Source organism: Equus quagga, chromosome 1 (assembly GCF_021613505.1).
Source record: "Equus quagga isolate Etosha38 chromosome 1, UCLA_HA_Equagga_1.0, whole genome shotgun sequence".
NCBI classification, from domain to species: Eukaryota; Metazoa; Chordata; class Mammalia; order Perissodactyla; family Equidae; genus Equus; species Equus quagga.
Window position 1 is genome coordinate 27,971,951 of NC_060267.1, and position 72,089 is coordinate 28,044,039.

The 72,089-nt window shown below is 36.9% G+C and overlaps 1 protein-coding gene across 1 annotated transcript; it reads left to right on the plus strand.

The window, feature by feature from the left end:
• Positions 1 to 2,212: 2,212 nt before the first annotated feature.
• On the plus strand, positions 2,213 to 43,598 carry LOC124226536 (vitamin D3 hydroxylase-associated protein-like). Its single transcript, XM_046639908.1, has 15 exons — positions 2,213 to 2,471; positions 7,217 to 7,330; positions 8,061 to 8,204; positions 10,957 to 11,090; positions 11,872 to 12,078; positions 13,733 to 13,773; positions 14,529 to 14,653; positions 16,062 to 16,187; positions 20,256 to 20,353; positions 21,512 to 21,611; positions 35,246 to 35,289; positions 35,654 to 35,693; positions 36,839 to 36,947; positions 40,368 to 40,513; positions 43,139 to 43,598. The coding sequence occupies exons 1-15, from the start codon at positions 2,241 to 2,243 to the stop codon at positions 43,265 to 43,267; spliced, it is 1,788 nt and encodes a 595-aa protein (XP_046495864.1). The 5' UTR covers positions 2,213 to 2,240; the 3' UTR covers positions 43,268 to 43,598.
• The last annotated feature ends 28,491 nt before the right edge of the window (positions 43,599 to 72,089 follow it).

A 72,089-nucleotide genomic window follows, 5' to 3' on the forward strand; every position in this document is an offset into this window, starting at 1 on the left:
GGAAAGCACCGCTTTTCCTGATCACCTTTCCTCAGCCTTCTCTAGACTCTCAAGAACCATGAGGTGGGTTTGACCTAAGGTTAGGAACTGACGATGGGGTTCAAGTCCATCATTTTATAATCATTGAAATTGAAGCGTATGATACAAATTTGTATTTCTAAAGCAATTAGCTGATTACAAAGCCCTCTAATGTGTATTTTCTTAGTTTCTCTTTATAACAACCCTAAAAGATAAATATAGCAGATGTTACTACTCCAATTAACAAAGATATGGAAAATGAAGTTAAAAGTACTAAAGGATTTTGTTTTACATTCTGTAGATAGCAAAACCAGGCCTCAGATTTGGGTCTTTTGATTTCAAGTTTGGTGCCTATTCTATGATATTTTGTTCCTTGATGTCGTGAAAGAGAAACTGGCTCAGGATTGCAGTGATCATGTCAAAACTGTGCTTCCCCGGGTCAAGTCTATACAGCTAACACAACACCACACATCACATGAGCTGCATCAGCATCACCTGGGAACTTGTTAGACAGGAAAATTCTCAGCTCCCATGCTGGACCTACAGAATCAGAAATGCTGGGGGAGAAGACATATTATCTGTATTTTGATAAGCCCTCCAGGTGATTCTGATGCATCTTAAAGTTCGACAACCGCCATTGTGTGTTATAATGATTCTTCATTTTGGGTCTTTACAATAATAATCACTATATATATATATAATCACTACATCCAGTCTCTGGCAGGAGAATAGTGTGCTTATCCATTTTGCCAAGCTATCAAGCTACACGGGAATATTTATGAAATAACTATGAGATTATATAGTACGATTGTGAAATTGATCTGCAGAAACTTTCAGTTTCTACTCAGTAAAAAATTTATGATATCCTTTAGTATAGCTAAAGCCCAGTTTTAGTTTTTCTTCACCCAGATTGCTGCTCCTCAACTGTTTATACACAGTTTCCACCAGCATATCTGCTCGTTGCTTTAGTGCCTTATTCTTCACAAAGAAAATGCCTTAATCTTTGCTTAAATACCAAGTTTCCAGCACTCAGTTTCCATGGGGGATTTGCTACTCCCCAAAGTATGATGCAAAATGCTGGCTATTTGCTTTGAAAGAACATTTCTTTCCTTCTTCCTCTTCCTCTCCTCTCTCCCATGTCTATTTCCTCTCTCTTTCTCTTACATGCTTGTCAAAAACACATGTACATGTTTTTATTTTACAAAATTGGGATAATTCTATGTATGCTGCTCTATAACCAACATTTTAAGTCTTCACACATTATATTCAATCCCCATGTTCTTCAATGTTTTTATAAAGAACAATTACATATTCACACAATATTTTAGAGTACAGATTTTGATAATTTTAAGCTTTTCTCCTTTGAGGACATTTGGGTTATTTTCCAAGCTTTTGCTTATAAGCAACAGGGATGAACAACTTGCTATGGAAATATTTGGGGATGTTACAGATTGTTTTCTTGGGATGAATTCCTAAATTCATGGAATGGGTCAAGAGACAAGGCTATTTTTAACATTTCTTAGAAATGTGAACCATTTCATTTTAACTTTAAATTTCAATTGCATATATGCAACATGATTTTCTCATTTTCTGCTTCATGCAAGGGATGGAAAAATTTTGGTAGCAAAAACAATATTTCTTCACACCTTCCCAGGCATCATTTTGTCCTAAATCTAAGACAAAATTTGATTTTTCATTTACTGCTTGAGCCAAGCCAAAGCCAAGTGCAGTGATCAGAGCAGCGGTGTGGCTACTGCATTCATATGCTATTGGCAGCTAATTATCTCCCAGCTGATTTCATCTACAAGTCTCCTTAGATTCAGCTGATTTTATTATGTTTCTAAAAAAGATCATGGTGGCACTTGATGAGGAGTGACAGGAGGGAAGCCTAACAGCTGAAATCAATGAAAAAAGTAAGATTGCGGTGCTTTAGAAGGAAGGGGAGAGGATGAGGCATTGAAGAAATGGCTGCTGGTCAGGCGACTTTTCGGAAGAGGAAAAGGAAGACATGGGACACCTTGAGTATGCCCCAGGAAAACCAACACTGTGTGTTCAGGACAGGAAGAATGTTTGCATACAGGTTGGGGTGGGATAGAACTCTGTTCAGAGTCTGCAACGAGGGTTAATGATTGGCTAACTAAGAAATAACCTTAGGTCTGGGAGAGAGTGCTCATCCCCAGAAGGTGCTCTATTCTCTGGCAGATCCTGTGTCCCCCTGAAACATGCAAAGGATTCAGGATATGTTGGGGTATGAAAGGCTGACCCAGCTCCTGCCCACCACAAAATTGGATGGCCGAGTCATTACAGCTATACTCTGTGGCTTCGGAGCTGGCATCCTGCTGCGCAAGTGGCTCTTTAGGAGACAACTTCAGAAGAAGATTGCCAAGGCCCAGGAGCAGAGAGAACGTTTGCTGGAGCAGATGAAGGCAGCAGTGCACCGCTTCAAGCAAAAGGTACGCTTCAAGACTATGTACCAGTTCAGTCATTTACTCATTTAACAAATGTTTGTGGAGGGCTTACTTGGGTCAGACAGTACAGGAGCTTCTAGGTGTGCAGGTGGATCAAAACCAATACAATTCCTGCTCAGTGGAGTTTAGTTTTGAGAGAGATAGATACTATTCAAACAATCACATCGTAAATGTATAGTTGCAAATTGCAATAGTGCATGACGGAATGAGAGAGGCTTTCAGGTTCATATAACAGTGGGGAGACGGCAGAGTCTGGGGACTCCAAGAGGGCTTTTCTGCAGAAGCAATTCCTGAGGAAAGACTCAAAGAACACGTAGAAGACAACTAGATGAGACATTTAGTGGTTGGAGGGTGTCCTAGAATTATTGAGAAAGGTGGAGAAAAATCATTCCAGGCAGAGCATGGGCAAAGGCCCTGAAGTAGAATAAAACCTAGCATATTCCAGAAAGTGAAAGCCAGTCAACATGGCTAGAGTACAGTTAGCTTTGGAAAGGTAGCCTCTGAGAACTTCAGAAAAAATGATCACTGGATCAGCATTTACCAAATAAGCAAGGGGCTCCTTTCCCACTTACTCCTAGTCATCAGGAATGCTAGCCCAAGTGACTATTTTGTTTCCTTAATGGAAATTTTATTTTTATTTGAAAAATGAGTTTGCCCTTTTTTTAATATGATAAAATATTTAATGTTATTAAAATATTTGTTTTCTCTAAATTAATGGAGTTAATATATGTTTTAAAATTCCCCCGTACTTGGATAATAAATTATTGGAAAAAATGTTTATTTGTCTGATGTGCTTTATGGATTAGGTCGTTATTTTATAATTCTAAAATTAGTCAAGTTTACTGTGAATTTTATATTTCCCTTCTTTGATTAGTTTCACACAGATCATTTTTCTCTTCGCTGTTTGCAAGCATTTAATTAAATGATTCTTATTAACACTAACAAACAAAAAAGAATGCTAGCTAAAACTCCAGGTTTCTTCTGCATTGACTTCCTGAATCATAATCTCTGGGGTCGTGGCCTAAAAAATCTGCTTTTTTTTCAAATCGCCTAGGTGGTTTTTTTTCCTTTTGCACTTTAATCTGAGAACCAGTGCACTAAACAGTAAAGCAGTCGATTGAAGAATAATTTTTGAGAGGTGGCTTTATTTTAACTGTACAGATATTGGGTGTGTATTAGCTTTCACAGCTGTCCTGAAAGACACCATAAACATAGCAGGGTAAAGTATATCCGTTGATTGGCTCAGAGTTCTATACATCAGAGGTCTGGGCACTGCGTTACTAAGTTCTCTGCTCAGGGTTTTCTAGGGCTGAAATCAAAGTGTTGGTTGGGCTGAGTTCTCATCTAGAGGCTCGGGGGAGAGAATCCTCTTCCAGACTCGCTCTGCTTGTTGGAATAGTTAAGTTTCTTACAGTCATAGGACTGAGGGCCCTGTTTTCTTGCCAGCTGTCAGCTGAGAATGTGCCCATCTCCTAAAGTCTGCCTGTGCTTCTTTGCCATGTGGCTCCCATAGGCAGTTCCAGGTAAACAGGAGCACATCTCTCTAACTTCAAATCTTTGATTTCCTCCATGACCTCTAGACCCAGATTTAAAGGACTCGTGATTAGGTCAGCCCCACCTGGATAATTTCCCTTTTGATTAACTCAAAGTCAACTGATGCGTAACTTGAGTCACATCTGCAAATCCCTTTTGCCATGTAACAACACAGCCTTGGGAGTAATACCTCATCGTATTCACAGGTTCTGCTCGCCTTCAAGAGGAGAGGATTATACAAGGATGAGAGTCATTGGGAGTCATCTTAGGACTCTGTCTACTACCAGGTGCTTCCTAGGGCCATGCACTACATATATATACATAGATAGACACATAAATACACATATATAAAATTTAATTTGATACAACAACCTATGAGGTAAATATTAATACAAGTCCCTTGTTGCAGATGATAAAACTTGGCCTCAGAGAGGTTAAATAACTTGCCAAAAGTCATTTATATTGTGAGTGACAAGCTTCAATCTGACAAGTTCAGCTTGTCAGACTCTAGATCCTGTGCTCCTAACACCTCATTAACTCTGTTCACTTCATTTCCAACACACTCGAATGGAAATAGAGGAGAATCTTTAATTGCATCCACATTTCAGGAATATCTTAATAAAGATTATTTTCTCTCATAGAAGCTTGGACCTAAAATCTCAGGAAATCCTTCTTTCTCCTTTTCTCCCTCTCTACAAGGTAAAGTGCTCGCAATAACAAGTTATGTTTACATGGGAGACAGGCCAGCTATTGCTCTATTTGCAATTTACAAGGTAGGTCACTGTATGGAGCCAGACTAAATCCCTTTAGTTAATTATTAAGTCCCTATGACCTTTAGGCTTTCATCTTGGAAATAATAAGTTCTTTTGTGGGTAGAGTTTAATTATTAAGATTAAGAAGTAAGAAGATTAGGAGCCGGCTCAGTGGCGCAGCAGTTAAGTTCACACTTCCCGCTTCAGTGGCCCGGGGTTCGCCGGTTCAGATCCTGGGTACAGACATGGCACCACTTGGCAAGCCATGCTGTGGCAGGCGTCCGACATATAAAGTAGAGGTAGATGGGCACGGATGTTAGCTCAGGGTCAGTCTTCCTCAGCAAATAAGAGGAGGATTGGCAGCAGATGTTAGCTCAAGGCTAATCTCCCTCAAAAAAAGAGAAAAAGTAAGAAGATTAGGTAAGAAGTATAAAGACTAAGAAGTAAAAATATTAGGGAAAAAAAGAAATGATATCTATGAGGAATTACTTATACCCTAAGATATTTCTTATCTAGTTTTGATGTAAGATAGTAAGAAAGCTATAGAATTTATTTCCCCCTAGTAAATGCACGTCTTCTGCTAGGTCTTTAAGTTTGTGGGAGGGTAGCCAGGAAATTATTTTTTAACAGCATCACCCTGGAGTTTGATGTTAATACAGCTCATTTTGGAGCACCAGTGCTTTGCCTTTTTTGTGCCCTTAAATCCCCCTGTTTTCTGAGGATCCTTGGCAATACCATTCCCAGACAGGTATCGATGCTCTTTCTTTTCTCCTCTCCTGAAAACTTGTTTGGCAGAAATTGCTACCCCCATTAACACTGAGGAATAAGTGACTCATTAAGTTTAAGGGAGCTGTCTCTGGAGGCATTTGTATTTTGCCAGAGGATGACCTCTTAAATCAAATAATTTATGTTACATTGTGAAACTTCAAATACTGATAAGTTGTCTAAAGTTCCACTGGTAAATCAAAAAGCTGTCTGAGGCTCTTGAAATCCCATGTATTAAATATTACCTGCTGTCTATCTGTAATTCCACCTCTCCCTAGAGGTACTAATGTTATTGAATTTGTAATTACTTCATCACATAAAAATATGACATATAGAGGAAACTGGGGATCATCTATAGAAATCAATGTTGATTTCTCAACGATACCAGCTCCCTTAAAGTAGCAATAAGGAATTATAGCTGGAAAGAGGATTCTTGGGTCTTTTCACCTCTGACAATCAGTAGGACTCTTTATAAATAGACCTCAATAGCATCCATTTTTTCTGAGCTCATTTGTGAGTTATTTTTTTATATAAAGTTTTTTCACCTACTGATATTAATGCCACATCCCTCCAGTTGTAGTTAATCAATTTCCTTTGGACTTTTGCCTGAGCAGAGAAAAAAATTAGAATTCTGTATTAGTATTATTGATAATGCATCTATAATTGGTGAGATAGAATCTTTGAAAGATTTTTTTCCGTTAGTAACTGGAATGCAATTTGTTTTACCTACCACTGATCGTTTTAGTGTCAATTGTATCTATTATAACATAGTATTATACAATGTATATTTCTGACAAAGACTGGTATACTAAGTGGCACATTCTATTCTTAGAGGAAAGTTTAGGCTACCTCTTTCTCACTCTTCACTTTGGAGGGTTCTCTGCCTCTGGGAAGGCATTCTCTGTCTCACAGTTTAAAGGATGTTGTTGTGACAAGGAAAAGTCGAATTGTACCGTGTGTCATTTGACGTCAATTGTGTAAGGCCACACCCTGTATGGTATATTTGCAAAATATATCAGTGTTACTGTTGACAAACAATTGAGGTAAAGTGATAACATATTAAATTTAAAACAAAAACCAAAAAGACTCTGTGCTAGGCTTTAGGAAGAAACACTTCCTTCTAGGTCTTTTTGGATTTGCCACTCTTTGATTCTTCTTGCCTTCCGTGAAGTAAAACATTGAGGCTCAAGAGCAGGGAGGATGCTGGGAAGAAGGGTCCGAGGAGACAATTTCACCCAGGAGGCCTGACTACATATGGCCCAGCTCAGGGGTTCCACAGAACATTTGGCGGTCAAAAGAAGCTAATAACAATGATTTCACTTGGAATTTTTCCTCTCCATGTTACTCCTTAACCTATGTGTTACGAATGACTACTAATTAGTTTATAATTCCTTATCTACTTAAAAGTATTTGCTTTTATATATACTCCTTGCTTTTTCTATGTGGCTTAGAAAAGCACACATTAATATATTTTATCTGTGAAAGTGTACATGTTTTTCTAACAACAGATTGTAAAGTCCGTGAGGGAAGGAGCTATATCTTTCTTTGATATTTCCCACAAGATATAGCTTAGTGTTTTATACTTAAAATTTATTAAGCAAAGATTTAATATGTGGTGGACCATAAATAATTGATTCCTCCGCTGGAATGTCTCCTCTCATTTGTTTCATTTTCCTACAGCATCCAGACATCCGGGCTGAGTCCATCCTCTCTCTGTCGCTGCTGGAACTGAGTGAGAAGCTCCAGGAAGGTACCTTCAGCCCAGAAAATGTCCTCTACACCTACATGGAGCAGGTGAGGGCCGTGTGAGTGAAACTGATGGACAAAGCTTGAGAAAGGAAACCTGGTTCTTTAGATGGGAGGAAACATCACCAATTACTGGTGGTTCTAAATATAAAGGTCTGGCTCTTACTAGAATATGCTTGATATGAAGAGATGGTTTACAGAAGTGGGAAAACATTATTAAATGCCTAGACATGACATCTATGAGGGATGTTTTAAGGATTGAACTGGAGAAGGAAAAAATTTACTGTAAGGAAAATAGACATTTTCAATAAAAGATTTAACCTTAAAAATGACCTTAGGGGCTGTCCCGGTGGTGCAGCGGTTAAGTGTGCACATTCCGCTTCGGCGGCCCCAGAGTTCGCTGGTTCAGATCCCCGGTGTGGACATGGCACCACTTGGCAAGCCATGCTGAGGCAGGCGTCCCACATATAAAGTCGAGGAAGATGGGCACGGATGTCAGCTCAGATGTAGATGTCAGAAATTCTACTGTGTCATCTTCAGATAAAAGACATTCATTATTGCCCAATGGAGATTTTTAGAGAGATTAGAAATCACCGGTAATGAGATATTTTTCGAGGCTTTCCTGAATACCCTCTAGAGTCCTTCCCAAACTGTAATTTTATGAAGTGAAAAATTCACTATTCAAGAGGAGATAGTGGATGTAATTGTCTCTTGAATTCCTTGTTCCTGGGTGTTTTAATATTGTTTTCTTGTTCTCTCTGTTGGTGTTGATGAAAAGGCACTGAAGGTAAACGAGGAGCTGAACTGCCTCACGGACTTTATTCCAGACTGTGAAGAGCAGCTTAGAGAACTACAGAAGCGCAAAGAAAAGGGGCTTCTATACGGAATTCCAGTCAGCTTGAAGGAGCACTATGATTACAAGGTGAGGTTCCATTCTTCCTCAAGAGATTCCCTTCTCACACAAATGGAAATCCCTCAATTACTCTGCCGATTACAGATTTTTTGTTGATTATGTTAAATGTAAAAATTCAAACAAATATAAGCATGTAAAAGTAAGTTCTTTTCTACAACCAATTTACTAACCCAAGATAACCAGATCTTTTAGTTTTTATGCATTTATGTGTATAATTTTATATACGTATATATGAGTAAATGTGATTACACTCCCTATTCTGTTACTCAATCTGTGGTTTTCAACTAAAATATACTATGAACAACTTTCCATGTAAACACTTATAGCAATATTTCACCCTTTGAAGTGACTCCAGAGTCTTCCCTGATTTGAGTATGTTATAATTTACATAATGAAACTCCTATTGATGGATGTTTACATTGTTTCCTTTTTTCTTTTTCTTTCTACGCTCACATAATCATTTCTTTGCATCAGTCCTTCTCAGTCTTTTTGGTCAGGACTCTTGAATTCTCTTAAAAGTCATTATTAAAAAATTTATTTTAAACTGCCAATGTGTGACTGTGAAGAATGCAATGACTAATACAGTTTGGTGCCACTGCCTTGATTAATGGTAAGATATTAACTACTTTATACACCATTGCTTTTGACCATTAGTGCAAATATCAACACAGAACAAAAGACAAATGACATTTTAATATTATCATGAAAATAGTTTTTACCTCACCAATTCCCTGTAAGACTCTTGGGGACCTGGAGAAGTCAATGGATCACTTTGAGAATCATTGCCTTGGATAAATGACCAGAAATGGCATTTCTGCAACAACAGTTTCTGCCTCATAACAGAGAAAGAGAAAGTGCCATCTTCTTACATAGAATGCAGAATATTAAAGGACAAAAAGCATGTATTACTTTATACCTCAATGGCTGGTCAAGTTCTTGAGTGAATTAAGGAAAAATGGTGCTTGGGGCCGGAGGAGGATGAAGTTTATGACCATGCCATAGCCTAATTATATACGCCTCCTCTATTTGGTTTCCTGTTATTAATCTTCCTTCTTTGATTTTTCTCCCTTCACTGAACTTCTGTAAGCCTTAGTCTCTATTACACAATTTAGCATTTGATCCCATGTTCTCTTATAGTGTTTTGTGTGTATGGGTTTTATTTTCCCTAACAAATTCTTTAAACAGAGACTGTGAAATATATTTCCACTGTATTCCATAGTATATGACATAATACATACAGGATAGCATAATTTCTGCTTGCTTGAGATCAAGTCTCTGAGCTCTCATGTCTGTGAGTTAAGTCAGGACTAGAATAAACATAAAACCTAACATTGGATATTCAGTGCTTAACCTGAGGGTGTTTGAGAGAATGATGATTCAGCAGATCTTTAGTCCAGTGTAAAATTCTCATGCTCCTATCTTGTTAAGTAAATAGCGTGATGGTTAAGGGTATCATGTCAATTGCCTGGGTTCAAATTCCAGCCTAACACTTACTATCTGTATGACCTTGTGTATGTTTCTTAACTTCTCCATGCTTTGGAAACACAGAAAATAACCATACCTATTAATGGAATTATTGTTTGAGTTGAAAGGTTTAACACCAAGAAATGCCAAGAACAGTATCTGGTTTCTAACCAGTAATCACATATCAGCTGGTAGTAGTAACAGTAGTAGTAAAGCAGTAGTAGCAGTAGAACCAAGAGAAGATTGAAACCTTTAGTATTATCTCTTCATGAAAACTCTGAAATAAAGGATCTTCAGGAAAGAGAAGAATCATAGCCTGAAGCAACGTTTTCCATGCCACTTCTAGAATAATTTTTATGTGGTCATAGTAACTAAATGAAAAAGTTATTGTCATCTTTACATGTTCATAATGGGACAGAGAGTTCCTAGATGTATAAATTCATGGTATAATTCAACTTCTAATAATTTGGATTGGTTTTAAACTTTTTTATAATTCTTACCTTTTGATTAAAAAAAAAAGAGTAAATGCTGAAGACAGATGCTCAGATAACCTATCCAATGCATGATCAGCCTTTGATTTAATAAATTAGCCAGTTAAAAACTTAGAGGAAGCACAATGTTGTAAAATGGAATAAATTTAAGTTTGGGGGTCAGGCATTAAATTTGATCTTCATCACTTAACTGTGTGACTAAGAAAAAGTTATTTAACTGCTTTGAGTCTCAATTTCTTCAGCTGTAACATACGTATATAGTAAATGTAATAATAAAAAATGTTAACATAATAAGCATCTAGAACATGGAAAATATTTGAGAGTACTCAAAAATTGATATCATTCTCTTATTTTTTCAGGCTATTTAAATTAGTCTTTGATTATAAATAATCAGATTGTACTTTGCTTTAAAATATAAATAAACAAATATATAAACATATTACATAAATACATACCTACATACGTATACAAATACGTACTCAAGAATGCAAGCTTGTGAGATCTTGAGCATAAAAGCACAAAAGAGCAAGTATTTTTTTAAAGTTTTTCAGTGATGACTTATGATCTATCGTCTATCTGTCTATCATCTACTATCTATCATCCCTTTACCAACCCATCTACCAAGCCATCTACCTATTATCTATCTACCTACCTACCCATCCTATGTTACATGGAGAATCCAAAGGGTAAGACATGATTTTAATATATAAGCAATGACTACCAAATGGCATGTGACATATTTAGAAAATTATCATAAGAACTGGTTGAAGTTTCGAAGTCATCTAATGACTTGGTGTTCCCTTTAGAATCATGTCTCTAGCTGTGGCCTGGTGAGCTTTCTTGGAATTCCTGCAAAAGATGACTCTGTGATTGTGAAAGTGTTGAAGAGCCAAGGGGCCATCCCTTTTGTCAAGACCAATGTTCCACAGACCATGTTGAGGTCAGAGTCAAGTTCTCAACAGTTGGGAAGACTGGCTTTCCTTTAGTCTGAGACTAGCTCCTGACTCTTCTGCTTTTGTAGGGCAAAAGGCAGCTACCTTTAACATACTATGAGTTTAAATCTAGGTTCCTTATATTTAAAGTGACCAAAATGTGATCCAAGGAAAAGCAATATTCTGAAAATCCCAACTGACAGAGTAGCCGAGTTTAGGTCATGAACTTTTAGTTTCATAAACCAAGAAGAATATAAACCACAGTTGCTACTGCCAAGGAGACAAGAGAAGAAAAGAATGGGCATGAGGCAATAAATATTTGGCTCACTGGTCCTCAGAAAAACAGTTGGTAAACACCACACTAGACATTCACTGATTTAATCTCATACTCTTTAGACGAGTTGAAGCTTAACCATCCCAGATGGTGCTCGTCTTATAACTATTTTTAGAGAAAGACATTCATTAGCCTCCTTTACTCATTTATACCAAGGCATAGGAAACCTTCATGATCTGGAAATTTTCATGAGTGGCAGCTTATTCTTTCCTTAAGGATGATAAGGACTTGTTATTATATTTATCTTAATATCCTTCAGATCCTTCAGAATCATTACTACATGTTTTCTTCAGGAAGGGTGGAAAGTATCGTCTCAGCTTTAAGTGGAAATATAAATAATTTTAAGGGCATAAGAGGGTAGTGTATGTAGGTATAAGAGAATTCAGAAATTTAAGGGTATTGGAAAGAAATCTCTGCTGCCATGGACCTAATTTCAGACCTTTGATCTCTTTCAGCTATGACAGCAGCAACGTGATCTTTGGAAAGACTCTGCATCCCCAAAACCCCAAGAAAAGTCCTGGGGGTTCCTCCAGTGGGGAAGGAGCACTGATTGCTGGAGGGGGTTCCATCTTGGGCTTGGGCAGTGATGTGGGTGGAAGTATCCGCATACCTTCTAGTTTCTGCGGTATTTGTGGTTTAAAGCCTACAGCATCTCGACTGAGGTAAGCTGACATAATACATCATTCAGAGGGTACGAATTAACTTAGGGTTTTGGATAAAGTCGAGATTACTTATTACGGTTCTTTCTACATTCTCATCTCATCCGTAGATTATCCATAGTAAATCATATTCAATTCAATAGGATCTAGGCAAATAATTTAGTCCTTTGCCATTAAGAACTACAGACGTTGTCATCTGAACTGACTCCTTCATCTTTGTGAAATGTCTTAGTTGTTCTGTAATTAGGGACTACCATTGGAATCCTGTTAAACGAGGACTGCTTTTACGCTTTGTGAGTATTAGTGGCTTTCCTAATCTGGAGCTGGTAACTCTTAGAATAGGAGGAATACATATATTGTCATGATGTGAGGAGAGTAGAATCCTGCTTGTATAATTGCAATTGATTTTGCCAAAGACTCTTACGTTTTGCCAATTGTCAATACTACTCAATTGCACAGGTAAGTCTACATAGTTAAGTCTCTCTTAAAGTAAGGCTATAAAGAATGACCCTTTAAAGTTGACTCTGAAATAAAAGTAAGCAAGTATTTTCAAGATCAATGTCCATGATGACACAAGTCTTGTTTGAATAGGGAATGTGTTTATTCCACCCAGGTGATAAAATTGGTGATATTTTGGCTTCTTTTTAATAATGTTGGCCAGGTCCACTGTGAGGATCAGATAAGCTGTAAAGTACTATACAAATAAAATGTTGTCTGTTAAATTGTGTTTAGAATTAGGGTAGTTTCTACAAATCAACTGTTTTCTAAGGTGTTTTAGTCCCACAGTAAAGACCCTTAAGGGCAAGGAAGAAAAGAAAACATAGAGATTGATGGGAGCAGGGTTTTCATTTTCCTAATTGTCTAGCGGATTCTAATAATGCCCCTTCTGGACCTCCTGACAAAGCCTACTTTTTCGTTTTCCCTGAGTGGAGTTTGTCCACATATAGTAATGGTGAAATTATTTTTAAATATTTATGTAATCCAAATTACTTAATATAGTTCATGTGGTTAGTAATACAAATTGCTCTTGGTTAAAATGAAAGCAGTGAGCCATACAGAGGACACTGACACGCGATCTATTTGATGTCCATCTATCACTTGTCCCCAGTTCTGTTTATCTTAGTGCTTCATTCCTTAGCCTGTTAATAGAAATATTTTCTTTGTATATTCTGCAGCATGCTATGGTTGCTTGTTTCTAATTTTTACACTGTTTAGATAATTTCAGCTTCTTAGTTAAAAAAATCTAAATTCTCTGTCCATAATTCAAGTTCATTAGATCATGCTGATCTTTGCAGTGAAATTTCTATGATGAAAGTCCTTTCTACCCATTTTTTCCCCAGTTTTTCTTTTCCCTTTATTTTCCTATCTCAAGGTCCTTCTTTTCTGTTAAAATGTGAGATATAAGTTGGGAGCCTATTTTTCCTAACTATTCTTTTCTGTAACCTAACCTCCTTCCACCAAGCTGAAAACTTCTCGAGGATGGCAACCATGTTGTTCATATTCAAATCTATCTTTTTAGGTGCTTAAGCCCCCAAAATGCTCAATAACTGCTTTTGGATTATATAAATGATTGAATAGATTATATTTAATAAATGATAGAAAAATTAATCAATGAATAGCATTGATCTCTAATACTCAGCAAACCTTTATTTTATAGCTTCCTTGGTATCCCTGTCCCCTTGCCAGGCATGGACACTGGTAAGTTCCTTTACCTATTGTAAGTTTTGTATCAAATACATCAGTATGAAGTCATCTCATCCAGGCTCACATAGTTTACTCTTCCGTAAAGAGTTAAAGAAGGGTAGCTCTCCAGGGAACGTTGCTTGACTCAAGATCTGTGTAGGGAGGCCCTTCTATATCGCTCTTCTATAATTGACTTATTTTTATATCCCTAGTTTCGATCTGAGTAGCTGATCCATAACAAGCACTCAATATATGCATATGAAAAGACTAAAGAGAATTAAAAAAATCACAGATTCTAGAAACCACCGTATCAATTTGCTTTCCTTGTGAAAGTATATCCTAGACTGTTGTGGATAGGTGTTGATATGGATTGACTTTGAGCTTCAGTAGAATGATGAGACTCATTATCACAGAATTTTAAGTTCCAATGATGGCATTAAAAGATGAGCTTAATTAGGAACTGTTTTCTCTGTCAATTATGCCCAAAATACAATTTTAAGTAAGAGAAAAACAGGAGGAGTGACTAGACCATGCATTTGGACAGACTGAAAATGATCAGATACAGAACATGTAGAATTTGGTGTCGTTGCCTAAAAAGTCACTTTTCCCTGTAATGGAGAATAGCTGAGGGATATTAAAAAAAAAAATACCCCCAAAACCTAAGGGATTCCTGAGACAGTCACAGAGTAACAGAGGCAGGAGAGGTTACTCTGCACTCTCGGGGGATATGTAAGGGCATCCAGAATGTGAGTTTTCTCTTTCACTTTCAGTGACCGCCAGCCTGGGGCCCATGGCCAGGGATGTGGACAGCCTAGCCTTGTGCATGAGGGCACTGCTGTGTGAGGAGCTATTCCATCTAGATCCCTCCTTGCCACCTCTCTCCTTCAATGATGAGGTAAGGCAGAGCAATCAGGTCCTCTTGGGAGATGAGTTCTAAAGATGTTCTACTATAGGCCAAGTTGTTCCCATTAAAATGGGAATCAGGGCTCAAACTCAATGCTAATTTGTATCATTGACACGTGAAGCTAAAAAATTTGGGAAGAAATTCTTGATGTGCACTCTGTCTCGGTTTGCTTAACTGGGACACAGCAGAAATCATTCTATTTTTCTACCTGTTCCAGAAAGATGAAGGAGTCAGATTTACTCCACTCAGGAGCCCAAACCCCTGCGATTGAATGCCAGTTTAGTCACTAACAACCTGTGTAACATTGAGCAGGTTACTTAATGACTCTCTGCTTTAGTTTATTCACTTGTAAAATGGAGATAGTCACGGTACTTACCTGATAGCATTTTGATGAGGGCTATAGGAGTTAATACATAGTAAGTGCTCAACAGGTTTATCAGGTCGAAAGAGTTAACGTCAGTGAGTAACTGGGACTTCTCCAGTTCCGTAACGCCATAACCCTCCCGAATCCTCATTTGTAGAACAGCAGCTTGTGACTCATCCTGCAGAGATCCCTGTTTGAAGGAAATGCCCAATAGGGGCATAGCATGTGGTAACGCTTCTCTGAGAGCTGGCTCTCAAGTTAGCTGGAACTTCCTAGGCACCGCTCCACTTACTCACTGTGATCCACCTTTGATCTGTCCTCTTTAACCTCAGGAAGTTTTCCTTGTATCTGGAAAACAGGGCAGCCTTCCCAGTCTCCTCCAAAAGTTAGTTTGGTCAACTAGAAGATATTGCCACTAACCTACCTATGAGATGCTCTGGCCTTGGGTTTGACACGTTTACTCTGCTCCAGCTGGACTCTGATCACGGCTCTTATTTAGCACTGCAGCTTACGTTTTTCTAGTCGATGGCTCAGGTTATATTGATCATTGATCAAGGGATCAAGTGGAATTAATTGACATGTTTGGGAATTGAACCTGAGAACTTGGCCTTCGTCATAGTTATCTGAACTTAATATGCTTGATAATCCCAGGTACTGCCCAGCTTCTTGAAAGAAATGATTATTTTAGAGTTATTGTACCATTTCTACTAAAAATAAAAATAATAGGCATCACTTGTGAGTGTTTCCTATATGGTAAGTAGAGTGCCATGAATTTCACAGTAACCCCAGAAATTACTGAATTTTCAGAGGCAGTAACAGACTCAGTTTAAGGAGATGAAACAATCTGTCCAAATAAAACTAGTAAGCAGCACTTGTGGGATTTGAATCCATGTAAATTTCTTGTCATACACCAAGCCACCAATAAGAAAGAAGAGAAACATTTTGAAGTCTTTCTCTTTCCAACTGACTCTAATAATGTTTTCTTAATCATATTTATTCTCCTCCCTGTGATATGTTCAACTCTTCCCACTAAAGGTGTACGCCAGCTCCAAGCCCCTGCGCATCGGCTATTATGAATCAGATGGTTTTAGCCAGCCAACTCCCAGCATGAAGAGAGCTATCCAGCAGACCAAGCAACTACTAGAGAAGGCGGGGCATGAGGTAATCAACTTCCTATTACCCTGGACTAAGGAAAAGAGCCAGCTCAAATGTGGACTATTTAATTACCCTCTAATCATGCCTCTATTAATTTCATATGCCAATCTTTAGGTATTGTTTTAATTCATTAATAATTGATTAATTTATTAAACATCAAGTATCAGTACTATGCTAACTTTGTGCCAAGCTCTCAGTAAGGTAATATGAACAATATAAGCAAAATTCCTGCCCTTTTATAGCTTACATTTTACCTGAGCAAGAATAGACAATAAGTAAACATGTATATCAGTGATGATAATTGTTATAGAGAAACACTAAGACAGTAAAGGGGCATAGGGAATTCTTAGACAAGAAAGTTGTGAAAATTTAAATAGGTTGGATAAGCAAGACTCCTTGACATTTCTAAGGCCCAAAGAGTGGGTCATATGGATAACTGTGGGAAAATTATTCTAGGCAGAGGAAACAGCAAATGCAAAGGCCCTGAGGTGAGGTCTTACTTAATGTTTTCAAGAAACAGCAAGGAGACCAGTGTGGATGGAGTGAAATATGAGTGAGCAGGAAGGTAGTAAAAGATTAGGAGAAGGAAATAACAGAAAGGCCAGACTGCATGGAGCTTTGAAAGCTGTTTTAAAGAAATTGGCTTCTATTCTAAGTGCTATGACAGGCATCGGGGGATTTTGATCAGGGAAGGAATATTATCTGGTTTATGTTTAAGAAGGATTACTTTGGCTGTTTTGTTGAGAACAGATGGTGGGTGAGGGACAAGGGCTTAAGCAGAGACCAGTTATGGGCCTATTGCAATAATCTAGGCAAGAGATGATGGGAGTATGACAATTTTTGACTGGAGCCCAAGGACTTCTTGATGGATGGTAAGTGTGGTATAAGATTGAGAGATGTCAAAGATAACTCCAAGGTTCTTGGCCCAATCACCTGGAAGGGCGTAATTGCAATTTGCTGAAATGGAGAAGATAGTGGGAGGAGAGAGACTGCAGAGGTACCAGGAGGCCAATTGGGATACGTTAAATTTACAATGCCTGTTAGACTTCCATGCAGAGAAGAAAATAGGCAGGTTTCTGTAGGTCAAGAGAGAGGTCCAAGCTGAAGATGTAAATTGCAGTCATCAGAACATATATTTCAAAGTGTGTGAATTTACAAGGTCTCTCAAAGACCAAGAGTAGATAGAGAAGTTCCAAGGTCTAATGACTGGGAAAATACAGAGGCATGGTAGGCACTAGCCAGATATGGCTAAAGTTAAAATTTAAATTAATTAAAATTAAATAAGATTAAAATTTCATTTCCTCAGTTGCATTTGCCACATATCAAATGCCCAATAGTCATGTCTGGCTACAGGCTACCTAACAGAAGGGTTAAGCTATAGAACATTTTCTACCATGTAGAAGATTCTACTGGGCAGCTATTGTAGAGGTTGGGAAGATGAGAATCCAACAAAGAAGACTGAAAAGGAACAAGTGTGTGATCCTGGAGACTAAATAAAAACATCCCTCTGGAAGAAGGGAGCAAGAAAGTGGGCCAAAATGCTGCTGATAGGTCTAGCAAGGTGAGAACTGAGAACTGGTCATTGGATTAAGCAATGAAGAGGTCACTAGCAATTTCTCTTCCATGGTTGGAGCAAAGATCTGATTTGAGTGAGTTCAAGAAGGAATGGGAGAAAAACATGAATATTAACTACTCTTTCAACAGGGAGCAGAGAAAATGTGCTTGTATTGGAGGAAGAATATGGGATTGGTAGAACATTTCGTCTAATACGAGAAGATTAAGCATGTTAGTATGCGTATTTTGATGGAAATCATCCAGAATGAAGAGAAAAGTCTGCTAATACAGGAGAGGGGGAGAAAGAGAGAGAAGAAAGGAGGGAGACTCTATAACTGGAGCAATTCCCCTGAGTAGGTGAGAGGGGATGGAATGTAGCACACAAGTGTAGCGGTGAATTGGATAAAAATGAAAGAAAAGTAAGATGACATGGACACAAATGAGGGTAGGTGGTTAAATATGGTTATGTGAGGCTGTGGAAGTTCTCTTATTATTCCATTTTCTCAAGAAAATAGGAAGCAAGGTCATCAGCTGAGAGTAAAGATAGAGATAGAAGTATTGGAGGCTTGAAGAGAGAGAATATAGCATGAAAGAATGACTTAGTAAAATGGGAGAGTGAATGGACTAGGCTATGTACTACAATTGCTGGGGGGTAGTATTGAAAATTCTCTTATGTGAATGGTTATGAATATAGAGTGAGAACATGTAACATGGATATATATTTACTCCAGCCATATGCACTTGCATTTTGTAGGAGTGGGTAGAAAGTTGAATATAACCAGGATAAGCAAGTACAACAAAGCAAGGAAGTTGAGACTGTAGAACAAAGGGAGTTAGTATAGTGATGGATTGTGATTTTTCGGCTGTGTCATGTGGCAAGCGAGCCCAAAAGGGCAATAAGGGAAAGCATAGTAGTGGTAGAGTCAATTTTGTGTGTACTGGTTGGTGAAATTGAAAAATGTAGCAAGTGGATTATTAGTGGGAATGAATGAGATAAGAAAAAGATAGGAGATAAAAGTCAAAGAATGGGATGCTTAAACCAGAGGTTATGGAATGGTTGTAGATATTAGTAATGACATGCTCAAGAGTGTGACTGTGGGAATGAGTAGCTAAGTTCTGATGGAAATCGAGATATTCAGGGAAAACAAGACCAAGGATCCAAGATATCAGGATGCTAGAAGAACTGTTTGTGTGAATATTGAAAAAACCAAAAATAACACGCGTATTATTTTGAGAAAATGATTGATTGTGAGCCAATAGTTAAAATCTATAATGTTTGTGTTAGTTTTAGTCATTAAATCACTGTTTATTGATTGCTTTCAATAGAGTACTATTCTAGATCCTGGAGATAAAGTAGGGATGATTTCTTCCATATTGGAGTTTTCCAGCTCAAAGAATATAAGGTGATATTAAAATAAATTAAATTTTAATTGTATTATTTTCATCACTGCTTGAAAGATTGGAATATGTCCTCAGTGGGCTGTTTTATTTGCAATTTCCTTTATTACGGATGAATTGCAATCTTTTTTTGTTTTGTTTCAAATTTTTAGTACAATAAGTATAGCAATTTGGGAATGGGCCTTTGAAAATATTAAAGTAAAAAAATAATACCATGAAAATATTTCCTTTGGTTACACCAAATATTTTTACTACTAAATAAAAGTAATTTGTTCCCAAAAACAGATTCACAGCAGTAGGAAAATAACTATTAACCATATAAATAACAATAGAACAATAGAAAATAAAGAAACACATTTAAAATAGACTCTGTATATTCTAATTTTATAATTCTTTTCTTTGTAATGTATTCACTATTAAGAGCCACTGCAACTTAAGTTACATTCTCATATCAAGAATTTTCTACATGATTTTTAAAAAATTTATCAAGTTCCATTTTTTTCGTATAAAAACCTGATGAAATACCCTGTTCTTGAAAGTATAGTTCTTCTGTCTTTAAAAATGGAGGCTTAGTCCCTCCACTGAATTCCCAGGTGTACTTAAAGAACTCGCTGTCTCTCTTTGAAAGTGAATGTCTTCAATTTTTAGAGACTGGTCCTATTTTATACAACAAAACTACGTTAGAGTTTTCCTGCTTAATAAACACACATGGTTTCCCAATATTTGCTAATATTTCAGATTGTACTTCAAGGAAGAGAGAGAATGAAATACAGCCAATACTTGGGAGTCAGGAGCCACTGTTCTTAATACTCACCCTAGGCCCAGTAACAAATCTCACTATGACTCTCTGACATCACCTCAGTTTGAGATTTTAGTATGATTTACAGCCTAGGGTGAAACAGTATAGTTAATAATTCCACTATAGTACTGAAGAAGTCACATCATGCAGCTGTGATGTCTGGATTAGCCATTCTAATTTTCACTTCCCCTTCCTTTGTCCCTTTCCTGTGCCACCCCGACCCCAAGCTCATCCTTTTCTGTAAATTAAGACTTTATTACAAGATCAATGAACTACTTTCTTTACCAAAGATATTTCTCTTATTCTCTCTTTCTTCTCTTTAGCTCATTCCCTTCTCTGTTCCACGAACTGAGCACATGGTTTATGAACTCTTTCTCGGAGGCATATTTGCAGATGGAATAGAAACCCTACATGATCTATTGTAAGTTAATGCTGTCTGAGAGGGCAAAAACTCTAGTTAATTTTCAGAAACTTAGGTCCCTGGGGGAGGATTATTTTTTAAGTTTTGTGGCTCTAATTATTTTAGAAGGTCATTTTTTTTTTCATGATGGGACGAAATGGTCCCTAGGGTGGTATTAGGAAAATTATGCTTCGGCTTTAATCCATTAGTACACTAGTCATTGGATTTTTGTCGCTTCCACCACCTATAAAATGAGAACCAGAATCTTACATTTTTGTAATAAATAAATAATAGGCTTGTAGAAATGCCTTGAAACTAAAAGTCTTCAAATAACACAACTCTTACTGTCATTTTGCAACTGCTCTAGGATATATATTTATATCGCTCTGTACTCATCATATATATAAAGAACCACAAAGTGGAGCACAAGGGTGATATTTTATTTATATAAAATTGTCTCTAATACTGTTTGGATGAGCAGAAATATTTGTAATAAATTATTACAAAGGACAATTGCAATCTCAGTTTTAGTCTCCAAAGTGTTCATTTATTTGCAAAATATGACGAAAAATCTATATCACACAGATCAATAATTATAAATGGCCATATTTTAAACTCACTTTGCCATGTCAAGAAACCCACCAATTAAACTGAGTTGACAAGAAAAGATTTTATTTGAATCAGACCCAATACGAGTTTATCTAGCATTAATGGACTTCTGATAGATTAAATTTACTAGATCACACATTTGAGTGAGTGTGTTTTAAATTTTAAAATATAGCTAGATCAACTTTAAAAAAATTTGAATCAGATTTCTTCAAGATCCACATGGCGTTTCTGTGGAACTATCAGATCCTGCATAAAGCAAAATTTGTAGCTTCTAAGAAAGTTTATTATCCAGCTTTCAGACAAAAACAAGTGGACCTGAGAACTGCTTCTAATTAAAACATCTGGTAAAAGCCTACTCCTGTCATTAATACTTGTCTTAGATTCAAATAAATCCCATCTATCAGTAAATCTTCCGGATGGGGAATTAGAGAGGAGGTGTTTTCACTTAGTTTACTATTGAGACCAGCTGACTTGGCAGTGAAAAGGTAGAGATGAGGGAAGGAAGCATTGCTATATTAGATTTGGGAGCAGAGGCCAATTTCCCTAAAAGTCTCTCCTTTCTTTTCCTAGGAAAAATGAAATGATTGATCCTTGCATACACTATCTCTTCAGACTGAGCTATTTTCCAGCATTCGTTAAGCGGCTTCTCTCCTTCCTGTTAAAGCCCATGGTGAGTAGCACACTTCTCCCTCCTTGTGGGATAGCCAGAGAACTGGGCATAGGGGAAGACAGAATATATATTTTTGCTTCACTTCACCTGCCTGAAGTTAAACCTTAGGGCAAGCTGCAACCAAAGCTGCTCTCAGGAATATGAATAGCTTTTTTAGATTGAAATAAACCCAAACATAGATACAAAATACTGCTTTTTTGAGAGTCCTTACCTCAAGAAATTCAAGCGCCAAGGAAAAGAGTTCCTTTCCTATCCTGATAGTGGCAATGCTTTGGAGACAATCTAATTGCGGCATCTAGATTTACATGGGTCTGTGTTTTCAGATCTAAGGAAGTTCATGAAACAAGCAGAGTGATTTTACAGTTGGCCTAGAGATTTGAGTCTACTCTAAGGCAGGGCTTAAAGGAGGAAAGGGCCACTTCAATTAAATAATCCCTCTGTTCATCAAAGAGAAATCTAAGATAAAGGGAAAATCCATGAGCCATCTATTTAGATCAAGTATTTCCCCCACATTTTATTGTTTCTCAAAATAATGTGCTTGCCTGTAGGTTTGTCTTAATCTAAACTCGCTGCCCTAGGGCTGCAAAAGCACCCCACTGACATTTAGAAATACATAGTGAAGTTTCCGTTCACTGGGATTGCTTTAGTGGCGTGAGGGTTTTCTTTGGAGTTTAAAAAATCTCCCAGAGTCAGCTGCAATGGGGCCAGCACAGCCAATCAATGAGCTGAGTGTGGTTATATAGCTATGGGAGGGTCTTTCTAAGTTTACGGCTTTTGCATTCTTCTAGGAAAAAGCAGATGGAAAGAAAGTGGTTCTGTGAATACTGAGTTCGATGACACGTTTGTCTTTGAGAATGTGGACTTTGAACTAGAAACATCAAGTTTATCTTTGTAGAAATTATAAAATTGGACCAATTAGTGGCATTGCCACACATAAGAAATTTCTAGATTTGTGCCAGGTTTCTTATAGGTAACAGAGAAGAAACTTGGTTACACCTCAGATATAAATGATTCCACCCTCAAGATCAGGCAATATAATCTGGGAAATGATTCTCTGCTCTCTTCTCTGTGGTCATATCAAGCAAGTTACCAACCATCCCTACTTGAAAAAATGGTTGATTAACCACTTTGGCATTCTTGAATCCTGTTAGTTATTTTCATTTTTTATATTAATGAACTTTATTTTTTAGAGCACTTTTAGGTTCACAGCAAAATTGAGTGGAAAATACAGAGAGTTCCCATATTCCCCCGTCTGCTCACACACACAAGCTCCACTACTGTTGACATCCCATACCACAGTGGTACATTAATTGTAATTGACTAATCTACATTGGCACATCATGATCACCCAAAGTCCACAGTTTACATTAGGGTTCATTCTTGACATTCTATAGGAATTGAAAATGTGTAATGATTTATAGCCACCATTGTAGTATCATACAAAACAGTTTCACTGCCCTAAAAATCCCTTGTGCTTCTCCTATTTATCTCTCCCTCTCCTCTACACCATGGCAACCACTAAACTTTTACTATTTCCGTAATGGTTCCTTTTCCAGAATGTTATATAGTTGAAATTATACCATATGTAGCCTTTTAACATTGGCCTCTTTCACTTAGTAATATGCATTTAAATTTCCTCCATGTCTTTTCATGGCTTGGCAGATCATTTCCGCTTAGTACTGAATAATATTTCATTGGAGGTACCACGGTTTATTTATCCATTCATCTACTGAAGGACATCTTAGATGCTTCCAAGTTTTGGTAATTATGAATACAGCTGCTATAAACATCTAAGTGCCTTTGTGGTGAAAGCAGACATTGTATGATTTTTATTCTTTTAAATTTGTTAAGGTGTGTTTTATGGCCCAGAATGTGGTCTATCTTGGTGAATTTTCCGTGTGAGCTTGAGAAGAAGGTGTAATCTGCTGTTGTTCAATGTAGTCTATAGATGTCAGTTATATCCACTGATGGTGCTGTTCCGTTCAACTGTTCAACTATGTCCCTCCTGATTTTCTACCTGCTGGATCTCTCCTTTTCTGATAGAGGGGTATTAAAGACTCTAACTGTAGTAGTGAGTTCCTCTATTTCTCCTTGAAGTTCTATCAGTTTTGCCACATCCAATTTGATGCTCTGTTAGATGTTTAGGATTGTGGTCTTTTTGGAGTTTTGACCCCCTTAAATTATGTAATGCCCTTTTTTGTGCCTGATAACTTTTCTTACTCTAAAACCCATGCTGTCTGAAATTAATATAGCTACTCTTGCTTCTTCTTCTTTTTTTTTTTTTTGGTGAGGAAGATTCACTCTGAGCTAACATCTGTTGCCAATATTCCTCTTTTTTTTGCTTCAGGAAGATTAGCCCTAAGCTAACATCTGTGCCAATCTTCCTCTATTTTGTATGTTGGTCCCCACCACAGCGAGGCTTGACCAGTGGTATAGGTCTGCACCTGGGATTCGAACTGGTGAACTGGGCCACTCAAGTGGAACAGGCCAAACTTAACTACTATGTCACGGGGCCAGCCTCTTACTCTTGCTTCTTTTTATTAGTGTTAGCATGGTATATTTCTCCATTCCTTTACATTTAATCTATCTATATCTTTATATTTAAAGTGGGTTTCCCTTAGACAAAATATATATAGGTCTTCATATGGGATCCACTTTGACAATCTCTGTCATTTAATTGGTACATTTATGTTTAAAGTGATTATTGATATAGTTGGATGAATATCCACCATATTTGTTTCTGTTTTCTATTTGTTGCTTTTGTTCTTTATTCCTATTTTTGTCTTCTACTCTTTTATGCCTTTTGTGGTTTTGACTGAATATTTTATGTGATTCTATTTTCTCTTCTTAGCATATCAGTTTATTTCTTATTTACTTTTTGTAGTGGTTGCTCTAGAGTTTGCAATATACATTTACAACTAATGCAAGCCCACTTTCAAGTAGCATTACACTGCTTTACAGGTAGCATGAGTACCTTATGATAAGAAATAATCCCAATTCCTCCCTACTGCCCTAGTATCACTGCTGTCATTCATTTCACTTATAGGTAAGTCTGTGTGTGTGTGTGTGTGTGTGTGTGTGTGTGTATGATATGAACACATTGTTGCTATTGTTATTTTAGACATACTGTTAAATCAATTAACAAGAAAAATTAAAGTTCTTGTTTTATTTTCACTTATTTCTTCTCCAATACTCTTCCTTTCTTTATATAGATCCAAGTTTCTGAAATATATTATTTTCCTTCTCTCTAAAGAACTCCTTTTAACATTTCTTGCAGGTCTACAGGCAACAGATTCCCTCAATTTTGTTTGTCTGAGAAAGTCTTTTTTCTCCTTCACTTATGAAGGATAATTTCACAGGATACAGAATTCTAGGTTGGTGGGTTTTTTCTACACTTTAAATATTTCACTCTGTTCCCTTCTTCTTGCCTGGTTTCTGAGGAGAAGTCAGATGTATTTCTTATCTTTATTCCTCTATAGGTAAGAAAATTTTCCCCTCTGGATCCTTTCAAAATTTTTTCTCTATCTTTGATTTTCTGAAGATTGAATCTGATATGCCTAAGTGTAGGGATTTGGGGGGGCATTTATCCTGCTTGGTGTTCTCTGAGCTTCCTGAGTCTGTGGCTTGGTGTCTGACATTAATTTGGGGAATTTCTCAGTCATTATTAGTCCAACAATTGCTTCTGTTCCTTTCTCTCTTTGTTTTCCTTCTGGTATTCCCATCATGTTATGCTATATCTTTTGAAGTTGTCTCACAGTTCCTAGATATTCTGTTCTTTTTTCCCCACAGTTTTTTCTCTTTGCTTTTGAGTTTTGGATGTTTTTATTGTCCTATCTTTAAACTCAAATTCTCTCCTCAGCCATGTCTAATCTACTAATGAGCCCCTCAAAGACATCCTTCATTTCTGTTACAGTGCTTTTGATCTCTAGAATTTCTTTTTGATTCTTTATTATAATTTCCATCTCTCTGCTTATTATCTACCTGCTATTGCATGTTGTCTGCTATTTTAATCAAAGCCGTTCTCATATTAATCATAATTTTTAAAAAAATTCCTGGTCTGATAAGTTCAACATTCCTACCATATCAGACTCTGATGGTAATATTTGTTCAGTCTCTTCAAATTGTGTTTTTTATCTTGTATTATGCCTTGTAATTTTTTATTGAAAGGTAAACATGATGTACTGGGTAAAATGAACTATACGGTAAATAAGCCTTAAGTGGCAAGTTGTATGTGTGTGTTGGGGGAAGCATTCTGTAATCCTATGATTAGGTTTTAGTCTTCTGGTGAGCCTGTGCCCAGGACTGTAAACGTTGCAAGTAATTCTCAGTTTTTTCTCCACTCAAGGGGGGCAAGATGGCTAGAAGAGGCTGTAGTTGGATATATCCCTTCTTCCACATGGATGACTAGTTGGAGCTGGAATTAGGTATTTCCCTTCCCTCAGACTGGTTAGGCGCTGGTAAAACCTCAGCAGGTTAGGTTTTGATAAAATAATTTCTCCTGAGGGAAGGCCCTTTAAAGTAGAACAGAATGCTGTGGCATATTTTTTAATGTTTTCTTTCCCCCTCCTCATGCCAGAAGCACGAGGGGATTTTTCTCTGATATTCACTGTGAGGACCTAATAGAGCTCTTGGAGGTAAAATTCACAATGCGTGGAGCCCTCTCTGACTAGATCCCCCTGAGTTTTTAATTCTCAGAGTTGTCTACACTGAGCCCCCAGCAATTTGTCAATTACAGTTCAGGTTTTCCTATCCCAGCACTGGTTCCTCCAGAGGTTTTTGATCATGCATTTCTGCTCCAGCAAGTTGTGATTCTCTATATCTACTTGTCTGTCTCCCAATTTTTGAGGAAGTGGTTTGCTCTGCGACCTTACTTTTCTGATAAATCTAAGAAGAGTTGTTGATTTTTTTTCAGTTGGTTCAGCTTTTTACTTGTTGTTAGGATGGAGTGGTGATTTACAAGCTCCTTAGGTACCGGACTGTAAGCTAGAAGCCTGTTGATTCTTAAATTCAACTTCTGTCATCTGGTAGAGTGACAAAATTTTCTTTCCCTTCCCTGCCCAACTTGTTTCAACTGAAAAAATTTGTGTCAATTGAAAACATCCTGTTTTCAAGTTGTTCTGAACAACCGTGTCTATGGACAGTACCATTCTTTGGCAAACCCAGTGCACAGGATTCTGATAGGGACTTTTGAGCGAGAAGAATATATTTCACCATAACAAAAAGAAGGTCCGAATATTAACTCTCTCTTCAAAAACCTTGGAAGGCTAATCTAGTCAGCTCAAGTGATTTTGTGCGCTTCAACTCTGCCAAAGCAATCTCAGAACCGATTTAAGAGAATATTGAATAGAGCTAAATGTCAAGAAGTTCTCTCTTCAACATTCTTAACTAATTTTCCTTCGCTTTATTATCTCTTCACTGAAATGACCCTCAGTACCAGCATCGTGTGAGGGCTGTTTACAACCTGTTCTGAAGTATATTCCTTCCACCTTGACTTTTATAACTCAAGATATTGGAATTAAGACGAAGGATCCTGATTTCACCAGCAGTGGTTGAGTTTGTAGCATTTCTTTCTTGATATTCCTATTTCTCCTATTCTTCATTTCTGAGGATGACACTGGAAATGTCTACATTGAAGCATAAGCCTATAATCAGCCTGCCCCTGAATGATGTCTTTTTCTGTGGTCTTGGAGTCTAAATGGCTCTTAGTGCAACATGAGACTAGGTTTTCCAGCAACCAATAAGTAAAATATCCATTATTGTCGAGTTTATAGGAATTATTTTTGGAAAACATTCTAAGAATTTCCCGTCCTGGCAGGGAGAATAATGCCTGGAATGAGCTCAGGCTCTGGATCCTAGTCCAAGTCCCAAAGGAGGATTTATTCTAAAGAAATATGTTACCTTTTAGAATCCAAGGGGGGAGAGAAATGTAATTGGAATTGAAGAAGAAACTAGAATAAGAAATTAAAAAGCTATTAGAACTCCGTATTTCACCAGTGCTTATCTTTTCAAGTCTGCGTCACCTCTCTTCCTGTAGGCTGCTTTTCTCTGCTTTTCCAGCCACCCTGCAGAGAGATCCTGGCAGTTGTTGCAGTTAGAGGGTAATAATTAATCACATCCCTTTCCCCCCATGGGTTCTGAACCAGTTTTAGAGATGTAGGAATCAGACAGATGAAGATAAAAATATCAGCCTTATTTTCAGTAAGGCTGGATTGGAGAATGTGGGTGGGATTTAAGACCAAATGGGCTTCCTGCTACTCTCCCTCCTGAATTAAAGCTTCTCAAAGATACAGGTCTCACCCTGCAGGGACAGAGTCTCCCCAGGAAACTTACACCATGGAGGAACAGACAAGGCAAGCAAGTCCTGGGGAGAAGAGCCATTTGTATGCAAGGTCTTAATTCTGCTCAAAGAGAACTAAAAAGGTCAGAGTGTCAGTATCTAACCATTCAGATAAATCAATTATGAGCAAGGTGCAGAGAGAGAGACTGAAGTTCTCTCTGGGAAAAGGCAACTGTGAGAATAAAAGGGCATGCATTTCTTCTCTAAGAAATCGTTTAGTCTTATTTTTAAAAGACCTGGTGAAAAAAATCATAGTGACTTAGTTGGGTGAGGTGTCTTCAGTATGTTAATCAGCAGTAGCCAGGGTACAGGGCCTGTGCAAGACAAATTTGGCTGCCAGAAATTCTCCCCATTGGGCTTGGGAAACAGGACACCAGAGAAAAGCAAAGGTTGTGAGCTTGGCAGACACATTAAAAATGTTTAATACGTGCTTCCACTAGCTACCACTAGCTACGAATGAGAAAACAATTCTTTGGTAACTTTTTATTGTCATATAATTTCCAACTTACAGAGAAGCTGTAAGAATAGTACAAGGAACTCCCAGATTCACCCGTGGTTTGCATATTGTCTCAGTTGCTTTATCATTCTCTCTCTGTCTTTCGTTTTGCATATTATTTTTTTTTGAACCCTGAGAGTAATTTGGTGATATCACACACCTTTATTCCTAAATATCTTAGTGTTTTTCCAAAGAAAAATGACATTTTCTAACATAATCAGAGTATAGTTATCATAATCAGAAAATTTAATATCAATACATTATATTATCTAATCCAGAACTCATATTCAGTTGTATTCAATTGTCCCAATAATGTTCTTTCTGGCACATTTTTCTCCGAAAATGAATTCCATTCAGGTTCATATATTACATTTAGTTATCAAATCTCTTTAGTCTCCTTTAATGTGGAACAAGCCTTCTTTGTCTCTGTGGCCTTGATATATTTTTTTTTTTTTAAGATTTTATTTTTTCCTTTTTCTCCCCAAAGCCCCCCGGTACATAGTTGTGTATTCTTCGTTGTGGGTTCTTCTAGTTGTGGCATGTGGGACGCTGCCTCAGCATGGTCTGATGAGCAGTGCCATGTCCGCGCCCAGGATTCGAACTAACGAAACACTGGGCCGCCTGCTGCGGAGTGCGCGAACTTAACCACTCGGCCACGGGGCCAGCCCCATGTGGCCTTGATATTTTTGAAGAGTATGGGACAGTGTAGAATGTCCCTTATCACTGTCTAATGTTTCCTTAAAATCAGATTATGTATTTTTGGGTCAGGAATGTCACTGAAGTAAGGCTGTGTTCTTCTCCATGCATCATATAAGGAGGCCTATGATGTCAGTTTCTCCCAATTTTGATGCTATTAGCTTTGATTTCTTGGTGAAAATGGTTACTGCCAGGCTTCTCTATTGTAAATTTCCTATTTTCTCCTTTTTACTAATAAATGATATTTATGGAGATGTTTTGAGATGATGCAAGTTTCCTGTGTATAATCAATTTTCATTCACTAGTTTTATCATCCCTTGGTGATTTTCCAACTTTAGTCTTTGTTATGTAGGAGAGCTTTCCCTTTCCCCCATTTATCTATTCACCTTATTTACATACATATGGCCTAAATAATTCTTATTTTATGAAATGGGTTATAATTTTTACTGTTATTTATCTTTATGCTCAAATTCTTCAAGATCTGGTCAGTAGGAATCCCTTCCAGCTGGCTCCTGTGTCGCATTCTTATGGCCTCACGCTTTCTGTGCACCTCTTTACTTTCTGCTGTAACAGGATGTTCCAGGCTACATTTCTATTTCCCCTAACCCAGCCCTTCAAGTAGCCTAGTTCCCTTTAATGAAGAATGGTATTTAGAAACTAGATGCTGTTTAGGTTTGCTCATTGCAATTGATATGTAATTGCTTCTAGATAGAGCTAAGAAAAATATAAATATAGAAAAGTATATTCCTACATATTTTTATAAATTCTATAGTTCTATATTAACTATATTAAAAATCATGAGTACATACTTACACAATTCCAATCCAGAACCATGCAGTTTAGTATTTTAGTATCTGCCCTTTCCATATTTGTATAGAGTGCCACTGTGAATAATAAAACTAAAGTTCAGTATTTATTTCCAGTTCTTTTTTTGTGTGGTAATATTTACATACAGTGAAATGCACGAATCTTATATGTCCAATTTGATAGGTTTTGACAAACAAGCACAGTTATGTAACGCACATTCTATCAAGATGTAGAATATTTTCTTCACCCTAAAAAGTTCCCTCTTTCCCCTTTCTGACTTTTTTCACCATATATTAATTTTGCCTGTTCTGGAACTTCATGTACAAGAAATTGCAATTTGTGCTCTTTGAGTCTAGCTCCTTTTTGCTTGATGTGTCTGTGAAATACATCCATGTGTTTGTGTATATCAGTGTACTCGTTCATTCTTTTTCATGGTTATTACTAGCCCATTGCATGAATATACCATGTTTTAAAAATCCTTTCTCCAATATTTGGATAGTTTTCTATAAAGCTGGTATAATCCATCTGTTTTCATTTTCTTTGGGTGCATATGTAGGAGTGGAATTGCTGAGTCAAAGGAAAGTAGATGTTTCACTTTATTAGAAACTGACAAACAATGTTTCAAAATGTTTTACCATTTTACACTTGTATCAGCAAAATTTGAGAGTTCCAGTTGCTCTGCAGCCTCATCAATACTTGATGTTGTCAGTTTGTGTGTGTGTGCGTGTGTGTGAGGAAGATGGGCCCTGAGCTAACATCTTTTGCCAATCTTCCTCTTTTTGCTTAAGGAAGATGTTCCCTGAGCTAACATCTGTGCCAGTCTTCCTCTACTTTGTATATGGGATGCTGCCACAGCATCGCCTGATGAGTGGTGGTAGGTCCGCACCCAGGATCTGAACCCACCAATCCCAGGCCACTGAAGCAGAGTGCACGAACTTAACCACTATGCCATTGGGCCAGCCCCTGTTGTCAGTATTTTTAATTTTAGCTCTTCTATTCCATGTTATGGTATTTCGTTGTGAATTTAATTTTTATTTCCCCAGTGATTGATGATGTTGAATATTTTCATGTACTTGCTACCCATTCATATATCTTATTTTGTTCTTTAGTTCTTTTTAGAAACTATTTCTTGTTATATATGTGTCCTAAATATAAGTCCTTTGTCAGATATAAGTAGTGTAAATATTTTCCTCTAATACATGGCTTGCTTATTCATTTTCTTAATAGCATATTTTGAAAGACAGATGTAATTCTGACAGTCTAACTTATTTATTGTTTTTATTTTATGGTTATTCCTTTCTGTGCCCTGTCCAAAAAAATTTGGTCACCCCAAAGTCATGAAGAACATCTCCTACATTTTATTGTAGAAGGATTACATATTCAGCTTCTATGTTTAGACATATAAGTCATCTAAAATTTGTGGAAGGTTTGTATATACTGTGAGGCTAGGTTTTGGGGTCTTTTTATTCCATATGAATAAGATGTTCCAACACCATTTGTTGAAAGACTTTCATTTCCCCCATTGAATTCCTTGATACCTTTGTCAAAAATCAATTGATCATAAGTGTGAGGGTGTATTTCTGAAGTCTTTATTCTGTTCCTTTGCTCTGTTATCCTATGCCCATATCACACTGTCTTGATTAGTGAAGCTTTATTGTAATTCTTAAAGTCAGGTAGTGTGAATTCTCTAGTTACATTCTTTTAAATAATTGCTTGGCTATTCCAGGTCCATTGAGTTTCAGTAAAAAAATTTAGAAATATCTTGTGCATTTCTATACTTTAAAATGTCTCTGAGTTTATACTTGGAGTTGCAATGAATTTATAAATCAATTTGGGGAGAACTGGTATCTTAAAAATATTTAGTCATCTAACCTGTGAAAATGGTATAACTCTCCATTTGTCTTGTAGAAATTTCTGCAGTGTTTTTAGTTTTCAAGACAGAGACCTTTCACTTTTTCTTAAATGTATTCCTTTGTATTTTATATTTTAGCAATATCATTAATGGGAACTTTTATAGTTTCATTTTCAGTTTCTGAATTGTAGTGTAATTTTTCTATCACATGACCTTTATAAATTTACTTAGTAGATTTAATTGTTGCTTTATAGATTCCTTAGATCAAGGGTTGGCAAACTATGGCATGTGGAACAAATCCAGACCACTGCTTGTTTTTGTAAAATTTATTATAATTTTAATTTTTTATTCTTTTACCTTGTTGTATTCACTGGCTATGACCCCCAGTATATATATACAACATTGAGTATAAAATGTCATCATTGCCTTGGCCTTGTTCTAAAAGGGACGTATTAAGTATTTCATCAACTATGACATTAGTTGTAGATTCATCATACTTTTAATTAGACTGAGAAATTCCTTTTATTCTTAATTTTTCTGAGAGTTTTTATAAATATGGGATTTTTATTTACCAAATTTTTTTTCTTCACCTGTTGAGAATATTGTATTTACTTTTTTCCTTTATTATGTTAACAAAATAAATTTTCTTAATTGAGTGTTTTGAAAGTTAAAGCAGCTTTCAATTCCTGAATAAATCTCACTTGATAATAGTATACTATCCATTTTATATAACAGTAGATTTGATTGGCTAATATTTTTCTGAGAATTTTTGCATGTATGCAAATAGCATTTTTTTTAATGTTCTTTTCTTTTTATATTTTTATCAGGTTTTGGTATTAGAATTATACTTGTCTTATAAAACAAGATAGTGATTTTAGATAGCCCATAACTCTGTTTTGTTTTTTTATCCAGATTTATAATCTCTGCCGTGTAATTGGAGTTTTAAATTCATCTTACCTTTAGTGTAGCTATCAATATGTTTGCATTCAGAATGACCATTTCGCTGTTTACTTTTTGTTTATTCTGTCTGCTCATATAAAATGACATCTGTTCATTATTTACTTTTTCTGATTGTCTAGTCTTCCCTTTCTGCCATCTAATAAATCAAATGTTTTTATTAGTATTCCATTGTAATTTCTCTTCTGGATTTTCAGCTCTACTTCTTTTTTTAAATATTTTATTGCTTGCTCTAGGGATTACAATCCTCATCCTTAACTTTTCACAGTCTGCTTAGAGTTGATATTGTATCAGTTCACAAGAAATGTGAATCTGGCATTTGCATGTTCCTTTAACCCCTATACTTTGTGATATTGTCAAATATGTTACTGTACATGTATTTTAAATCCCACATGATTGTTATAATTTTTGTTTTAGACAGTCATTAGGCTTTTAAAGAAGATAAGAAAAATATAGTTTTTATATTTACTCACATATTCACTATTTCTGATATTCTTTATTTCATCATGCACACCAGGTTCCCACAGAGTGTGTATTCCCTTCAGCAAAAGTAACATTCTCCAGTATTTCCTTAACTGCAGGTCTGTTAGCAAAAAATTCTTTTAATTTTCTATCTGAAAATGATCTTAAAATTTCCTTCCTAGTGTAATAATATTTTCACTGCATATACAGTTCTAGTTAATAACTCCCCAGCAATTTATTGATGACATTCCATTATCTTCTGATCTACATTATTTCTCATTAAAGATCCATCATTTGCATGGTTGTCCCCCTACGTGCAATGTATCTTTTCTTTCTGTCTGTTTTCAAAATTTTCTCTTTATCTTGGAGTTTTAGCAGTTTGATAATGTGCCTAGGGGTATTTTTCTTTATTCTTCTTAGATTTATAAATTAATATTTTTCTTAGTAAATTTGGGTAACTTTTCAGCCATTATTACTTCACATATATTTTCTATCACAATTATTTTTTCTTCCTCTTCACTCTAATAACATGTATGATAGACTCCATAATACTATTCTACATATTACTGATGATTTATGTTCTTTTATTTGTTTTGGGGGGTTTTCTCTGTTTCTTCAGAGTGAATAATGTCTATCGATCAATCTTGAAGTTCAGTGACTCTTTCATCTCCTGCATCTGATCTTATGTAATGGCTATTCAGTAAAATTTTCATTTTACATATTTTATTCCTTGCTTTTAGAATTCCCATTTGATTCTTTTTATAGGCTCTATTTCACTGCTAATATTTCCCTATCTACCCATCTGTTTGTTCATTATGACCATCTTTTTAAGCCCTTGGACATATTTTTATTAGGTGATTTAAAATACTTGTCTGCTAATTCCAACATCCAGATCATCTCTTGGGGTCTGTTTCCAATGACTTCCCTCTCCTCCCAGTTATATGTTGTATTTTCCTGCTTCTTTTCAAGTATAAAAATTTTTTTTTATTGTCTGCCAAATGTTGTGGATGCTAGGTAGTTTGGACTCTGAATTTGGGTCTTTTTTTTAGAGAGAGTTGAGATATTTGAGTTTTGTTTTTGTTTTTTTCATGCAAGCAGCTAATTTCCTAATCAGTTAATCTTAACTTTTCAAATTTCATGTTTGAACTTTGTTAGAATTATTCTAGAGTGGCTATTACTGTAGTAGAAAAGTCCTACTCCTAAGGCATAGCTTTCTTTCATGAATAACCACGTTGTTCAGCAAAGTGTCTTTCCTCTAGATGTTCATAAATCTTGTGTACCCAAGTACTGTGGGAACTTCAGAACCTTCATTCAGCTTACAGATCCCCCGGAGCTATTTTCCATATGAACACACAGTCCTGTACCACCACATGTTCAACAGCTAAAAACAGTTGCCTCATGTATCTCATCCATACACACATATGCATACACACGCTCATACATATATACAGGCATACCTCAGAGATATCGCCGGTTCAGTTCCAGACCACCATAATAAAGTGACTATCAGGCTAAAGTTACTCACACAAATTTTTTGGTTTCCCAGTGGATATAAAAGTTATGTTTATACTGTAGTTTCTTAAGTGTACAATAGCATTATGTCTAAAGAAACAATGTACATACCTTAATTATAAAGCACTTTATTGCTAAGAAATGCTAACCATCATCTGAGCCTTCATCAAGTTGTAATCTTTTTGCTGGGAAAGGATCTTGTCAAAAACGCCATATCTGCGAAGCACGATAAAGTGAAGCACAATAAAATAACGTATACCTGTATACATAATTTCCAAATACAAAATATTTTCCCAGTGGAAATCTGTTTACCTAGTTTTATATCTCTTTTCAATATATCTGAAACTTCACTCTGTGTCAACTAATATAATACCATAGTATTAAAATGTCATCCATGAAGGATATTTATAATTTCCCACTGCAATCTCTGAAAGTCCCAACACAGACTCTGTGCTCTGCTTGGACAGTTACAGTCCTTCTTGATGAATCTAAACTCATCTTCTGGCTTCTTTTAGTTCCCACGACTGGCCAAATTCTTAGATAAAACCTGCGGCATTGGGTAAGTTTATCTGTGTGCATACATAAGACAGTATTAGTTAGATTACTGAGATTTATTGTCCTCAAAGTAGGAAATCTGCCACGAATATGAAAGTAAAGTCCCATGGTTATTTATGTTGAATATTTATAGTTGGGTAATAAATGTGGATTTCAGGGTAAAAAAATATTGATAAGTTACCAGGAGTAGCAGAAGGAGAAGTACTGAACAAGATAATTTAAAGAAAAGTAAAAGAGATTAAATGTGTTTTGGGAAAGGGGAGTGGTTAGTAGATATAGAGAAAGTTCAGGACTTCTGCCAAAATATATACTGAGGTTATAAACTGGGACGTCTGTATTCACCTTAATGTCTATGTCGTGCATTGCAGGTCAGTGAAGAAACTCTGGAAGCAGCATGACGCTGTGAAGGTAATTCAGATTTCTTCTAGGGTTTGAGCTTTACTGGTCACTGGGTCAATGATAAATGGAGTGAGTTGAACATGGATTGGTAAGCATTCACTGTCAAAACAGGGATGACCACTATTTCTCTTTTGATCTCTCATGATTTCTGGTTACTGTAAATCAGCTTTTCAAAAAGCCCTTTTAATATAAAAGAAACTGCATTTTATTCCTTCTACACGTATGACTTAGCCTGTGAAGCCGGTTATCAGTAAATACAAATTTCTGGGAATAGTGAGGCTTAGTACAAAGACCATTGGCTGTGAAGATTAAAACAAACAAATAATGACAATAATAACAAAAAACACTTGAATCTTGAATCTGTTGCTGACTAGCAGTGTAATCTTGGGTCAGTTTTACTTAGTTTTTTTGAATATAAATTTCCTGATCTATAGATTTAAAATAATCTCTGCTTCACATGATGGCTATGAGAATTAAAGAAAGAAATATTGCTGTAGCTAGAGATGTACATTACCTGGCATAATGCCTGACACGTAACGTAGTAAGACGTTATTCTTTCTTCATTCGTGAATAAAGATTGTCTAGACCAGGAGTCAGCAATTGTTTTCTATGAAGAACCAGAAGAGAAATATTTTAAGCTTTGTGGGCTACACCATCTCTGTCACAGCTACTCAGCTCTGCCATTGTAGCACAAAAGCAGCCATAGACGACATGTAAAGGAACGAGCTTGACTGTGTTCCATTAAACCTTATAACAAACTGCCAGCAAGCCAGATTTGGTCTGTGGGAGCAGGCGTTTGCTGACCTCTGGACTAGATTAAGGAATACGGCGGGGTTTTTTTGTCTGTTTGTTCATATATTTAGTTATTGGATCTATGTTTTAGAGTCCTCAGGCTTAAAAAAAAAAATGCAGAAAGAGCATCCTCCGTCTCATCTTCATAGAGGTCCTTTCACATGTCTGATCAAGACAACACTTCAGCGTCCTTTTCTGTCTTTACCATGGTGTGTTTAAAATCCAACTTCTTTGGTAAAAGTACGATTTTGTTACATCACCTTTAGCAATTTTAAAGGACAAAATTTTCTAAAATAATGTAAGCCATTTTTTCTTTTCTTACAAATAGTAATGCTTGGGTTTAATTCTTCTCTTCTTTCTAGACTTATCAGTGTGAATTCATTGACAAATGGAAATCTCTGGAGTTGGATGTTATTCTCTGCCCTGCTGTATGTCCAGCCTTCAACCTGGCTTCTAGTGGGATTCTCCTTGGTAATAAATAATTTTTAGTTTTTTGTTCTTTAAATTAGATAAATGCAGCATGGTATGAGATATAGGAGAAAGTGTACTGGTTTAGCAATCAGAAGAATTGCATTCTAACCCTGGATTTGTCGCCACTTTGTGTTATGTTAATTGAAATATTTAAGAATGAATATATTAGAACCTACCTCTTATGAGATTACCATCAGCCTTAACTTCTTTCTCCAACTCTGTTATCCTCCTGAATTTATTTTCTAATATTAGTCATTTATTTTCTTGTTATTCTTTCTTTCCTCTAGTTTTCCCTAGCTAAATAGTTCTAAATTCTTATTCATGCTGCATTTTGTGGTTTATAAGTTTCTTTGGTGTGCATTATTTAATTTGATTTTCACAACCACTGTGAGTATGAAGGACAAGGCTTTTAATCCTCTTTTACTTCATAATTAAGGAGTTAAGTGGTAAAATAATTTAAAACTATGAATTTAAGGTCACATGATTGGAAAATAATAGAATGAGTACTAAGACCATACCCTCTCACTAGTTATCCACTAATTTGTTCACTATACTCTGAAGAGTGATAAGCCTCTATTTGCTAATTTTTTTAAATAGGCTTTTTGGGGGATACTTTTAGGTTCACAGCACAACTGAGCAGAAGGTGGGAGATTTCTCGTAGACCTCCTCCCTCCAGACATAAATAGCCTCCCCTGCTATCAACATCCTGCATCAGAGTGGTACATTTGTTACAACTGATGAACCTACACAGACATGTCATTATCACCCAAAGTCCATAGTTTACGTGAAGTTTCACTCTTAGTATTGTACACTCTATGGGAATTGAAAGACGTATAATGACATATATCCATCAGTGTAATATCATACACAATAGTTTCACTGCCCTAAAAGTCCTATGTGTTCTTCCTATTCATCCCTTCCCCCTAATGCATGACAACCACTAAACTTTTTCCTGTCTCCATTGTTTTGCATTTTCTACAATGTCATATAGTTGGAATCATTCAGTATGTAGCCTTCTCAGACTGACTTTTTTCATTTAGTAATGGGCATTTAAGTTTCCTCCGTGCCTTTTCATGGTTTAATAGCTCATTTCTTTTTATCTCTGAATAATATTCCATTGTCTGGATGTACCACCATTTATTTATCCATTCATCCACTGAAGGGCATATTGGTTACTTCTAAGTTTTGACAATTATGATTAAAGCTCCTGTAAACGTTCATGTGCAGATTTTTGTGTGGACATAAGTTCTCAACTCCTTTGTGTAAATGCCAAGGAGCATGATTACTGGACTGTGTGGTAAGAGTATATTTATTTTTGTAAGAAATTGCCCAAACTATCTTCTAAGTAGCTGTACCATTTTGCATTCCCAGCAGGAATAAATGAGTTCCTGTTGCTCCACATCCTTACCAGCATTTGGTGTTATTAGTGTTCTGCATTTTAGCCATTTTAATAGATGTGTAGTGGTATCTCCATGTTGCCTTAGTTTGCATTTCCCTGATGACGTATGATGTGGAGCATCTTTACATATGCTTATTTGCCCTCTGTATATCTTCTTTGGTGAGGTGTTTGTTAGGTCTTTGGACCATATTTTAATTGGGTGTTTATTTTTATTGTCGAGTTTTAAGAGTTCTTTGTATGTTTTGGATAATGGTCCTTTTTCAGCTGTGTCTTTTGCAAATGTTTTTTCCCAGTCTGTGGCCTGTCTTTTGATTCTCTTGACAGTGTCTTTTGCAAGCAGAAATTTTTTAATTTAATGAAATCTAGCTTATCAATTATTTCTTTCATGGTTTGTGCCGTTAGTGTTTTATCAAAAAAGTCATTACCATACCCAAGGTCACCTAGATTTTCTATGTTGTCTTCCAGGAGTTTTATAGTTTTGCATTTTACACTTAGGTCTGTGATCTATTTTGAGTTAATTTTTGTGAAGTGTGTAAGGTCTGTGGCTAGATTGGCTTTTTTCTTTTTTGCTGAGGATGTCCAGTTATTCCAGCACCATTTGTCAAAAAAACTATTTGTTCTACATTGTATTGCCTTTGTTATTTTATCAAAGATCAATTGACTATATTTATGGGAATCTATGTCTGGGTTCTCTGTTTCTGTTCCATTGATTTATGTATCTATTCTTTTACCAATTTGCCACACTGTATTAATTAGTACAGCTTCATAGAAAGTCTTGATACTGGAATAGTCAGTCCTTCCACTTTGTCCTTCTTCAATATTATGTTGGCTATTCCTAGGGTTTTACCTCTCCTTATAAACTTTAGAATCAATATGTACAAAAGAATTTGCTGGAATTTTGATTGTGAATCCATTAAATCTATCAATCAAATTGGGAAGAACTGACATCTTGATAATACTGAGTCATGAACAGGGAATATTTCTCCATTTATTTGGTTTTTCTATGATATCTTTCATCTTAGTTTTATAGTTTTTTTAATATGTCTTTTACATATTTTGTTAGATTTCTACCTAAGAATTTAATTTTGGGGGTGCTGTTGTAAATGGTATTGTGTTACTAATTTCAAATTTCGCTTGTTTAATGTTGATGTAGAAGAAAGCAATTGAGTTTTGCATTCTGTAACGTTGCTATAACCCCTTATTTGATCCAGGGTGGTTTTTTTGGTCACTTCTTTCAGATTTTCTGCATAGACAAATCACATCATCTGTGAACAAAGACAGTTTTATTTTTCCTTCCTGTTCTATTTATCTCCTATTTCCTTTTCTTGACTTATTGCATTAGAAGTGGTAAGAGGGGATGCTCTTGTCTTGTTCTTACTCTTACTGGGAGGAAAAATTTTATATTCATGTGCTCATTTCAACTTTAAAGGTTAATTGCTTCTTATTTGCACCGTAAACTTGTAAAATAGCATATTTACTGGTTTATTCAATCAACAAATATTTCATTGAATGCCTACTATATACCACACACTGGATGGACACTATTAATATAAATAAACACCATCTCTATGTTATTTTCCTATTATATTAAAAACATCCTGAAATTTAATGTCATACTTTTTCACATGTATATCCTCCAAATGTATGTGATTGAATTATAATAGTGCTAGGTAAATATTTGAAAATCAATTAATTTTCTATGAATGTATAGTGAATGTCTTTTAAAGAATGAAAATCTCCAATCAATCATTTTAAAATAATCTTTGGAGTGGATATGGAGTAGAGAACAAGGTGACAAATCTGGACCCAATTTTAATAATTTCAGTGAAGGGCCCACTTCCTCTTATTTCAGTTCCTTTGCTCCACTGAAAAATGTAAACAAGGCCACTTGTTTTTCTGAGTTGTAGAAGGAAGAAGAGAAAAGAGTTTGCTTTTTCACCTTGTATGGGTAGAAGAAAGGAAGAAACAAAACGGTAGGAAAACTGGAGGAGTTCTGATGAGTCTGTGTGCCTGCTCTCCAGGTGTTACCTCCTATACTTTCCTTTATAATGTTCTGAACTTCCCTGCGGGAACTGTCACTGTTGACACAGTGACAGAGGAAGATGAGGAGGAGCTGAAACAATACCAAGGATACTACCATGACTTCTGGGACACACAACTCCGGAAGGTGAGTTAATCCAGTAGAGGGCACTGAGTGGCAAGGAAAAGGTTTTTTGAAGATTTCTTCCTCCAGATGTTGGGGCTGTTGCTATCTTTTTCTAGTTCCTAAGAGAGAGAAATTTAATGACCTCTACTTTCTTTCTCTGTCCTTCATGCCCCATTGAGCCACATTATCATATATATTTGATAATGTTACAAGAGAATGTTATTTTCTTTTGCAATGAAATAAGGATTGAACCTAAAAATAACTTTTTTCTTTCTCTGTTTATTAGAAAAAGAAGTATCTAATAACATTTCTACTATTGTTAAAATTCCAAATTTGACCTTTTTAGAAAATAGAATGTTTGGACTTTTAGGATTCTCAAACGGTCCTTCATAAGTCTTGTCTATTACACTTTTATTTGTCCTGATTTAAGACACTTTTTCTTTGAGTTTTATGGAATAGAACAACAGGCAAACTTTCACAAAGCCATCACTATTGGTATGAACACCCTCCTTCTATTTCCCCCTTATCCTCACTACACATTATAGAACAGGAGTTTGAGTTCATTTATATTGAATCTTTCTTTAGGATTTTTTGTGTTAAGAATCTCCTGACCCACATGTCTTTGGAGTATTTTCAGAGACGAACTTTTGAATCTTAAACATTTTTAATAAATAGGCTAGTAAGTCTGGAAGCCATATAAAGCCGAGCCTAAGGTACAGTGGTTAACATGTCCCCGTCCCTAAGTAAAAACAAACAAATACACACACAAAATCAATCAATTTTATCCCATTACCAAGTATCTCGTATCCAGGGAGGACTATAGTGAAATAACTATTACTTCTTGCTTGGGAATCCGTTCTTCAGTCAAATATTATTCCCTCAAACATTTATGAGTTCCTTCGTTGGTACTGAAAAACATCTATGTTTTATATAAATGCTACATAAAGATATAGAGATGGATAGATAGATATTGATATATATTACAAACTTAGAGAATGCCAAGATATGATACTCCATGTACTACTCAAATTATCCTTCTTTAATTATCTCTCCATAGAATTTTCTGGGAAAACTCAAACTCCTTATGTTGGATGTTATGTTGGAGCTAGGATTTTCTCTTGTGGATTAGTTTGACTTTTGGATTGCACAAATTAAATAAAAGGGTGAATAAATAGTAACTTAGCAGTCTCTGCTTTTGAGTGCTGTTATGACTCATGAAGAGTAAACATCAAATCTGTTTTGACATTCTGTGAAACAGAGCATTAACTTTTATTTTTACTATTTCCCACTTTTAATGATAACACAATGACTGAAGAAAGTAAGGTGCCATATACTTAGGGGAGAAATAAAATGTTTAAAACAAACAGTTATTAGTGAAGAGAATATACTACTAGCTAATATAAGTAGATGAATGAAAGTTAAAAATAGGTATAGTTAACTTAATAACATTTAAGAATGTGTAAATTTGTTTAAAAGACTCTAGAGAAACAAACTTGTGAATTGTATAAAAAGTATGTCACTTGGCTAATTTAATCTGGAGGATAAAATGATCAGAAAATGAGATGAAGAAAAAGATTTGGAGTACAAGCTGAGAATAAGAGATGGATATATCACCATCTAGAAGAAACAAAAAACAAAGAAAATGTTATTTAAAAACGTAATAAAATAGCAAAATAAAATAAGAATAAATTCAGTTTAGTAGTAGTTGTAAAAGTTAAATGTAATAGGTAAAGTTTTTAAGGAAAATGCTTGAAAGATGAAAAGAATATTAGAATAAGTTTTAAAAAGCCGAGGACTGGCCTGGTGGCATAGTGGTTAAGTTTGTGCACTCTACTTCGGGGTCCTGGGGTTCACGGTTTCGGATCCCAGGTGTGGACCTGCACACTGCTCATCAAGCCCTGCTGTGGTAGCATCCCACATACAAAAAATAGAGGAAGATTGGCAACAGATGTTAGCTCAGCGACAATCTTCCTCACCAAAAAAAAAAAGAAAGAAAGAAAAGAAAGAAAAATTCTAAGGTCAGCTAAAATTACCTCCTAAAATCAGAGAAGAGTAATCTTAAACAGTGATAGTTTTCAGAGTGTGAAGGTTAACATTCCCTAGAGAAGTAAGTAGGGTCATTGAGTTTAAGGCAGTTGAAGCAAACTTCTGACCTCATCTTAAAGTTGCATTCCTTTGACTAGAGCTCATTGCAAAGAATTCATGTTGGTTGAGGTCTCTTGTCACTGATTCTCAAGGCAGCAGTTCTGGTGAAGAGCTGTGTCCTTCCCTAAACTCTTACCCCCCAAGGAAGACCAAACAACAGGCAGGTGACAACCTTTAGTCCCTCCTGGGATCTGAAGTACAAGTTTCAGTAACAGATGATATAGCTGAGATTATTTCAGTGCTTTTCATAGTCCATCTTTTTTTGGAAACCTCTTTTGGGTGATTTCTTTCTGTGAGAGAAAGAGAAAACACAGTGAAGGTAAAGACATACAATTGAAACGTCAAATGGTTTTCAGATCTTAAATTCAATAAAGTCACTATAAGTTGTTCTAAAACCCAGTCCACTCTGTACAAGTGTGGTAGAATCTGATGTGTCCTGGGGAAACGGTGCCAAGGCTCAAACCAGGTAGCTGTGGAATCATGACCTCCTTTCCTTTCCAGAGTGTTGAAGGAGGAGTGGGGCTTCCCATTGCAGTGCAGTGTGTGGCTTTACCATGGCAGGACGAGCTGTGTCTGCGCTTGATGAAGGAGGTGGAGACAGTGACCCGAGAATGGAGAAGACGCAGGTGAATCCTCGGCCACTGAAGGACTGAGTCCTCCCCAAGCTTCACAATACTGAGCTTGAAATGCAGATCACGCTGCTTTGCCGCTCAACCCTCACAGGCAGTCTAATCTATTTCTCTCCCCAGGTACTCAAGTTAAACATTTTAATTAATTGATTAACATCTGCCAGTGAGCCAGGTAATAGGTGTTTTTTCCTGACAATTCAAATTCCACTTTCTAGGGAGGTAAACTAGGGCAACTGTCTTTAATTTTCAGCCTTAGTTTCTGTGACAGTAAAGTGGGGGATAATGATAATGTTTAGGGGTGACATTCATTAAATACTTACTATAAACTGTAATTGTTTCGAGAGTTTTATTGAGATTAAATCTTCTAATTCCCAGGACAATATTTAAAAGAGTGGTTGTATTATTATCGGCATGTTTATAGATGAGGACATCGAAACTAGAGAGATTAAAAAGTGCCAGAGTTAGAATTAGAACTCCGACTGTGCCTATCTGCCTTAGAGAGTAAGGATATAATAAGAAGAAGTTCTGTAAAATGCATGCCACACTGCATGGCATATGGTACTCATCAATCAACATTGGCTTCTGTTGTTATTTTTTTTTATGAATCTCTGCTTCTTCAGTTGGAATTTCTCTCTCTTCAGAAGTCTATCTCTCTTTTAAATGCCCAGGTATTTTCTGAAAGATCCAGCCATAGGAAGAGCAGACAATAGACTGCACCATGTCCATTTTAAGTAGAGGAACTGATATCCCTGTGGCCTTTGGCCTCATTTTGGGGCTACAGAATCAACTTAGGAAAAAATTTAAATTAATTTTATGGATATGGATATTTTCATTGCTTCAAATATTTTCTTCACACAGAAAAATCCAGAATACATATTGTCAACTTGAACTGTCTACAGAAATTCAGTTTCACCTTTGAATCAATTCTCATTAAATAATAATGATGAGTGGAGAACACCGGGGGATGAGCGTATAGATCAGACATGCATACCACAGTTGAAAGGCAATGCATATTTGGTTAGTTATAATTATGTCCAGGATTTAGAAATATTTATCATCCTATAGAATCCTTCAAATGTTTAAAAAATCATAATACAATAGGTGTACCATATTTAATATCATATAAATTGTTGGAAAAAATAAGCCAGAAATTTGTATGTTAAGAATAGTTTATTACCGTGACCAATCTCTTGTCTGAGCTCTCTTTTGGTTAAGAGGAAGTGAACCAAATTTCTAGAAGAGATGTAGCCCAAGTTTCTTTTTATCTTCCCATCCTCACCCAACAGCAACAATCCTGATTCTGTGGGCTTAGAATCCACAATCACTTTCAACTCCTTTGTGCTATGCTTTGTTCTTTAAGTACTGGGAGGAAAAAGGGCCATGTTTCTTGGAGCTATGCAGCTGACATGGTATAAACTATTTCAGAAGATATTCATTTATTCACTCACTCACTCATTCAGTGCAAATATTTATTGTCTATGATTTGCATAGGTGAACAAAACAGGCAAAGATTCTACGTGTTCTACATATCATCTTGTTTGTATTTTTATTTCCATGTTATGTATGTGTTATGTGTGTATAAATCCTATGTGTCTCTTATTACACGTATTCCATTGTACACAGACACATACACACTCTCCATGTATGTTATTCAGGATGTTTCTAACAAATTAATCTTCCTAATTCATTGGTTTCTTCAGGATACTTGGCTATTGAAGACTGATTGTCTTCCCACTATTTCAAGATCGAGTCAAAGCTCCATAGACCAGGCCTCAAAACTCTCTGAAACCTAATTCCTAACTATCATTCCAACCTTATTTTTCACCATTGACCAACATAATCTTTTCATTCCATTTAATCTGCTATACTTCTTCCTCCTAAATGCAATTTATAAACGTTGGGAGTCAACTTCTACTTCTGGCCAAAATGGAATAACAGGAACTAGATTAATCCTTGTACCTTAAATGAACTAAGAAAACCGGACAATATATATGAAATAATGGTTTCCAGACATTGCACAAGCAGGCAGTGCACAACAATCATCATAAAAGAGAAGAAAGATCCCCACATTTACCCCTGTTTTCTTTCTTTTCGGACCTTTCTTCTTGGAGATATTTCTAGCCACAGCGCTGAGAGGAAGAATCTGGGGACAGCCTGGCAATTTCCTAAGTTGATGTGATAGAATTGGCTATAGAGGGAGGTTCAAGTGTCTCGACTTCACAGGGCAGAATGCCATGGAGGGAAAATCAGCACAGAAAGAGCCACAGAGAACTGTAGGGGTTGCCCTTTGAATCTTCGGCTGAATACTGATCAGCGCATGTCTGTGAGGAATTATCCAAGGTCGGGGAAAAGCCATCTAAAAAGAAAGCACAACAATCCCTAGAGCTTACTCAGAGCCTGGAATGGTTTGTTTCCCACTAGCAAGAGTAGAAAAGTCTCATCATATGTGAAGCATCAGGTAGAGAACTTAGAAGGCGATTGCCTCGGTAGTGAAGCATAATTAGTCCGAGACGAAAAGCTGCGCTAGTTCACATAACAGTGCTTGAAACCATGCCTTCAAAGGATAAAACTGTTTCCAAGTAACTTCATTGCTATCCAGAGCAAAATTTAAGAATACTTTTAAAAATTCAAGGACATTCAGCACTTAAAAAGATAAAATCCACAATGTGTAGCATCCAATTGAAAACATTCAGGTATACAAAGAAGCATTGTTATCTGTTATTTTGAAGGAATGAGGCCTGACCAAAATAGTTAGTCAAGATTTCTGGAACTATGTGAATCTCTTTAGCTCCTTCATATTCTCTAAAAGAGTAGGTAAAATTGTGGTAAGTTGTTCCCAATGCAGGAGATGGACTATCTGCATAGAAAGAAACACGGTGCTCACATGCCTTTTTCTAATCAGAATAAATTACTTAACGATTACTAACTTGAATTCACAGAGAACACCAATATCTGTTTTCAATCATTGGTTCTCAGCACCATGGTGGAGGAAGTGGAAAGCAGGCATCTGTATTTTGAATAAGATCCCCCACATTATTTGCTGCATTGGCCCCAGCGTCATCATCCGACTCTAAACCTAACCTCTCTTCCTGTCTCCCTGCTGAGAATGGAAACATCATTACCTACTCCATGAAGAGGGGGTCTCTGAACACCATAGCTGACATAGTCCTCCTCTACCTCTCCTAAATCGTTATCTGTCTCCTTCTCCTGCTTTTGAATTCTTCTTATACTTATCTCTGACTGATATATTGCACATTCACTCTTTTATGGGTTTAATATCTGTTTCCATGGCCAGAACGTAAGCTCCATGGAGCAAGGGTCCTCGTCTGTTTGTCTCTGAATCTTTAGTCCCTATTAGTGGCTCATAGCTATTTCTCAAATAACTGAAGGATTCTTAACATCATGTAATTATTTCTTTGTTGATCTCAGTTTTTTCAATGTTCTCCAAGTACAAGTCAGAGCTTTTTACATTATTTTCCGATAACAGGTGCTAAGATGAATCAACTAAATTCTTAAGTTTGATAACGGATTAAATGAAAAATAGATAATGAAGACATTCATTAATCCACTTCTATGAGTTTTTAAATATACGTGTACTGCTGGTAGGGATTCATAGCAAATGCATTCTGATCCCCCTAAATTATCACTTGGTTATCAAATTATTAAATTACATTGATTTAAATTAATCAAATATTAACTGTTTGTTAGGTTCCAGGTCCCAGAACTGTGCTTGGTTCTGAGAATACAACAGTGACTAAAATATTCTCATGATTCCTGCCCTCATAGCTTACCGTCTAAATGCGTGATAACTATTTCATTCCTAAATTACACGCGGTTGGGAGATAGAAATGTGAACATCTAAGACAAATAGCTCTAAATCTGTGTAGCAATTAACCTGTTACTTCTATGATGAACAGTGATAATGTATTGTATAGGAAATGAAAAAGAAATACTGGTAAAACACCCAGAATGTCTGGAGTACTGTCTGTATCCTTGCAAGAATAAGCTTTTGGATTGAGAAATAGCAAGCTTTCTTTTGTTGTTTTTAAAGATTGGCACCTGAGGTAACATGTGTTGCCAATCTTTTTCTTCTTCTTCTTCTTCTTCTTCTTCTCCCCAAAGCCCCTCAGTACATAGTTGTATATTTTAGTTGTGCATCCTTCTAGTTGTGGCATGTGGGATGCAGCCTCAGCATGGCCTGATGAGCAGTGCCATGTCCACGCCCAGGATCCAAACCTGCGAAACCCCGGTTTGCTGAAGTGGAGTGCGTGAACTCAACCACCGGGCCATGGGGCTGGCCCCTCAGGCTTTTTAAAATAATGATATTTAAACTCTTGGTTTGGAAATAAAAGATCTTGCCTCTTAGTGAAGCTGCTTTATAAAGAGGACTTTGATTCTCAACTCTGCCACTTACAAACTGTGTGGCCTAGAACAAATTACTGGATTTTTCTGAGTCTTCATTTCCTTTGTGAAATTGTAATTATTCTTTCTCTGTCACAAGATTGTGGTTCGAATCAAATGAGATTATGTTCCAGAAAATGCTTTGAAAATCACAAACTTTGTGGCGATAGCATAAAGTGCTGAGAGTAGTAAATGAACTAAATTTGCAAATTGATCAGCCTATACTTATATGCACTTAATAAGTGATCAATACATACAGCTATCATATTAGAGATGACAAAAAAGGTGAAGATTTCATATAGGAGGATTTGAAAGCAAATTATATTTCCAAGGAACACATTTTGAAATTGAGGACTAGAAGGCTTGTCTTTTCTGTCTGAATTTTGATGTGGATATAATTAGAATGTAACCTCAACAGTTCCCCTACTGATGTGTGAAGCTAATGCTCACCTTCCTGCTCCTACTTCACTTCTTTCTCCAGTGATGCTTGGTGAGTCAGGGAAAGGAGAAAAGAAACCCCAAGTGCTATTCACTAAATTGCGTATGAGGTTGAGATGTCTTCTATCACATTTTTATTAACCTTGATTTCTCTGACACCCATTTGGATCTATGCAAGAGATGTATTAGACTGCCTTCATGAATATTAAAGACAGAATTAGATGTGAGTGGAATTTTTCAAGTAAATCTTCCTTTTCACAAACTTTGGAATCAGAATATAATGTGAAAGGGAATATTACATAAATTTGAAATCCTTTCCAGGAATTATTTATCAGAAGAAAAGAAAAAATGTAGAACTTTGAGCAAGTGATGAGCGTTGAGATATTCTTTTGTTGCTCAGCAGATGCAGCACATTCTTTAACTTGAATTCAGCTAAACAATGGTTATTATCTATTGAAATAACATTTCCCTTAAACACTTCTTTTATAACTCTAGGTGATGGAACCATCCAGTAGAATATCACTTCATCATTATTATTAGCAGTGAAAGTCATCCTTGTCTTTATTAAAAATTAGGCCACTGAGATACTTCTTTATCTCTCATCATTCACAATGAACTAATTTTGTTAGTGTTTGTAACATGGACTAAAAAACACGGTAGAGTATATATTTTGTTCAATATGAAATAGATTCTGAGAAACACCATTTACTTAGACTTCAACATGAATGGTGCCCTCTAACGTTGTGCAATGAGTTGGTTCTGCTACTCTCTGGGAAGTAGTATAGGATAGTAGTTAGATGTACAGATGAGAAGCTAAACTGCAGAGTTCAGACCCTGGATTGTCCTTGCTCACTGCATGCTTCACTTTCCACCTCTGTGAAATACCCTGTGTCCATTCCTGTATTGCTAATAATATGGTATCCTACTCATTGTATCTCTAATGCTTAGCATATGTAGATGCTCAGTTATTTTTAAAATTTATTAAAAACAAAAATAAATGCGTGCTTATTTCATGTAGTAATTGGCAAAGGAAGGTAATATCAAGTATTTAGAAAAATAAACTTAGCAAGATCCAGTTTGCCATCTTGCTGTTTAGACCCTTATCTGTTGTTGTGAGACCCTGGGAAGATAACAAATGTTGAAGAAGGTCAACATCAAAAGTGCTCTGGAAAAGGAAAGAAAATATTCCCCTCTGCCATAGGATCATTTAGACTGTGTATTTTCTTTTGCTTCAACTTCTCAATTGTGTCACTTGCCTTCAGGCAAATGTACTGGACAGATAAAATCAGAGGAAGACGTGAAAAGTAAAATCTGAGAACTTCACAGGAGAAATTCCACTAAAGTTTAAACCTGTTTCAATTAATAATTAAAGACGAGTGAAGGATTTTTCATGAAAGGGAGCTGCCTACATTAGTTCTAGCCTGTGTTGTTGTTAAAATATCACTACAAATCAAACTCCAAATATATTTAGCTAGAAATATAGAATCTATTTAATTACTTAGGGAAACAGAATAGCAGGCTGCATGAAATCTCATATAATAAAACTTCAGTGTTTTCTTTAAAAACATTTATTTTCTTTATAACAAAGATTCAAACATGTTATTTGTAGTTTCACTTATCCTCAATAATATTAACAGCATCTAACACTTATGTTGTGTCTACTATTTGCCAGGTAATACTTTATTCCAAATAACATGTTTTGATTCATTTATTCCTGACAACTCTACGTCCTAGATACCATTATTCATTTTACAAACGAGAAAACAGAGACACAAAGATGAATGATTTGAGAAGGGTTAAAATGACTGGGTTGGGATTTGAAGCTAGACAATCTGGCTTTGAAGTCTGTGCTCTTAAGCGTTAGACTGCACTGTCCCGTGATGCTTTCAAAATCCCTGCTTGACCATCCTACTCTCTGATCACCACCTCCTTTCCTTCCAACCCACCCACTCTATCGCCCCCTCTGTGGCCATTCGTCTGCCTTATCAAGATCTCCACCAACTTGACTCTTTCATTGTTTTTCTTACTGACCACATAAATTCATTTCCTTCTTCGTTCAGCATAACACCTATGGTCTATCATTATAATCGCTTCATTTTAAACCCTCTCTCTTCCCTCTCCTCCTCCCTTTTTACCCTCATTTAACTAAACTACAATCCAAATTAAACACAATCATCTGCCTACTCTGCAGAAAATACTGAGCAGCTGAGCATTGCAGAAGAAAAGCTCAAAACTGCTTACTTGTTTTGTCTAAATTCATGATCATAAGCTTCAAGTGCACACTTTATTGAGTCAAAAAATTCTACTACAGCTCTCTAGTGTGCTCACTCTCCCACTCTCAAAATGATCATTACTGTTTACCCTTAAGGAGGTTCATTGTTTCTAATAGCAAAAGACTAGAAAGAATCTAAACATCCAGAACTGTTGGAATAGTTGAAAATGTGTCGTGCACTAACACAATGGAACACCTTTATTAATGATGTTGCAGAAGAATACTTCAGGGAAAGAGAAAATGGTCACTATGTTGTTACATGAGAAAGGCAGATTACCAAAACTATATGTAGGGCCAGCCCCCAAGGCCTGGTGATTAAGTTTGGCATCCTCTCCTTCAGGGGCCCAGGCCTGGTTCCTAGGTGCAGATCTACACCATTTGTCAGTAGCCATGATGTGGCGGCAGCTCACATACAAAAAGAGGAAGATTGGAAACAGATGTTAGCATAGGTGAATCTTCCTCATCAGAAAGAGGAAGATTGGCAATAGATGTTAGCTCAGGGTGAATTTTCCTCAGCAAAAAAAAAAAAAAAAACAACAAAAAAACCCCAGCCAAATGTACCATTCAATTATATAAAACACATGGAAAGAAGAGTGGAAATTACTGGTTTTCTCTGGACAGTTGGATTAGAAATAATTCTTTTATTCTTGTTTTTATTGTGTATATATTTTCTATGTTGAAGATACAGTACCTTGTAGTAAAGTTAGCTTCTGCTCCCCCCTCCCTGAAGCTTCTTTCTCTGCTCCTTCCCTCTCTTCACTTATGACTTTAATTTGTATTTCACTGGGAAAATAGTTAAGAACTTCCTTATCTTGCTCTCATTCATCTACCATCCTCCTTGCACTTCTACATATTTTCTCTGCTAACTCTTGGGTTCCTATAAAATATGGGGACCTTGCTCGTCTTACAGGACAACCTTGTTATTGATGTTCTTCATCCTTAACTTTCTTCCTTCTGTAAAGATTTGCAGTTGATTGAGCCTCCTGTCATTGATTGAGCATTCCCTCTTCTTTATCTTGAAATTTCCATTTCTCCTCCTTTCCTACAAAAGGATATAACATAGCGGCTCAGCAGTGGGCACTGAAGAGAAGCTGACTTGATTGACCATTGCTTCCCTTATTTCTACCTGTACAGTACAATTAACTGAACTTTTAGCTTTGTAGAGCATTTAACTGAATTTCAGTTTCCCCATAGGCAAAATGGGCCATTAATAGTATGTGCATCATGGGATGTAATTAGGATGACATTAAATAATGCTTGTGAAATTCTTAGAACAGTGTCTAGGGCATGGGGAGTGGTCAGTAAATGTTACCTTTCTCCCCTTCCTTCTTGTTTTCCTCCTCCTCCTCCTCCTTTTTCTTCTTTATTCTTATTATTACTATTCTTATTATTACTTTACAAATATGTTGTTGAATCTCCTTTTAAGGATATAAATCTCTCATACCATCTCTCTCTCCTGCTTCATTTTTCCCCTCCATAATCACAGAAAAACCATCACCATAGGTTTTCTGCTTCTTCGCGTCTCCTAAATAGGTCAACCCACTCCAGTAGCCACTCACCGAAGCTGTTCTTCCCAGTATCACCAAGGACCTTCACATTAGCAAGCTGCAGTCACTACTCTTTTTCATCTTTACTTTTCAGCAGCATTTGACACAGTTTACCACTTCCTCCTTTGGGGAACATTTTCTTATAGCTTCAAGAACATTTTATTTCCTTACTACCTTACTGCTTCTCTTGGCTGTTCCTTTGTTGTTCTCCATGGTTTGACCTCTGTGTGGGCATGCCCCAGGGCTCTGTACCAGGGACTTCTCTAGTTACATCCTCTCCTCTCTTAGAGGGCAGAAATAAATGTAAATAACAAATTCTATAAAAAATCATTTGTGTTTGTGTGACTTGAATTTGCCCACAAGATATAAGTATAAGGATGAATCCTTATGAAAAGAATTGCTTTTAAGTTTCAATAGCAATTGTGTCATGTTTTATCCATGACTTATTAAAGTGAGCAATACTGGTTTTTTAAAAGAAGTGGAACACATTGACACTCCACACCACACAAACTGAGCATGCACACACATGAACTCATACTCCTCCCCTGCACAGCAACCCACCTCACCCCCAACAACCTCAAAGGAAATGATAACCATAGGATGCAAAAATAATATTTTCTGTAAAAATATGCCATAAACGAGAAATCCCATCGATTTACTTTTCAAAAAGATTTTATAAATGAAAGAGATGAAAGATGGATCAGTATGGTGATAGAGTTAAATTTCTTTCTTCTCTCTCTCACATCAATTATTTATCTTGCCAAGGTAGTCACATTAATTCATAATTAGTTTTTTACATGTCTAAGTCTTTCAGCACCTCATGACCTTTCTTTTCATGCAGAACCGTAGTCATTTACCTTTGTGATTTTCTACATAATGTTTAGTACATAGTAACATGAAAAAATATTTATTGATTGAAGAAATAAAATAAACTCAGTCAACATTTGTAGTTGCATTCCAAATAGCCCATGACATCAGTATAATGAAGGGAAAGTGGAAAATTTTACCAGAATGAAATGAAGGTCTTGTTCTGGTTGTTATTAATTAAATTAATGATTACTATAGTAATCTCCTCACTGGTCACCTTCCTTTGATTTTTGTCCTCTTCTTAAACATTTACTGATACATTGACTGTAGTGAGCTTCTTGAAAAGCAAATTTATCGCGTCACTCTCCTGCTTAAAATTTGATAGCATCCCATTGTCCTTTGAATAAAGTCCAAAATCCTCAAGAAGTCCTAGAAGGGCCCATATAATATAATTCCCATCCCACATGTCCAGCTTCATCCAAGACCCTCTCCTCACTCCTGGCTTGCCTCATTGGCTTTCTGTCCATTAATCACCATGGTCTTGGCTGCCTGTTTAAGAGTTCAGAGCTCTCCTCCCTTAGTCCTCTTGCCTTGTTAACTTCTTGCATGGGTCAAATACCACTTCCTTAGGGAAGTCCTCACCTCCTAGACTAAGGTAGTTACCGCTCTTATATATGTCTCCCTAACACCTGATCCTCTTGTTCATAGGCCTTGTTACAATTGTAGTTGCTTGTGAATGAATTTATTTAACTTCTGTCTTCCTTAGTTTTTAAACTCTAAGAGGTAAAGCCTAAGTGTGTCTTATTCAACACTAAAGGTTCTTTGCATACTTGACACTCAGCAAATATTCAATGTTAGAGCAAGAATTAAGTTTGTGTTGGTGTCGCAAATAATATTAAATATGATATTTGAATTAGTCTTGGTCTAAATAGGTGAGTGTCTTCCCCCCTCCCCCCGCCTCCCAGAGCAGATACTGTGTGGCTCAGGTAAATATGTGTATTGTAGAACCCTACATAAGATGACAAATTCAGGTGGGGGGAATTGTGATAATATGTTAAGTATCCATAGTAATAACTGAGACATCAACACATGGGTTTTTATGTTCTTCCTTGACTTTGACTTCATTTGATTGAAGCTATAAGCATAATTAATCTAGAGAGGCAAAGAGAAAAGAAAGTGCCACGTGCTATATGTGCAATTTCAGATGCCCCCTGGATTGCTAGGGTGCCTACTGCAAAGTCACAAAGAACCTGCGTGACAACATCTTTCCATAACTGTGACCTTCACACCCTCCAAAAGATGAGTCACCAGTAGGGCCAGAAGAAAATCTTTGTCTTCTTGGAGAGAGAGATTCTTTCTTAAGGTAAGAATTCCTCTCTTGCTGCTCTGCTCACTGGGGATGAGAAGGGATGGCATTTGACTTCTTTCCTCTTCCAAGAAACTAGGGCTCTCTCACTTGTGCTAAATGAGAAAATTCAGATTCAACTTCAACCAAAAAACTGTGGAGTCACAGAGCTGGTGGACACTCTTGATGCTGCTTAGGTGTGGGGACAATAGGAGAGATTTCAGTTCAGTAGCGAGAGACATTGCCTGGAAATAAGCTGCAATCCCACTCCTTCGACTCACAAAGACAGTAGAGTCTCTGGTGGGTGAAGAATATATCAGTTTAGGTGGTTAGGGTTACACCATCTTGAAGACATCCTAAAGGTTGCTTATTAGATCATGAGGAGCTTATGAGAAAGAGGCTATGGGTTGGTGATCTGGGGGTGGATGATACATCAGGTATGTGTAGGGCAAGGCTGTGCCTGGGTAGGAGGTTGTACCTCTCACCCCCACCCCACCATGCAGTACACAAAGAATATCAATTGCCTCTCACCACAGAGCCAGCATTTGACTACCAGCAGCACAGAGGACCAATGATGGTCAGAGTTCTTTTGTTTTTTGCAACAACAACCTTAAAAGGAAGGGCACAAACTCCCCAACACTAATGTGCTAGCAACCGTATTGATAATCTTCTACATCCCTCATCCCCAAATGGCTAACAGAAGGAGGGGTAGGTTAAAGAGGCCTGTTTTCTCCTGCCCACTCCCAAGGTCTTAGGCTACTGCGGACATTCACCAAAGCTCTTCTGGTGATCAGATAACAGGGTTTTGACCTGGATACTGACTGAGCATAGGGCCATCTGAATGTGATGGGACATTTGCCTGAAATAAGACTGCTTTATTCCAAATGAAACTAAAATATTTTGGGATAGAACTGAATTCATTTGCAGGCAAGTTTACTGTCCACTTTAAATCCGCTAACACCCCAATGCCACCACTGTCAGAGGTGGGCTTTGGAATTTGGAAAATAAACTATTGGATACTGCATAAATAAAAAAATATTCCAGGTATGTACAGCACAGGGTTGCAACTGACCATTTCACAAATAATTTCAGTTTTAAGCAAGCTAATTTCTAGTCCTATGGATTTCCAATGCAGATATTCTGAAGGCATTTGGACAAACATAAGCCAAAAGAAAGAAAGAGAGCTAGATGTATAAAGCATGTCAGGCTGAACACTCTCTCTTGTGCTTGCTCTTCTCTCCCTTCTTCCCTCTATGTATATGTGTGTGTGTGTGTATGTGTGCAGAGAGCAGTGGGCCAAAGGTCAAAACTTAGTAACACAGTGAGTCAAATAAATATTGGGTCATTCAGGGGCCATTGGCCCAGCCACCTGCTCTGAGTTCCTGTCAGGCCAGATTCTATCCACTCCTCTACCCCTCTCCACACTCAACGGACATGTTCTCATACATCTGATTAAGTTAATGTGGAATATGCTGCTTTAGCTTTGTGTTCATAAATTCATATGGGATACAAAAAACTTTTCAATAAAGTAAAAATTATACCCTAATCCAATACATAGACATAAAATACATTTTAAAATTTCACCTTAGTACTCCATTTTCCAGACATTCAGATCTATGTAAAAAGACCTGTTTCTTAAGCAGTTTTTGTTTTCTAATTCCAGATGTAGGAAGTGCTATAGTTTACTCCTCCTTTCTCACAAATAGAGCTCCCAATCTGACATCCCTTTTTGCAGACCTCCACACTTTACAGGTAGAAAGGCTCTTATACTTTCTGAGGATAGTTTCTTGCAGGTGCAAGTGCAGCAGAAGCTCCTTGTTCTAGGATTCTGATTTAGTGGGTTGGAGGCAAAACCTGGGAATATGTACCTTTCAAAAAGCCACCCAGGATATCTAAAAGTTAAAATAATCTCATCTGGTTAAATATTAGGTCGAACTATATAAAATTGCCATTTTGTAGTAAAAAAATGTCAAATACTGAAATTTCATATTGCTCAATTATGGTGAATACAAGAAAATGCTAGCTTTGGGCTCTCAAAGTAGAGTCCAATGCTCAGAAATTCTGATTCAGTGGGTATGAGATGGGAAGTGGAGGTGCACATTTTAAGAAGTTCTCTAGATACTTGGTAAGCTCTTCAATGTTTGGGGACTACTGATTTGTGCCACTGTTTTGGCTCCAGGTTGATTTCACATTATTCATGTGCAATTATTCCTTATTTCATGTGCCTAATAAAAATTTGGGGGAAACTGAATTAAAACAACAACAAAAGAAAACTTTTCCAGGGATATCTATTATCATCGTCCCTTTTCTGTCTAACAAGAAGCTGCATTTCATTACCCTTGTTCCTGTCAGCTTGTTCAGTGAAAAGCAAAGATTTCTCTCTGACATTTTTCTTGGGAGAAGAGGTGAAGCCAGTGAACGCTGTAGCTCAGAAAGCTAATATGCTTTTCTCAGCTTGCATCAGTGAAATGAAGGTGAGAACCTGTCTGCAAACAATGAGAAACTCAAAATGAGTCGCCACATGTCTGTCAGCCGGAGACCTATCTTAAGTGTGGAAGAGCTGTGCTCACGTTACCAGGTGCCAAATTTTTCAGCAAGACTCCTGTGTGACTTGATATGATTGAAACTGTCATTTTGGAGTGTGCAGAAAAAACGCCTGTTGAGTTAATTACTCAAGGCGGGAAGAGACAGAAAAGAAGAGGAAAAGCGTATATTATTACTGTCATACATACTAATAAAATAAGGTGTATCCTGAAAAGAATATACTGAGGGAGTAAAAGAAAGTAAATTGTTTTAGATCATTTATCACCAAACAATAGACCAATAGTGTCTTATAGGACCTTGTAGGGAAAGACTGATGGGACGTGACATTTATTAAATGTGTACTACATCAGCTAATGTTCTAAGTATGTTTACTCTTCCTGATAACCCTTGAAGACTTAGGTGTATTATTCCTTTCCTGCAGATGGAGAATCTGAAACTCAGAGGTATTAAATAACATGTCCAAATTGCATAGCTATAAATGACAGAGCTGAAGTAGGAACTGAGAAGTGGTGATGTGGTCAATTCTTGAACACAGTCAACTTAGAAGCATATCGTTGTTGGTTACCCAGGCAATTGAAAGAGGAAAGTGATTTGTATCATGTTCAAAGTTAGAAACTTAGAATGAATGTTTAGAGTTCTTTCTGGTTGCTTCCTTATAGCAAAATAATGTCCTCCATTAGTTTTTACAAGAATATGAGAATGCCTGAGATCACATTGACTTTAAACTTGCCATTTCAAATCACAAGTAGCAGTCTAATTTTCTTAAGGGTTGTGTTTCTGTGGCACAGACTGCTGTCTGTTCATCAAAACCCATTATCCTCTTCTTACAGGGCCCACGGCTCGTCTACACTTCCTAGCTGCACTTCCATTTAGGTGTGATTAAAATTCTAGCCAATGGAAGGTGAGGAGACAAGGTGTGACTTCTCCAGGCAAAGGCTTTTTAAAGAACCCTCCATTCCCTCTTTCCTCTGTTGCCAGTAAATAAGGTGAAGATGAGGTCCTAGGGAATGGTCCAGCAGAAGGTGAGAAGGGGCTGGGTGTCTGAATCCCTGACCAGGAACACTTGCTTTGAAGTCTTCCATGGGGAAAAATTAACTTCTGCTGCATTTGAGCCACTGAACATACCTGGAACAATTTATAGTACAACTTTCACTGACAAAATATTAGAGGACTTGGTATTAAAAACAAACAAACTAACATTGGATTGGGATTTGGGGCTCACTACCTGCTATAAGACCATGGCAGGTCAATTGTCTTCTGTGGGCCTGTTTCTTCTGTAAAACAGAAATAATAATTTTCATTTCATGCAATTGTTGTAAAGATTAAATTAAATAATACATATGAGACTGCTTTAGAAATTATAATCACTAAGCAAATGTGTAACTTGAAGGATATAATTTTCAAGAGTATGTTCATTCTCAGTTTTCAGAAAAATTTTCCCTTCTCTTTTGTAACAGTTTTAGTAAGTCATAATTGATATACCATAAAATTTATGTATTTCAAGTATGTGATTCAATGCATCTGAATATTCTTAGAGTTTTACAAACACCATTATAAGGTAATTTTTGAATTCTTTCATCCCCCTAGAAAGAGACCTCATACTCATGTCCACTCAGTCCCCATTCACCCTCCCAGTCCTAGATAATTACTAATCTACTTTCTGTCTATATAAATTTGCCCTTTTTTGGACATTTTATACAAATGAAATCACACAATTTGTGTTCTTTTGCATCTTACTTCTTTCACTAAGCATAATGCTTCTGAGTTCATTCATGTTGTAGCATGCCTGGATACTTTGATCCTTTTTTATTGCTAAATAGTATTCCATTCCATAGATATACCAAATATTGTTTATCCATTTACCAGTTGATGGACATTAGCTTGTTTCCAATTTGTAGCTATTTTGAATAATGCTACTGCAAATGAATCTGTCCATGTTGTTCTTCTTTTTCACTATTGTTTTGGCTACTCTGGGTTCCTTAATTTCCATATGAATTTTAGGGCTAGCTGGTCAATAATGATTGTGTTTAGTCTGTAATCCAAAATATTCCCACCTTAAAAATACTAAGTGTTGCAATCCATGGACGTAGGATATCTTTCCATTTATTTAGATCTTTAATTTCTTTTGATGATGTTTCATAGTTTTCAATGAGTGTGGCTTGCCCTTCCTTTATTAAATTTATTCCTCAGTATTTAATTCTTGATGCTGTTATAAATAGAATTGTTATCCAACTTATTTTTGGATTTGCATTGCTAGTTCACGTCCCTTTCCTTTGATCTACATTGTCATGTTTCAGATACTCCATATTCATTTTCCTATTTCTCTCTCTCTCTCAAGTAAACGGAACTCTATCCATGGTATTTGTTAACAAAACATGCAGACAGCCTCTTTCCCGACAGTCTGATCTCATCATGATGGCCACATCCCCATTTCAGCACAACAGAAGGCAAATTGTTCTTCCAGGCATAAGAAAGACAATAACTATATATTGAATAATTATGTCTGAATGCTGCTAAACAACTCCCAATACAATTTTGAATGGCAAGCACACATGCTAGAAGGGGACTTGTCACATGGCTAAGGGACCAGAGACATTTAAGTTCTCTAGGTTTTAGTTAATACAAGAGTTGAAAAAAAAATTAAATGAAAGTTATTGAAGAAGAGGGAAGTGCTTTGTCCTAGATGCTTCTAAAAAGAACTCATCCTGGGGGCCGGCCCGGTGGCCTAGTGGTTGAGTTCATGTACTCCGCTTCAGCAGCCTGGGGTTCACAGGTTTGGATCCCACACATGGACCTAGCACCACTGTGGTGGCATCCCACATAAAATAGAGGAAGATTGGCACAGATGTTAGCTCAGTGACAATCTTCTTCAAGCAAAAAAAGAGAAAGGTTGGTAGGAGATGTTAGCTCAGTGCCAATCTTCCTAAAAAAAATTAATAAATAAAAAATAAAAAGAACACATCCTTGATAGTGGTGGGAGATGACGATGATGATGTTATCTGGGAAAACTTCTTCTTCCTGTTGTTTCCTTCCTGTGAATGGAGCTCAATTGTTGTAACTGGGGGTTTCTCCTCCACTCTTTACTCATTCTGCTCTGGGGAGGCCAAATGACTTGTCCTAAAGGTAATTGGGAAAGAATAATTGGACACTCTTGCTTCAGCTGCACTCGCTTCTTCCTCGTGAGCGTGCCCCTGACTACAGAGAGCACATAGCCTCCTCCATGCCGTAAGTGTGTTTAGGGGCTGCCTCACGTGGAAACTGCTGTGGGATGGGGGTGGGGAAACGTAAGTCAGCTTAATTCTAGGGTTCTGGTGGGTTAACAAGCTCTCAGACCATTTACTTTTTGTTTCATTTCTCATCTTTTTAATAACCTATGGTTAAGGAATTCTGTTTATTGGAGGTCTCTCAGAAATTCCAACAATAATGGGAATAATATAGTAGCAGCTAACACTTTTTAGATGACAAGCACCACTTTAAAGTGTTACAGATGTAGTAAAATATTTGTAATATCTGTATTTCATAAGGATTGTTATTATCCATTTTATTCATGGAAAAAAAACCTTGAAGCGCAGAAAGGTTAAGTAACTTGTTCAAGGTAACTAATAAATATCAGAGGCAGGATATAAACTCAAGCAGTTTAGCTCCAGAAATCCTCCCCTTAAACACCGCATTATATTCCTGTATGTGCAATTTTTATCCTCATTTTGCCAATAAGGAAACTGAGGCAAAATTACTTCACAGAGAAGTTAAGTAATTTGCCTAAGTTTGCACAGAAGATAAGTGGTGTAGCTAACAGTGGAACAAACAGCTCATAGTGAACCTCCTGGGTTCTGGTAGGTATAGAGCTTGAGGTTCTGAGTCCCAGACAGACAGTGGAGGTGGGGTGGGGGGGGAGGCAGTAAACTCCTGAGGCTATTAATAATGGTGGTGCAGAGAAGGAAACTAAAGGCTCAGAGGGATTTCGTATTGGTTCACCCAGATGAAAGGTTGCTGAGCGAGTATTCTCACCCCAGACACTGAGGCACTGATCCAGCTTCTGTGGTCTCGCTACTGTGCACTTTCACATTCTTGGTGAGTACTCCTTGGCATGAAAGACTAATTTAAATGTGGTTTTGTTTTTGTGCTTGTGGGTAACGAGAATGAGGTAATATTTAGAAATGATTACTTTTGAGGTTTATATTTGAGGGTACCGTTTCTGACTTTGAGAAAGAAGGACTAGACGTGGCTTTGGTCACGCCAGAATATTTAAAGATACTCAAAGGTGAGAGGATCATTGCGCTTATAGACAGATGTGTACCTCCAGCCCAGGGAGATTAAGAAAGAATGCTTACTGGGACCAGCCCTGTGGCGTAAGGGTTAAGTGTGCATGCTCCACTTCAGTGGCCCAGGGTTCCCCAGTTTGAACAAACCTACACACCACTCATCAAGCTATGCAGTGGCAGGCGTCCCACATATAAAGTAGAGGAAGATGGGCACGGATGTTAGCTCAGGGCTAATCTTCCACAAAAAAACCCCAAGGCTTACTAACCAGCTCTGCTTACTACCAGCTGAAAGGTAGTCAGCTGCTCTATTTGTGTCTCTTGGCAAAGACAAATAAACATTTTCTGCCTTGGAAATCATCAAGAAATTGAAATGTCAAAGTAAAAAGATGAGAAGGAAGGCATTATTCAAGTGAATGTTTCTCTTTTGTGTGTGTGTGTGTATCTGAAGGTAAAAATATACGACAGCGAATGTGCAATTCTAAATGAAGTGCAATTCACACAAAATTCTATGGAATGATTGCTGTAGAATTTGATAAAATATCTATAGCTATTTTTGAGGGAGCAAATATTATTTGTGTTTCCAAACTTTTATCTATTGTTTGACAGACAGTGTGAAATATTTCTTTTATAAATAAAAAATGTTTAAGAATGAATATCATCCGTTTCTTTTGGAGTCACAATATTCTGTGGCGTCTCCTTTTTCTTCTTCTGTAGCTATAAGCTTCTGACTAGCATACTCTCTCCAAAATCATTATTTTGCAGAATCAGCTAAGTCAAAGAAACATTTCGTTTTTGGAAAAGCTTGTCTTGGCACTCAATCAGCAGGGGCTACTCATGTTTCATTAAGATAATGAAAGAACAGGATTTTCCCTGAAATTGGATTTTAGAACACCTTTTCTGATGTGGCTGTGTTCTTCATTATGCCTTGTGGTTATTCAGTCCTTATTTTCAAGGAGCGCAAATGTGCTTTACAAACGTTTCATTACTCCTCCTAGGTCTTTTGGCATTGAATTATAAATGATGTGTCATGAAAAAATTTTGTTATAAGAACAGCTGTTTCCTTCTATGGATCAACTACATCATATTCCATTTTCATTTTCTTGATTAAAGGTATTCACATACCCACCATAGTTTCAACCTCTGTACTAAACCAGCCATCAAATAATTCACTAGCATGTGAGTGAAAAGGTACCATTCTGATGCACACTCATCCACTTTAAGTAGCTTTATGGTTGGGTATTTTTTTCTTTACATTATGAGATCCTTGTGGGAAAAGAGGACATTTTGTGTGTTGTATTTTGGGTATATGTGTGTGTGTGGTGGGGGTGGAAATCACCTGGTAGATTAGATGAGGGGCTGCATATAGTAAGTGTAAACTTCTGTGGTTTTGTGGAATTTTAAATTTAACTTTGTAAATTAAACTCTACTTAAATAGCAATTGACCAGATTTAAAACAAAGGTAAGCCTTTGTTAGTTATGGTGATCATCACAGTAATATGTGATTACCGTATGTAGAATTTTACTGAGTATGATATGTATGTAAGAGTATGTAAAAGACGCAACAGACAAATTGTTCTGCAAAACAAGTTTTTGATACATTTTGGAGAACAAACTTTAAATACAGAGTGACATAGGAATAATTGATAAAATTGTGTGCTAACAAATGAAAGGTTAAGATCAAATTGCACATAGGTTTTAACACATGGAAAGTATATAAACATATACATTTACTAAAAGCCTAAATGACGTAGAGTGTAGAAGTGATTCAGGAAGACTTCTCTGTAAAGATCTAGAAGGCAGCTGGGACTCACTGAATGTGGAAAATGGAAAGCCTTTTTATTTACTCACTTATTTAACTCATGAGCATCTACTCTGCATCAGCCTTGAGCTAGATGCTAGGTACAGAATATCGAAGAAAACAAAGTCCCTCTCCTGAATTATGGTGTGTTGCTGCATATAGACATGCAAACAGGAAATTATGATATGTGTTTTAAGTGCTGCCAAGAGAATAAGAAAGAAGGTCACTGAGTCCAGAATGCTCTGATAACACTTTCAGAAGATCCTCTGGTCTGTAGTGTTAGGACTAGTTTGTAGAGCTGGATGAGGTTTAGTGGAGTTGAGGGTAAATTAGATACAGAACAACCATCTAGGAGGCCATTGCTCCCGTTCAGGCAGTCGGTGAAGACTGTCGGATGTATGGCAGTATTAGTAAATCCAAGAACTGCAAAGAATCCAGTAAAGACAAAGAAATAGCCTGTTGGTGACTTCTATCACGGTACATAAAAATATTGATAACCGAAGTAAATATCATTGAAAAACAAAAGCTCAGTTCTCTCTCACCACAGAACACAGAGGGCAGAGTCTTATAAACTCAGAGAGAGACACCTTCTGTGAGCTTCTGAAAGGTGCAAGGAGAAATGATTCGTTCTTTAAATACAAGCAAACAGGTTCCATGATGTGCAGGCACTGTCTCTGTTTCTGAGGATAAAAGTGCCACATCAGGGCTGGCCCCGTGGCCGAGTGGTTAAGTTCGCGCGCTCCGCTGCAAGCGGCCCAGTGTTTCGTTGGTTCGAATCCTGGGTGCGGACATGGCACTGCTCATCAAACCACGCTGAGGCAGCGTCCCACATGCCACAACTAGAAGGACCCACAACGAAGAATATACAACTATGTACTGGGGGGCTTTGGGGAGAAAAAGGAAAAAATAAAATCTTTAAAAAAAAAAAAAAGTGCCACATCAGACAGAGTTCTAGACCTTCGTAATGTTTTGAGGGAGGAAGCACATAAGGAAAGAAATAGCTCTCATGAAAATAATTAGCCTGGCAAAATTATGTTAGGAAAAATTGCTACAAGAGCACAGATTTTGAGGCAATGGAACCTGATAGGGAAGAGGCTTGGGGATGGTCAGATATAGTCACTGAAAGGTCTTTACTTACCTGGTACTTAGAGGATGCACAGTTCCTCAGACAGAAATGCAAACACCAGACAGAGGAGAAGAGGAGTGTTGGGCGGGGGGAGCGGGGGAGGGAGGTGATGAGAACAGTTTTCCTGGATTCCCATGAATTCCAGAGTGTGGTTCTGAAGTGATGGCTGGATACTTCTCTATCTACTTAATCATTCATATTTTATTGTTCACATTTGGGGCCACTGAAACTAGAATTAGTTCTGATATTATCAGTAAACATTATTACACCAGTATTATGATGTAATTCACTTAAAAATATTTTCTGGTTACTCATGTTTTAAGTTGAGATGTAAAATACATACAGTGAGGTGCCTTTAGTGCATAGATCATCAGCGTACTGTTTGATGATGTTTTACATTTGTATACATCTTTGAAACAGTCATTCACATAGAGAAAATTCCCATCACCCAGAAGGTTCCCTCATTCCCACTTTGCAATCAATACCATTCCCACTCCACTACATAGGAGGTCTATCATCAAAAGTTAGTCTTGCCAATTTTTGAGCTCCATAGAAATGGAATCAGACGGTATTCACTCTCTTGTGTCTGGTTTGTTTCACTCTACACAACATATGATTTGTCCATGTTTCTATGTATATTTTGTGTTCTGTAGTATTCCATTGTGGGAATATGGCATAATTTTATTTATCCTTTCTCCTGTTGGACATTTAGAGTATTTTTGAATAATGCTGCTATAAACACTAATACATGTCTTGTATGTCATTGGCTTTAAATGCTGCAGCATAGCCATTGTGGTATTTTATATGTATTAATTAGTGTCAGGCTATCTACACGTTAGGTGTTGTCAATTGCTATAATCAGGAATTCACATCCCGGAGATTGCCACTTGTCCTTTAATCAGAACAGCTCCACTTTAGAAGTAGCTACTTCTGAAGTACATGTGCTTCATTATTTCATTTGTCATTATTCCTGGTCATACATTGTACAATTCAATTTTTGATACAGGGATTCAGTGCTGAAATTAGTGGCTTGTCATTTAGCAGAATGAATGTTGGAAATTGGACCTCATTGGTGAAATCAGTGATAATAAAGATAAGAAGATTAGCTAAAGTCTTTTAGACATACTCTCCACATTAATAGAACACGCTATATGCATCTAGCAAGCCCTGAAGTCTGTTCACTTGAGAGGGATGCTTGAGACTTGATTCTTAAAGAATCCTTTGTCCATCTATTGGCATGGCAGATTTTTAGTTGGCTGATGATAATTATAAGCAATCTCTAAGGCTATAGAATTCTGCATCTCGAATATTATTGTACCTGCCTCAAGTAAATTATTCATGCAAGATTAGGTCAGTGCCTGAAAAAAAAAAGATAGAGACATGGGAATTTATCAAACTGACAGAATAGGTTATGTAAACTATTTTCTTCCTTCTTCTAAAGAATATTCATTCAATAAATGTTGGTATGTGGTAAAATTTGCCCTGAGATTTACTTTGCCTATAACCTACTAGTGTGGTTGTGGCATAGTAGCTAACCTCACCTTCCTCTAATCATTGATGACAACCCTCATTTACCAAAAGCTCCTTAGAATCGTGCACGACCAGTTTGGTTCAGGTAGTGTAGTGGATTGGATTGTTGGCCTCAGTTCTCCACTCTTCCCTGTATGCAGGCCCTTTGCTATGTAATTCTTCAGTTTCCCTGGTTTGATCCCCTATCCTTGACTTTGGGCTCGCCGAGCGTTCGATTTAGCCAGTGAGATGGTAGAGAACTTATGAAAGAAAGGGTTTTAAAATGTCAGCCCCATGAAAAGAAACATGCCCCATCTGGCCCACTGGTCCCAAGGAAATGAGCAGGAGGATGAAGAACCCTCCCCTTAATATCAACCTGAAGCAAAACTTCCCCAGATGACCCATAGATCTGTGAGAGTAAATGATTCTACATAACTTGAGTTTTGTTCTTTTGCTTTTGGGGTCAGGGTTATTGAGGTTTAATATTGTTGCAGTAAATAAATTTACTCTTTTGTAGCATTTTATTCACTTTTAAAATGTACACAGTTGCATAATCACCATCACAATCAGTTCTAGAACATTTCTATCACCAAAGAAAGTTCTCTCATGTCCCCTTTTAAACAATCACCCTCCCTCACCCTCAGTCCCTGGAAACCATTGACTTGTTTTCTGTCCCTTGTAGTTTTGACTTTTCTAAACTGTCATATAAATGGAATTACATAGTATGAAGCTTTTTTTTTTCAGTTTGGCTTCTTTCACTTAGCATAATGCATTTGAGATTCATCCATGTTTTTTGCATTTGTCAGTAGTTTGTTCTTTTGGATTTCTGAGTAGTATTCCATTGTATGCATTTAACCCAGTTTGCTTTTCCATTCATCAGTTGATAGACATTTGGATTATTTTCATTTTTGGAATGTTAAGAATAAAACTTCTTATAAATACATTCAGGCTCCTCATAATGACGTTTCAGTCAAGCATGGACTGCATATACGACAGTGGTCCCATAAGATTAGGACCATATAGCCTAGGTGTGTGTAGTTGTCTCTACCATCCAGTTTTGTGGAAGTAGACTCTGTGATGTTTGTATAATAAGACAATCACCAAACACCACGTTTCTGGGAACATATCCCCTTAAGAGATGAATGACTGTATTTACACACATTTTCTTGTGTGGACATATGATTTTATTTCTTTTGAGTAAATACTTGGAGCAGAACTGCTGAGTTGTTTGTTAAATGTATGTTTAGCTTTATAAGAAACTGCCAAACTGTTTTCCACAGTAACTGTAGCATTTTACATTCTACCAACAATGTGTGAGGGTTCCAGTTGCTCCACACCTTCAGCAGCTCTCAGTACCTTCAGGTTTGGAGGGTTTTTTTGTTTGCTCTTGTTTTGGTTTATTTAGGCATTGCCAAAGGTGTGAAGAGGTCTGTCGGCGTGGGTTTAATTCGGATCCCCCTAATGACTAATGATGTTGAGCTTCTTTTCATGTATATATTTGCCTTCTGTATTTAGAGTTTTTAATGTTCTTTGGTGAAGTACTTGGTAAAATCTTTGGCCTATTTGTCAATTGGGTTGTTCGTTTCTGTATTATGCAGTTTTGTGAGTTCTTTATACATTCTGAATACCAGTTCTTTATCAGATATATGTTCTGCAAATATATATCTTATATATTTATAAGCCAAAAGAAAATAATGGGCAGGAATAGGCCACCTTGAAAAAAAAAAACCAATAATGATAATCAATTGGTAGTTTACACCTCAATACACAAACATACAGTAACCATCAACTAGCAGTCCTCTTTGGACCACCTGCAGCATGATGGAAGGTCCATATTTCACTTTCTTCCTTGCCTTTCATTCAACTTTAAAAACCATTTCACTGCAGAGAGGCATGACACACTTAACTGCAGATGATCATAAGGTTCAGTTTTATATGCATGTTAAATGACACTTAGCAACAGCTCTCTTGGCAGCTATTGCCTCAAAGAGATGGCTTTCTCAAACATCATTTTTTCCCCTGTTACCTAGCAACACTGCTTATTTTGCTAGCAAGGTACCCGTGATGGATATTGGCCTGAACAGAAACACATCCTTGAACAATGGAGGACATAAAAGAGGAGACTTGGTTTTGGTTTCCTAGTTTGGCTCCAGGGCTAGCACATGGCCCTTACTGGTAATGATGTTAAGATACAAATTAATCATTTTGTTTCACTTTTGATAACATGTTTTGTATATAGTGATGATGATTATTTTGCTATAGCAGCTGCATGACAGCATTTAAATTTCTTTCTTTTTCTTTTCTTTGTTCTTTTTTGCTGAAGAAGATTTGCCCTGAGCTAATATCTATTGCCAATCTTCCTCTTTTTGCTTGTGGAAGATTCACCCTGAGCTAATATCCGTGACAACTTTCCTCTATTTTGTATATGGATAACCACCATAGCATGGTCACTGACAAGTGGTGTACGTCTGCGCCTAGCATCCAGCAACGGAACCCTGGCTGCTGAAGCAGAGTGCGCTGAACTTAGCCACTAGACCACAGGGCCGGCCTCTAAATTTCTTATGAAGAATCTCTCTGTGGCTTTCCTCAAACTGATTTTCAAGCAGGAAAATATTCTATTATATTATTTAAAGTATGTTGAAACAGTTTGGCTTTACTGGAGAACTCCTCTGACTACAACCAAAGTCCTAAGAAAGAGTATAATAAAATTTTGAGCATCTGTACACTTGAAAAATTGAACATACTGCTTGAAATAATCTGACATAGTCAATAATATTTTGGAAGAATGCAGTGCTATGCACTGCTGGCTGTATACTCTGCAGCCATTCTTCCTATCCCCAGGATTTCTTCCTTGCTGACTTACCTCCCATTAAAGCAGCTAAAAATATTGAATAATCAACTTTCTAGCTTCCATCGCAGTAGGACAGGAGAATGTGACTCCATCCTGGCCACTGGATCTGAGGCAGAAGTCTGACTCAGTCTCTTGGAAAGAATTCTTTCCTCAATAAAACAAACACAGGAGGAAAGCTTCCTCTGCCCTTGGATGTTTTCACTCCACGCCCTTCCAGAAAATGTGGCAGCCATCTTGCAACTATAAAGTGATGAGCTTGAAGATTGTCAATGAAAAAAAAAAATTGAGTGACTCGGAGTTCAGAGACTTCATTCATCTGATAAACAGGAGGAAGCATCTGAAGAATGGGAGACTCCCTAAGTCAAAGTGAGATTGTAGTTTTCTAGGCTGAGAGGAAGAGAAGAGTCAGTCCTCGTAGTTTGGCTCAGGAAACAGTTTTCACTGGATTGATTGGAGATTATTCTGCCTTTTTTTCTTTTTTCCATGCCCCTTGCTTGGGACCATTGGTGAAATCCAAGAAAAGTAATTTTTTCTAAATATTGAGGTCATATTGGCTTATACCATTGTGTAAATTTCAGGTGTGCATTATTATAGTTCAGTTTCTGTATAGATTACATCATGTTTACCATAATAGTGTAGCTTTTATCCATCGCCATGCATATATACCCATTTACCCCTTTCACCCTCCCCACCACCCACTTTCCCTCTGGGAGTTGTTTTTATAAGCCATGACATTTGTCTGTTAATTAAGGCTTGGGGGAGAGGGAGGGAACAAAAATGATGAGAGAACGAGAGAGAGAAAGGAAAAAAAAAGAGAGAAAGGAGACCAAAGAGGCAAGGGAAACTGGGGCTACTCTATTATGTTTGTTTTAATCCTTTTACAAGATCAAACCAATGTACCAAAGATAGTGAAGCAGGAAAATGGGTCCTGATGACATTGCTGAGCAACTGAACCAATAGTGGAGCCAAGAAGAGCCTTAAAAAGATGTATCTAATTTGACCCACTGAGGATAATCTCTCTATCTGATTTGAGACATTAAGTGACTTGGGGCATTAATTACATCTACAAAATCCCTTCACAGCACCAGCTGCTAGATTCCTGTTTGATTGGATAAGCGGGAGAAGATAAGTGTATGCCAGGGGCAAGTATCTTGGGGATCATCTTATAATTCTGTCTACCATATAAAGCAGTAAAGTTTTAGAAAACTTTTTAGTATACTATTAGCATCCTAAGTATTCAGGATATATTTATATTTAAATTTATTATGAAAATTTTTAGGCCTACAGCAAAGTTAAGAGATTTTGCAGTAAACATGCATATCCCCACCACTTAGATCCATGATTAATACTTGTTACATCAATATCTATCATTTATAATACATGATAAAACATTTATTGTATGAATATCTGTCTATCTATCCTTATACCCATTCATCAATCCATCTTATTTTCAATGCATTTCAAAGTCAATTGAAGGCACCGATATGTCTCCTAAATATTTCAGCAGGCACATCACTAACTAGAATTCAATCCTTATTTTTTTCCTGTTAATTCCCTCCCACAGCTTTATGGAGGCATAATTAGCATACAAAATTTACAAAGTTTAAGTGTATAATTTGATGAGTTTTGACAAATGTGTACACTCATGTAACCATCATCACAATTGAAATATAGATTATTTCCATCATCCCAAAAGGTTCCCTCTTATCCTATGCAGTTAATCCCTTTCATCTCACCCTGGCCCCAGGCAATCACCCAGAAAGAATTTTAACCAAAAATATTAACAATATTTCATGGCATGGTAAAAGTCTATAAACAAACAAAGGATTTGAAAAATATTAACAAAAAAATCAGGTCAATCAAAAAGAAAAGAAAGTGGACAGATATGAAATTTACAAAGCTATTCAAATGGGCAAAAGATGATCAATCTTTTTAATAGTCAGGAAAATACAAATTCTAACAACAATAAAATATCACGTTTTACTGATCACACCATACAAATGTAAAATCAGTTGTATTTCTAATACTAAGAAGGTGGGAAAATTGTGAAATATGAAGTTCCAGACTTCTGATAAAATAATCTGGTGATAGCCATTAAAATTAAAACTAACTATAAGATAGCCTCTATTTATTTTTTATTGCAGTAACATTGGATTATAGCATTATATAGCTTTCAGATGTACATCGTAATATACTTCGAATTTTGCACAGATTACATCATGTTCACCATCCAAAAACTAAATTATAGTCCATCACCACACATGTGCCTAATTCCCCCTTTTGCTCTCGCCCCTCCCCCTTCCCCTATGATAACCACCAATCCAATCTCTGTTTCTATGTGTTTGTTTGTTGTTGTTATTATCTTCTACTTATGAGTGAGATCCTATGGTATTTGACTTCCTCCCTCTGACTTATTTCACTTAGCATAACACCCTCAAGTTCCATCCATGTTGTCACAAATGGCCAGATTTCATCCTTTCTTATGGCTGAGTAGTATTCCATTATGTATATATACCACATCTTCTTTATCCATTTGTCTCTTGATGGGCACCTTGGTGGTTCCCCTCAGCTTGACTAAACTTTAGACAGACTTCTTCCTTCCTCCTGGCCCCTCACCTCCCTCCACCCTGGCCCTCACAGAATCCAGATGGTGAAGGACAGGGGTCCCTCTCCTCTTTTTTCTTAGAGAATTTACTTTAGAAAACTTGTAATTGTAGATTCTTTCTCTGTCCCTTTGTGATGTAAACATTTTCAAAAGCCTCTTGCCAGTTTTACAATCCAGGAATGTCTTTCTCAAGGACCTGGGAGCCATCCCTTTGAAATGTAATCATCAAGGAAGATAATGCCCCTGTCTCCCAGTCTCTGGATAGGATAGGAGCCTAACTTCAGTGAAGGCCTTACTCCAAATTGTAAAATTGTATACCTTCTATAGGTAGTTTTACATCTTGAGGGGATGATAAACTTTACTTTTCCTTTGGGTCAAGCTAATTAGCAAACAGATGTCCTATGATTCCCCCTACCTTACTCCAACTTTTAAAAATCATCTTTATTTCAGTGGAGTTGAGTGGATTTAGTTGTATTCTCTCCCCCCTGCTACAATAGCCTTGAATAAAGGCTTCCGTGTCTGATAAACTTTGTCCAGTACAATTTTTGCTTTGATACTATACACACCCTTCAATCTGGCAATGCCACTCCTGGGAATCTGTCCCTTAAAAACAAAATCACTAAAAAATATATATACATGTCTCCTTATATCACAACATTGTTCTCTGCAAAAAACTGGACAAGGGGCTGGCCCCGTGGCTGAGTGGTTGGGTTCGCGCGCTCTGCTGCAGGCGGCCCAGTGTTTTGTTGATTCGAATCCTGGGCGCGGACATGGCACTGCTCATCAAACCACGCTGAGGCAGCATCCCACATGCCACAACTAGAAGGACCCACAACGAAGAATGTACAGCTATTTATCCGGGGGGATTTGGGGAGAAAAAGGAAAAAAATAAAATCTTTAAAAAAAAAAAAAAACCTGGACAAAATACGTATCCTTCAATTAGTCATGTTTTCTCTGTTATGTGAAGTATTTTGCTGCAATTAAAATAAATGATTTAAAACTACATTAGTTGAGTTGGAAGAATTTTCATGATACATTGTTAAAAGAGAAAAGGAATATGCAAAAAATTTATGTAATGTGGAAGAAATCGTAGATTTATAAAATTAAGACTAAATGAGCATGAAGTTTTGTTAACACTGGTTACCTGAGGGTGAAGGGAAGAGGAGAATAGATGATAAGGAAAAAGCTATTTATAGAATCATATCTCCACTGAAAGGGCACATGTAATATGATCCTCTTTACAGAAACTTCTATATGTATGCATACATATACATAAATAAATGCTGGAAATAATGTTAAAAATAAATTGGATGTGCAT

Bases quoted from the DNA above. Each gene is read 5' to 3' on its own strand.
- LOC124226536 (XM_046639908.1), top strand. From the start codon at position 2,241: ATGCAAAGGATTCAGGATATGTTGGGGTATGAAAGGCTGACCCAGCTC. The intron at 8,205-10,956 runs GTGAGGTTCCAT...TGTTCCCTTTAG, and splicing joins AGGAGCACTATGATTACAAG to AATCATGTCTCTAGCTGTGG. The intron at 11,091-11,871 runs GTCAGAGTCAAG...GATCTCTTTCAG, and splicing joins GTTCCACAGACCATGTTGAG to CTATGACAGCAGCAACGTGA.